This window comes from Hakea prostrata, chromosome 1, assembly GCF_041222555.1.
Source record: "Hakea prostrata isolate BN-2017 chromosome 1, UWA_Hpros_2, whole genome shotgun sequence".
In the NCBI taxonomy this organism is placed as follows: Eukaryota; Viridiplantae; Streptophyta; class Magnoliopsida; order Proteales; family Proteaceae; genus Hakea; species Hakea prostrata.
This window is the reverse complement of record NC_142600.1, coordinates 28,094,577-28,162,409: the sequence shown is the minus strand read 5'-3', so window position 1 is coordinate 28,162,409 and position 67,833 is coordinate 28,094,577. Positions and strand designations below refer to the sequence as shown.

Sequence of the window (67,833 nt, the reverse complement as noted above, 5' to 3'; positions counted from 1 at the left end):
GGGCCGAGTTGGTGGCGGTTTCAACTCTTGGCCTATATCTTCTCATTGGTTGCAATCCCTTTGTAGCTTTGTTTCATCAATTTTAGGGGTGCAAGTTTGGCCATGACAGCCGAGGGGCTGGTTAGGGCCAAAATATTATTGCCCTGACTAGGGCCAAGGGCGAGCTTGAAATTACTCTTGTCCCGTCGGGCTTGTCTTGACATCCCTGATCTTTTGCCTTGACATTGGCCTTGATTTTGGTCCTAATCCTAATGTTAATTTGTCTCTAATGCTTGATCTCAATGAATTAGGAACATGGAGAAAGATATGGTCAATCAAGGCTAGGCCCAAAGATAGGGCCAATCAAGACATTGAATGGGCTTGACTTGGGCCTGTGGATTTAGGGTCAAGAACAATAATCTTTAGCCCTGAATTAGGATTAAGACAAAAATGAGCTTAGATCTGAATAATAGGACTAGGCTTGGGATTACAAAAGCCCAGCCTAATTCAACACTGTTGTAATGAAGAAGAAGAAGAAGAAAGAGAGCTGACCGACAATCAAAGACCCATTTGGGTGGGATTTGGCTGATTTTGAATCATAGCAAGCATGAACTAAATCATCATCACTGGTCCAAATGTAATCAACTGGAATCACTAATAAATAGGGATTCAGTCGAGATGTATGTTAAGGAGTAGGTTCACTTTACACTTGCTGGATGATTAGTATATCCTTTGTATTAGCAAACCTATTTGTTTGCTTATAAATATGTCATGTAACCTTTACTATTATTCGAATGAAATCACGTTCTATCAATGTAAACATACTGGAACCGTCTTAGAGGCCCATATATATATTTCTGGTCCGTTTCCAGTTCAAAGGAAACAGATTGGCAAAATGGTCTGGCTAGCCAGGGAGGGAGCCCTCCTCGAAGAACCATGAATTCCAATTATCCCCTTCAACCTTACCAACAAGTTTCAAAGAAGAGCAGCAAATTGCAGAATACCACTGAAGCTGTTTTATCAGGAAAACAATGGAGGCATCCATTGAGGAGGCAATGAAGAGTTTAGAGAAGGTGTGGAGAACTAAGGGTTCTGTGGGCCTATCCAGAGACAATTAGTGAAGGAAAGTTTTAGGTCTGAAATGACTTGATTGTGATCAGCCCTCTTGATCTGCCTACGCCTAGGTTCAACCCAGCTCTGACTCAAGACCTGAAAATCCAAGAAAAAAGTTGAGTCCGAATCTTCAATTTACATGGAGAGGAAAATTTTCAATCCACATGGTTGAATGTTTTGACACGTGTTCAATTCAAACCCAAATCCACTTTTTTAAGAAAATTCAAAAAATGTAGGAATCTAATTCTTCTCTCTTTTCCAATCCACTTGTCATGTTGGGGTGATGCACTATTATGCACAACCCTTTGGCACATTCTCTGTTCTTGTATTAGCTGTATTTGTGAGAACCTCCAGATCCCTACTTTGAGTCCTCCAGCGCCTTCAGAGGAACCTTAGAGAATGAAATATGAAGGAAAGAGAGTGTCAAACAATAAGAAATTATGGGTGTTAAAAGAGTTTTTGAACTAGGTGTCTAGGTCTTCAGTAATGGGCCAGTGTAAGCTAAATGGGTCTCAAAACTAGATTTTATTTAGTATATTCAGCCTGTCGCATTTTGGCGGTGCACTACTGTCTGTGCACAACACAAAGATATACACACAAGAGGATTTTAATTTAAAAATTCAATCCTAAATCTTGAGATGACCTTAAGGGTTAGGTCAAGCTGACCTTATTAGTCATAACAATGAACAACTTGTGGCATAAGGAGTATTGATCTAGGCCTTTTGAACTGGTTGGTTGTCAAATTTATTTGTTCATCAAGAATCTTTGGTCGCTGCACTGTGCGTTTCTCAGATCGCGACACATGATATTTTAGAAATCCAACTGCTATGATATACAGAGGCTTAGAGATTACAATAATTGAATGTTGAAAACACCATGTGTTGTGATCAGAGTACCACAAGGTTATCAATATTGTTCATCAGAGCTCGTCAACACAAATGGTTCATCAATTACAAATGAACAAACAAGATGGGCTTAACTATGATCTTGTTCAGACAATTTCAGGATCATGGTATCTCAAGTGAACCTTTATTCAGGCTCAGCACAGGTCAGACAAATCCCTAAATGCCAACTTATATAGAGGAAAAATGTCAAGATGTTGAAAGATACATTTTTAATAACCATTCCTTTTTCTCCCAACCCCCCACTTCCACTTGGGAGTGTAGCAGTTGATTAAGCATCCAAGCACAAAAGACAATGAAAAAACCTATATGACCCATCACATATCCATTTTTCAGAAAATGGACAAACCCCATTCCTATCTTTCTTTTGGCATTGCTAGACTAATAAATTGTTCATAGGGTGGGTTTAATTTCACCATTTCAGTGAATCTAAGCAGAGCCCAGTAGGGCATAAGTGTGGACTTTGGACACTCTTCTTTTCCTTTCAGGTCAGTGGAAGTTATGTCTCCATCAATCTTTTACTAAGAGAGAGAGGTTACCTTTGCTTCCAATTTGTGCTTTCTTTTCCTCTCTCTCAAAATATTCTCTTTAAAAAGTGACCAAAGAAAATCAATAGCATCTTTTCAAAAGTTTAAAAAGTGAAAAACTATTTTCTTTCACTTTACAAATCTCAAACTGGAATGATTAAGAACATTACTGGTCATAAAATTCAGAATCTATGAGAGCTAAAATTGAAAATCTGTTCTGAACCATTCTCTTTAGTAACCAATACTCTTGAAAACAAAATGATAAGATAATAAGAAAAACATTATCATTCATTTCACTCTGCCAAGTGTGCGTCTAGAAATGCTTGTTTGAGGGTCAATTTCATTTTTTTCACTTGGGCCCAAGACTTAAATGGGTTCTGGACTTATTCTTCTTCTTGACACTCATGAGAGGAACCAAAGCTTGAAGAATCAGGGTTCTCTCTGGGGCTAATTGGTCAACAGAAGGGCCACATGAGTCTTGACACATGGCTTAACCAAATCCATACATGATCACCCAATCACCACAAGACACCTCGCCCATAAAGCGAGGTGGGTTTTCGATACTTCCACCAACAAATAAAATATGATCGAGAAAAGAAGTTCAGTTCGGTTCCACTATCTTGACTTTCCATTACTATCCATTCAGGAGGAGAAGTCCACTTTGTCGATATTTGAAAATGGACCTTCCACCATATTTATATTTTGAATGTGTAATAAAAAAAATGTAAAAATAGTGTTATTCTCTACCCTTGAAGGCAACTAATCCAATTAAGTTCAGGTGGAACACTGTTAAGAAAAGGGGAAAACTTGGTCTAATCTAATGCCTGTGAAAATTAAAAGGACTGAAATCTTGTTTGTTTGTATAACAAAGAAGAAGAAAAAGTCCCTTTCCTCTTTCCCTTTTTTTCTCCCTTTCTTTCCCATGGCTAAAATAAGCTCCTTAGACCCAATGGTACCCACACTTACTGATTTGAACTATCAAGACAAGTAAGAGATGGTTGGTTAGTATATGTCCACTAATACAAGAATAGCATATTTATGAGAAGTCAAAAAGATGTAAGATTTGATGTCAAGGGATGGGAATTGAGAACACCCTTTTCTTTGTTCAAGAGAGGCACTCATTCTAAGGAATTGGTATGGGATTTGATGTTCCTTTATCCTTTAATAGCTTCTCACTTCTATGATAAAAGACTTTTACACTCTTCTAAATCTCAATTCTCACCATGGAAGAAAATGGTTTTCAAAAACAATTGTAAGAGCTTAAGTGGAAAAAACCTTATTAATTAATGTCTAGAACTTGATCTGGAAAAGCAGAGGTATGAAAAAAAAATTATTATGAAACCCTTGACCAGGGCTTTAACATAAGTACTTGATATTCCATCGAATTTTTTTTTATGGGTACTCGACATGAGTAAGCAAATTAATCACAATGGTATTTGAAGGTAGAATGATTGACTTAACCCCTAATATATGTGAGTGAAACAATGCAAAACCCCCTAAACAAGACAATATTGATGTGGTTTAATGGAAGGCTCTGTCCACAACTAGGTGGAGATGGTTTTTCACTATGAATAAGAAGAACAGATGCTACCCTATTTGTTTTCTATACCTTTCAAATTTTTTAGAGGCCGTAAACAACTCCATTTCAAGGAAAAAGAACAAAATAGCTATGTATCAAGAATCTCTAAGACAGCAAGGTAAGACCTCCTAACAATTTGAAGACAATAGTCAATCCTTCTTAAGAGCGTAAGATTCTAAGCAAGACATATCGTCTATCTAGCGATGACCAACAAAATTGAAAAAAATACCAATCTAGACACTCTTAGGTCTCAAAACAAATCATGAAACATCTTACATGTAAAAATTAGGCTTCAAAACCACGACAGATTCCATTTACACGATATCAGTCGATACCAACACAAGTACCAATACTAGATTTTCTAAAACCATGCCATCAATGTCTCCAAATATAGAGATTTTGATCAGATTTGACTCATTTAATTTCAAGCACATATGAACCATACAAAGACACAATTTTGATGTCTAATGACCTCCTTTCTCCTTAGAAGAGTACAACTCAATCCATTTGATATCTGTGCTATGGTTGGAAAGAGAATGTTTAATTTATGGCACTCTATATGTTATTAAAGTAATAAAGTCCTCTAAATATTTTCTACAAGAAAAAAGTTCTTTATAAATATCCATACATGCATGAGGGACCCATGGGGTCCACCAATCCGTTAGCACAGTTCATAGTCATTTGAACAAGGATATATCAATAAGGACTGAAGGAGTGGGGTCGTGCTTCAGTGTTGTGCATTAAATGTGCAACACTGAACTGCCTATAGTCGGAATTCAAAATGGTGTCACCTGTTTTGCATTTTCTTTTTTCTTTTTCTGTTACAGTTGGTATAGTTAAAAAAAAAAAAAACGAAGCAAAACGGCTCATCTCGATCACAACTTTTGAACCTCACATTTTCGCAGCACTAAAGTCAAACGCGAATGAGTGAGGGGTCCAATAGTGGGCCAAGCCTTTGCACAATTACACATAGGTGAAGACTTTTTGTTTTTTTTATCGGGTGAAAACACATCAGTGAGGACTAAAACTAAGCTTATGATATATTTTCTCCGTTTCCTTTTATATTTTTTACGAATTTCTCTCCATTCAAGGAGACCACAAACATAATAGACATCCAAAGAATTAACGACCGTTAAAATAAGAACTCTTAACAGGGAACCCAGGGATCAGGCATTAGTGTAGATATGGTGAGTATCAAGATCTGCAACAATAGACACGGATGAGCCAGGGATCAGTTTTGTAAATTTACAAACTTGAAACCCTTAGATATAGAAAAAACACAAATTATATTTATTTACACATCCTTGCATTTTTCATTTAAACCATTGTATGCAAATTAATACATGTGGCTATATATCATAATAGCTCGCGACTGAGAGCAATAACTGCAACATATAAAAATCAATTCCTCTGAACTTGTTTTTGATCAGATGACCATAACCATGGCATTGGTATCATATCATACATATCATATCAGTATTATTCAAAACAAGTGTATCAAATATCGTCAATACCCACTGATGCAAAATGTCATCATCATGAGTTTATGTGTCAACATACATGTTACCATACCACATGACCCAATGCCATGCAGATGACAATTGGGTGGTTATTTCCAGATTCCTGAACACCACTCTGTGGCTCTTTGCGACGTATTCCCTTTCTTCATGTGATAGATTTGAAGGAGATGTTCCGCGTCCCAAGAATAGCTGGACGGGCATGTATGCATGACTCAGTCCGCTTTAAGAAAGGAATTCACACATTATTTAATACGGTCTAGTAAACACACAATTTCTTTTTTAATAATGAACTTGCTCGGAATCCTAATCTAATCTCTGATTGACTTAATAATTGTAGGCGGTATTCTGGCATTCTAGTTTGTCCGTGTCTAACTTATTTTGTAGGATTCATTATTCTATTGATCGAGATGTTGATCGGATATCAATCTTCCAATCAAGAAGGTGGTCAAATCTCAAATGCAACAACACACACTTGGATCGTAGAATCTGTAAGTTTATAACATGCTTTAAGGACGTGTTTGGTTACATGAATTTGGAGATTTCAAATCTATATAGTAGTGCAATTCATGAAATTAGCTATTTCGTTAATCAGAATTTCTGGAGATTTCATTATGAAAAATTATTTGGTCGACGTGATTTTTGTGAATACGCAAATATTTAGCGTTTTTATAGTAGATTTTACTACATACTTCATAAATCTATAAATTTATTTTTTTAGTGTAAGAAGATGAATCTCTAGATTTTATAAATTCAATAATTTCACAATTATAAATCTCCTATTTATAAATCTAGAGATTTCAAATCTTTAAATTTATGTACCCAAACATACCCTAAATATTTGACGGTTTAGCTATTTATGCGTCCAAACTTAATTGTCGATGGATGCGACACTCGAACGAACCAGGAGGTGGATGCAAAGAATCTGCCCCGAATTGACATCGATGATTTTCACTGAAGTCGCGTGGCTCACACAATTCCAATAATATAATATGAATACATTTCATTTGAAAGAAAAATATATTAATGAACAAACAAAACATTTGGCAAACAACATATGAAAGTATTTTTTGTACCACGTGGCACAATTAGAAGAGAATAAGTGGTGATCCGACGAGCACGAGGAGTTAGACGACGACGACGACGACGGTCGTAATCAGTTGATCCAAATCCAAAATAAAAACGAGGATAAGAACGCGGGATGGACGACGGGTCCCACATGTGGTGGGGTGTAGGTTGATGATCTATCTTTAACTTTAACTAAGGTGGGACCAGAAGAAAGAACTGCAGCTCTTTGACGTGATGGGATTGAGGCAGGCTGTGTTACTTATATTATAACATTACGTACGCATTTATAGGAATTCAAAAAGGACTCACCAAGAGGGCCACCGCCAGGGCTGGCATCGCGCCACCACACAACGGCCAACGGCCGACCTCAAACTCAAAGGGACTCTCTCTCCCCAGAGTCATGTCATGTCCCTCGTTTACGGTGGGGCCCACTGCAGCACACCGACTCACTCCTAAGTTCTAACTCCTTCGACTTCCAAGCGCGCCACGGGCCGGACACTCAACTCTCAACTCTCAAACACTCGTGCGTGTTCTAAAATCTTAACTCGCCAAAATCCGATGTTCCCTGGCTGAGTCGACCAGCCGATTTGACTCGTCTTCAAGATGGAGTTTGTTTCGCAATTTCACCATTTTCTCCTATTAATTACTCGATTGAAGGCAATAATTACATTATAATGACACCAGATTAAGAAAATTCAATTAAATTAGTTTCCTAAGATTATGATCGTTACCAAATTGTCATATTGGGTCTCATTTGTAATGATTTGAGAGGCATTGATAACTCTAATACCAACATAAAGACATTCTAGCCAAAGAGATATAGATTGTGAATTTAGTTTATGATTGATATTAGTATTGTCAATAAGATTTGGAAACAATGGTTCCATAGTAATAAAGATCTGTTTGATTTAGATTGAAGAAAAAAATAGATTAGACAACAATAGTCAAACATAAAGAAAGTTTTCTCCAAATTGAAGAAATGATTAGTAGTGAATTATCGGAGAGAAAAATTTTAATAGCGAAAAAGAAATTAATGTAAGCCGTTCATACAATAATTATTCTTCTACAAATATATTGAAATATGTAAAATGTTATTAGATTTACTTATCATTTTCATTTTCTATTCTCTAAAATAAAGATCCTCTACTAGTGTAACACACATTGTAGGATCACTATGGAAGATGTAAAAAGAAAAATGAAAATTATATAATTATAGAATGGAAAAACAAAATCATAATATAAATTGTATCTTCTTTTTTTGAATAACATCCTAAATTCTAATCAAACCATAGTCTCTTTGAAAAGAGGTCGACTCAAATATAGGAAAAAATAAATTGGACTTTCTAAACATGCTAAATGAAAAGGAAATAAATTTTTTTTTCTGTTATAATATCTTTGAAGAAAGAAAAAATGGACTATTGATAATTTGTCAAGTTTTAATGGTGGTATAAAAATGTCAATATCTTTCACGAACCGGTTCGGATGATCGAAACGAATCAATCAACCTTGACCAATGGATCTTGTTTAGTCTTGAAGTAGGATTACATTTATACGTGAGATGAAGAAATCAAAATCCAATAGGACCACTTGAAGCCAAAACCCAAATCCAAGTTGACAAAATCTAAATTAAATTTTCAGAAATTTAAGAACGAATTGATTTTGAATTCAATCAGAATTAACCCAAACCAATTCCATTGATACAGACTGAATTGACCAATCCATCGACACCGATATCTGTGACTGTGAGCTGACAGGTAGAGAGCCGGAGATGGGACTCTGAGTACGGACGATCGGAAATGAACGTAGCGTGTCGTCAGCCTTGGAGTTTGATCAGTGTGAGTTTATAATTTATATTCGCATTTGGATACCGACAGATTCACAGAGAACTGGAAAAATCACTGAGAGAGTGTTCAGAAACGAAGGGAAATGGAGATAAAAAGAAAAGGGATGGATTCGATCAAGAATCCAAAGTTACAGAGCAAAGTAGAAAAACGACAGAGAGCTTTCAGTCTCTGTTGATGTCAAAAAAACAGCCTTGACAAAACTGCTATTTTGAGCAGCGGCGGTTTTATCCAACCCTTTTGATTTCCATGCACACGAGTCTTTAAATCCTTCAAGCAGCACTTCATCCACAACTTCTTAGCTTCTTCCCTAGTTCCCCTCTTTCCTCTTCTTCCTGTCTCTTGCTGTGAATCAATGGCGATCTTGCAGAGCTGAACTCAAGCCAGATAATCTTAAGGATCGGAGATACACGCAGACGAAGAAAAAGTGTGGGAAGAATGAGAAAGGGGGAACCACTCCAAACCAGTGTTTTTGTTCTGTTTTCACTCTGACTTGGTTTTGCTGTTTTTGTTTATGGGTCTTGTCTGCACCTGGGTTTTGAGTCTTTTCTCGAACGGAAATGGTAGAAAACTGTTCTAACCGAAATACGGAAGAAAAAAAGGAACAGACAGTAATAAAAGTTGAGGTATAGAAACAAACTTTTTCCTGGTTTTCCTGTCGATGCACGACAGTTTCTTCGCGTCTGGTTTTGATCCCGAACCTTGTTTCTTAGCGTGTTCTTTGTCTCTTAAAGCGGAAATTTTTACCATTTGAAAGTAGAAGAAATCTAAAAAGGAGAGCTTTTTTTTAAACCCCACTTCAATAAGCTTTTGATCATGGAGGTTTTAGAGGTTTAGGAGGAGAGATTACTGACATTTCTGGTTTTCCGGTTTTTGGGTTATTCTGTTAGTGGTGGTTTGTGTCAGAAGTCTCGGAATCACCATCCTTTTTGATCTCTTGTAATAAAGAGCTTAAAATTGAAAACCCCCATTCTTTTGTCAAGCGGTGCTGGAATCAGTTTTGCCAATATCAATCTCTTGGTACATGGCCGTTATTCATGGCTTCAATTGGTTGATGCTTATCTGTGGGCTCCCAAATATTGCTGGTTAGTTCCATATCTTCTCTTTCACCTCTTTTAATCAAAGAAAAATCTAACAGTTTTCTGTATTTTGCATTTCTGCCTCACAGGGGAACAATAAGATTAGAAGATTCAGAGAGATAAAAAAGTGATGTCTAGGAATTGATCCTAGATCAGTTACCAGTGAAGAAGCTCTCATGGCTGATCATGTCTCTCTTGCATCTCCTACGGATAAATACATCAGGCGTGCTTCATCTTTCTTTAGTTCTCCAAGGGTATTTGCAGGTTTTGCTAGAAAGAGATATTCTGAGCCGGATGTAGTGAGCCCAACTTCCATTCTAGACAATAAAACATTCTCTGGTCCCGGAACTCCCAAGAGCACTACCAAATCCCTAGGATCCAATTCGGAGATCAAGCATCCTTGGGAGGAACTAGAATCGAGAGGAATTGGGCTTGCTATTGTTGATTCTCTCAGCGATGATAAAATTGACAAATTCTCCAAACTTGACAGCCGAAAGGTTCTGTTTGGCTCACAGCTGAAGATTCAAATTCCTCACTTCTCTGTTCTCTTCCCAGCAGATTCCCCTAAATCTCCTGCAGATTTCGGCATAAAAACTCGGAATTCTCAATTGGGTTTTTTCTCTCCATGTTCAGCAACCAAATCTCCTTCTGGGTATATGAATTCAGGGCTTGAAACTCCTTGCACTCCCATGGTTTTGACTGGTTGTCTCTCTGCAAGCGAGATTGAGCGTTCAGAGGATTATACTTGTGTCATCTCCCATGGGCCTAACCCTAAGACGACACATATCTTTGATAACTGCGTTATAGAGAGTTGCTGTGGAGTTGTTGGGTTTTCTTCTTTAAGATTAAGAAAGGAGAATTCTTTCTCCGATCAGTCTCGCTTCCCTTCCGAAAATTTCCTCAGCTTCTGCTACTCATGCAAGAAGAATCTCGGAGAGGGGAAAGATATCTACATGTACAGGTTAGTGACAAATCACAATTCCTCTTTATCTGATTCGTTTTAAATCGATAAACTTTGAAACTTCCAAAATGGGTTCATTCTGATTCTTGCGGGCATCTTTTAATTGAGCTGCTGCTACTTCCTTCGGATTTACATGTGAGAGTAGTTGAAAATTAAATTAATTAATATTCGATTTATGTCTCAGGGGAGAGAAAGCTTTTTGCAGCCGTGAATGCCGCTACCAGGAGATGTTGTTCGACGAAGGACTTGAGAAGCCTGAGTAGGAAGAAGATCTTCGAATGCATCCTTGATTCTTCCCATCTCTTCTTTCTTTTCTTGTTCTCTGCTCCGAAGGAGGGTCTTAATTTTGTAGATAAATCAAATTTTTTTTTATAATATCGGTGGTATTAGTCAGACTGTTAATCAATCCATGTAATAGAGATTGGATTGAATTATGTCAAAGATTGTGGGATGGATTAAAGGGTAAGACCCTGCTTGGATCTTATAGCTTTCCTTATTCTCTCAATTGTTCTTCTTATTTTCGCATATCAGAAAAGCTGAAGCTTGTGGAGAAGATAGATGGTGTTTTTTTTTCCTTTTTTGTGGAGATGGATCTTGGTGGTGATTACCGAAAGAGACTGTGTTGATGATTGATGATGAAACTTGCCAGTTGCCACTATCTTTCTTTATTTTATACACCAATTATTATTATTAATCATCGTCAGTCATGGCGATTCACTTTTCTTTATTGGGTCTTCATCATTTCTGATCATAGCATCTGGCTCTAAAAGTTTTCTGAAGATTATCTTTTTGTCATTGCTTCTGCTTCCAAAGTTAGCTTTTTGATTATATTAGGGTAGTACATCTAAACTGATCATAGAACTTCAAAATTAGGGCAGCTGGACATTAAAACCCAAATCCATGCTGGTGCCTGATAAAGATATGATTACAAATCCCAATCAAGTCTGCAAATCAACTTAGTTGCTATGATTCTGTGATATGATATGATTCTTGTTTGTCCAGTCTATCATGGTTTATCTTGAGCTTGAAGCCTTGAACAAGGCTAGGGTCAAAAATCTGATTCTAAAAGGGTGATTAGATCGGTTCGGCTCAGGGTTAAGTGTTTGATTTAGTTTAGTCCAGCCTTATCAAATCTAAATTTTCTACCTGTAGGGGTACAAAATTATATTTCTTTCACATTATTTCATCGCATATTTAAGAAGAAAGTCTACCACTAAGACCTAATAAGGTGAACTAGAGATGAAATCTTTTCTTAAACATACGGTGGAAGCTAGGGTGTGAAGGGTTGGAGTTAAACGATGATGTCATCAATATATTAAATACCCAGTTTATCCTTCTTTCTTATGGTGTTGTCTAAAGGACAAATTATGTAGATCCCCTAGTTTTGAATCAATTACATCAATTACACATGATCCGTAGAAAAAAAAAAAAATCAATTACAAATGCTCATCTACTGTTAACCCCAACACTTAATAGTAGGAGACATTTGTAATTGATTTTTTTTAGAAATAGTAGATATAATTGATTCAAAATTTAAGAAATGCATATGTAGTTTTCTTTTTTAATAAATATAAATTTGAAATATCAAAATAAAATAGGACTAAGGTTAGGATGAGGATAAGATCAAAATTCAATGCTTGACCTAACTTGGCCTGACTAAAGTTTCTCCATTTTAGCTCATGAGATGAAGCTGACTCTGGAAACATCAACTTTTGTTCCTTCATTTGTTTTGTTTCTATGAAGGAATAATTAAGTTTATGGGTTGGTTATATCCTTATATTGTTTAAGATTCAAGATTAATTACCTAACAAATTCATTAGAGAGAAAAAAACTTTAAATATATATACATATATATATATATATTCACCAGATCTGTTATTAGTTTAGATGATTCATGTAGTCACTTTATCATTTTATAATTTATTCGACGTGGTATCAAATGCCATGCAGCATGGCATGTAGCATGCTATAGTGTCATGATCATCTCTACTAATGGAAACTAAGTTCTAGACACTACCAACCATCCATCATTCCTTCTAGAAAGAATACCATACGATATATATAGTAGACTAATTACTGATTCATTACATGCAAGATGGTTTAAATTAATCCAAATCCTCTTCTTTTTTTTTTCATTTTTTTGGTGAAGAACCCAAATCCACTCTCTAGCTACATTATTTAGGTACTTTATATTCTGACATGACTTGCTGAAACAAACACCCTCTTTCGTATTGTGTGGTTCATGCCCAGTAGCAGCTTGGTATTTATGTTGTATCATAATAATAGTGATAGCATTTCTTATAAAAGAAGCAACATTTAAAGAGCCTGATTTGATCGTTCATCCACAAGGCAATAAAGTGATCAATGAAACCAAAAGCTATCATGTGATGCCAAAATTTTTAGACAATTTAATTAATTGGTGCCATTAGTGGAGCAGAGACTTGATTGATTGATCGAGCACTTAATGGAAGGAAGGAAGGTACAATCAGGTTGTGAGCAGTATCAGTCAGTGCTGATCTATGCATGGCTTCATAAAAACTTGAATTCTATAGTTGTAGTTGGTAAATTGATTAATGGTTTCTCATAAAAGGTCTTATGTGTAGTTTATATTGGTAAGAGAGGAGCGAGTAAGCTAAGAAAGATAGAAATGGAGATGTGAATGGATAGTTGAAAATTTGAATTTTATTTGTATTTTTATTCATTTAAGAGCATTTGAATTCGATTTTTTTGGATTCAGGTTGGAATTCGAATGATCTTCAAACACAAATATGTCAATTTAAGTCGGATATTATTCGATTCGATTAAATATTTGATGAATGCTATGTATATTTGACATTCATATTGGATTAAAGTTTAATTTTGGGGAATACATCATTATCATTTCATTCAAATTTTCATTAATGGTAACTAATTATGTTAAACTACAAATACAATGAATACACAATTACATTAATTTGGTCCAGCACTCAAAAAAAATAAATGAATAGTCCAAAACGCGAAGTCTCTTTCGATTTCATGTTTTAGGTGCTTACGACTCTTCATTTGTTCATCTCTTTCTAGTTTCTACTTTTAGACTCTTCATCTCATTTGTTGCAGGTTTGATTTGATATGGGTATTAGTAGCATCACAAGGAAATAATTGGCCTTGAGCCATCAATGATTTATAAATCTCAATTATTGTTCTCTAATCATATTAATTTAGTGTTGGTTTGTCATTTCAAATGATCCTCCGCAACCACCATCGCCGGAGATAAAGATCAGTTAGGGCAAATCCTAGGATCATCATCACATAAGTGTCTTTAAGTTGTCTGAATAGTTTATTTGGTGAGGAGAGCTCTCCGCCTCTCCGTCTTGCTCGATCTTAGCCTCTATTCTCATGTAAATCTCTCTCCGCTTCACTCTTTTTTTCCACTAAAAACGTCCATATCTTGATTTATGGGTCTATTTTTCTGAAATCCTCCTATTTCATTTTTTATATATTTGCACTTCACTCTTTTTGTCTCTAATTCACGGGAGAATATAGAATGTGCTTATAATCCTAACTCAAAAAAGAATACGGTGGTTGATGTGAAGCATGGGTTTTTAGTTTTTTCGTCTATTCTAATGGTGATTTCATGTTTGATTGATTTCAAGATGGGAGTCCGAGAACAAGTTATGGCCATTTTCGCTTCAACATGAGTTGGTGCTCTTCTGGTTATGCTTTAGCCTATGAGGTCAACTCTATATCCACCCTTTGACCAAATATTTTTTAGGATGAATCCACAAATTTTATGTCCACAACCAAAGGCGTGTTAATTTTATGAATTGTGACTCTATAGATTTGAAATCTATAGCCCTTTGGCATGTTCTAGATACTTGAAATCTCCAGGGCTTTATGTATACCATATCCAATTGCGGCCGCTTTGTGAGCACAGATCCTAGGATCATTGGGTCATTCCCATAGCCGGTTCTTTTCTTTAAGTCTCTTTGTCTATAGTTTCCTTTCAGTTTATGAATGCAATGTTAAACTTTTGACCGTGAAGAATCTCAGCTTAGGTGTCACCTTGATCCACCAAAATCACTTTCTCCCAGGGTCAGACTCAAGATTAAATAGTGGGGGTGGGGGAGGGCAGAATAATGAGTCCTTTTTAGTTTTTACCACGCAAATTGTGTGGAACCCATTGTGGGTCCCACCTCTAAATTATTTTATCATATGTAGACATGTGACCCACATTAAAAATATATGTATAGAAAGACTTTTTTTTTTCTGCTGGTAAAATAGAAAGACTAAATATGAATAACACAATTATAGGTAAATTATTAATATATATTGAAATAAACCAACCATAGAGGCTAAATTTGTATGATCAAATTTGTTACCGTTTATTTATGTTATTTCACAAAGACAGTGTGCACTAATTTTCATATAATTAGAAAGATACAGAGAGTGTGCACTAATTTTCATATAAGTACTTGATCTAATTAAATTATCCGGCCAATTAAATTACAATGAAAGCTAATTATATAGACTCGCAAAATACAAGAAATACTTAAACCTAATACCAATACCCGGGTCATGTAATAATTCAAACTCAATTGTAGTATTTATAGATGTTGCCTAGTGCTTTATTACTTATCTTGAGAATTAAGCGTGATGCCCTTGTCCAGTCTTCAGCTTGGTCAAACATCTTGGTAAGTTTTGGCAACGAGGCTTAGTTTTATGCGCTTGGCTTAGATGCTGTGCATAATTAATGCACAATACCTGCAACGTACGGTTGAGATCGATCATTCATTTGTAAAAAGATAAAAGTTCACTTGTGCGAAATGCATGTTCGATCTCGACCGTACGCAGTACAGCCGCATTGCAGCACAACCCCCCGTTTTATATCCATTATCCACCCAAGTATATGCAACCTATCCTGGATTTGGTCTTGGGACCGGACCGGACCGGACCGAGGTGTCCAGAGAATTTCATTGCTAACTCGCCGTGGGAGGTGAGTCGTGAGTGTAGCCATATCGCATATGGCATCTGCAGTTGCAACTCTAGGGTCTGCTTCACCTTGCTCGAATCTCCACGCACCCTTTCTTATGCTCTCTCTTCGCTGATGGATCTCGGATACATGGGGTATCTGATACACCCCTTCGTCCATCTAGATTTTCTGCCAGAACTCGCCGGAATATTCGAACTTATCAATCGAATAAAGACTTGTCTGTTACCTATTCGATACCGTCGCCGTCCCTCCGGCAACGTGGGGAAAAGGAACCTTATTCGGATTCCAGAATTTGTGAGTTCTAATAATCCTGTTGAACTCTCCGGCGTTTTTATTCTATGGTTATCGTCTCTACGGCTTATGCTCACTGTGAATTCGGTCTATTTGGTGAAAGTTTAGATTTGATATGTCTAGTTGTTTTGCTTACCATGTTTGGCAAATTTTGGCGTTGGAGTAAGTTATTGGAAAGGAATATCCGAATATGTTTTAGTTAAAATATAAGTGAAGTCTTCTGAAATTTTAATCTAGGCACTTGAAGGCGATCTCTTGAACATAGAAATGAAGCACTTTTGTGGCATTTTTTTTTTGGGAAAGTTAACAATTTGAAACAAAAATGAATCACAATGTTTCATTCCTTCAAAACAGAATATATGGAGGAAACCTGAAGTATAGAATAGTGGAGCATGCAGAAGAATTGAGAGGACTAGAGAGTTGGAAAGCTCATGACCTCTGTTATGTTTTTGGATAGAGTTAAATTGCTATTATGGCTGAAGTTAACTGCCTGAGTAACAACTTGATCTGATAATTTGCACACCAGTATTTGGTGCTAAGATTTGTGATTAGCACTCCAGGTAGTCTTCCCTTGGAACGAAATTTTCCTCAAACATTGTTTTGATAATGGACAACCGTTGTGAGGCCTTCCTTCTCTCCTCTTCTCCTCCCTCCTCCAGCAGAAATTCTAACTTGTGAAACTAAAGGGAGACATCTCATGCAAAACTGACATGTGTCTAGTATAGTTACTCTGCTACTACCATTACGCTAGTATGTAACTCTTAACACTACATGAAGGCTGAGTTGAGAGGGATGGATCCCCTCCCTTACTTCCGACCATCCCCAAACCCTCTTCCACTTCTACCTCTTCCTCCCCTCCGCTTCCATGGTGCTTCCTCTTCTCCTCTCCTCTTCAGCCCCCTCAATCTGGAACGCCTTTATGTCTGATTCTTCATTCCATTGTTGATGGCCAAATCATGGCAATCTGCCTCGACAGTCATTTGGACGAAGAAACCTCTCGCTGGAGCTGGTGCTTAGTCGGCCACTTTATTGGCTCTCGCCCCCTCTTCCATATAGTCAAATCCTTTTGGATAAGTGATGGAAGCCCTCAGCCCCTATGCAGACGACGTACCTGCTAAACCATGGGTTGTCCTTTTCAAATTCTCTAACTCTGCTGATCTTCTTAGGGTGCTTGAGGGTGGTCCTTGGATGGTTGAAAAGAGGCTTCCCTTTCTCTGGCAGTGGTCCCGTAAACTCCAACTCTCTTGTGAAGGCCTCTCTTCCTCCCCCTTTGGGTAACCCGTATTGGCCTTTCCCTGCACTTCTAATGGCTAAAGTTTTGTTGGTTCGGCTATTGGCATCCCCCTCTTCATCGATGCTAGAACAATGTTGAAGGACCCCCCTCTTCATTGATGCTAGAACAATGTTGAAGGAAGGACTAATCTATGCTCGTCTGGGCATTGAGTTATCAGTTGAAGCCACCCTTCCCTCTTCCATCCTCATCAAGGAAGGGTCTGGGGCTTGTTTCAAGGAGGAGGTGCTTTGTGAGTGGAAACCCCCTCATTGCCTCTCTTGCAAAGCATTCGGCCATTATCCCTGTGCGTTGGCCAATATCACTCTAAATGTTGCTTCTCCCTCTGTTCCACCACTTGATGGTGAGCACGTGAGACAAGCAAGCATTGAAGATGATAGGCTTACAGTTGTTGGTGACAATCACTCTCGGTGCTAGCGTTCTCTTTTTGGTCCCTTGGCCAATTCTGGCACTACTTTCAGTGAGTTTGATGTTGATTCAAATGACTTTTAGGCTCTGGCTTTATCCCTTAATGCTGAACCTTTGATCAATGATGCAAGTCCTTTGAGCTAGTTGTTGGTTGGTTGGTTGCGTTCCATTGGAAGGCCTACCAGTAGTGCAGCCCCTACAAGCTCTATTGCCTCACTTGCAGTGTTAGGTTCATCGGCATTACCTGGTTCTCTTATCCCTTATTTGGTCCCCCACAAAAATCTTCTGCGCATATCGCCCCTCTTCTCCCTTGCAGTTCCATCTCCCTCTCTCTCGTTTTGTTCACCAATGGAGATTAAGATCTTCTCTCTCTTAATCTCCCCCCCTTTCCCACCTTACTCTTCCTCTCTTCCTCTGAGCCTTCCACCCCCTCTCCCCTCCCCTATTGGCCCCAATCTTAGGCCTAGTCGCCCTTCTGTCTCGCCCATTGACCTTCCTACTTGGCCCAGGCCCACTTCGGCCCCTTAACCCTTCTCCCTTCTACGGCCCACCCCACCCCCTTTGTTGATCCTTTCTTCCTTCCTCCCACCTTGTCCCACCTCCCTTTGGGCCCAAAGGCTCTTGTCCCTCTCCTTCCCTTGGTTTGAGACCTTCCAATCCCCCCTTCCCCCCCCCCCCCCATTGTTGATCCCATTGCTACCACTGAAGTGGGGATCTCTAGCATCCTCAAGGGGAGGTCTGATAGTTTCTCTTTCCTTCATACTGATGCTGACTCCCTTGGGTCTTCGCTGTTGCTAACCACACCTAGTGAGCCCCCCTCCAGTTCCCTTGGTCCTTCGCCTTGGTGCCTACGGTGGATGTAGATACAATTATGGATGCTCTTGAGGCCTCTGATGCTGACCCCCTCGAGTACAATGGTGATGGCTGTAGAGAAGCAATCGCTCTACTAAGGGGCGCCACAATTTTGGGGATGATTTCATGTGTAGATTATAAATCTTCCAAAAAGAAGAAGAAGAAGAATAGAGGGAGGAAGTAGGTTATTTTAGCTTGTTTTTCCCTCTTTCTTTTCTGCCTGTGTGCTTTGCTTGGCCTTTCGGCTTATAGCCGCTTGTCGATCCTTGTTCTCTCTCTCTCTTTGGTTGGGCTTTGCCTGTTGTCTTTGTATCCTTGTTCCCTTTTTTCTCTCCTTTGGTAATGAATTTTTTATTCATCCCCCCCCCCCCCCCCCCCCCCAAAAAAAAAAAAAAAAAAAAACACTTTACATGTTTAAATAAGATAAAGAGTAGGAGTTCCCTGCAGTGCCTGAGTGTAGTTTTGGATCAATAAGAGAACCTGCTGATGTAAATCAGGTCTAGGGCTAAGGGGTAATTTGGTAATTTCCTAGACCTAGGGTTTGCCCAGGAAATCCCAGCAAAAGGGGGAAAGGTTTTAGGGTTTCTAAGGGGATTTATGGCCTGCCAAAACTGAATTTCAGATCTGAATCCTGTTGCAAACAGAATTCCAGATTCGAAATTTGAATTCAAATGCCAAACTAGGGTTTCAGTTAGGGTTGGGTAAGGGGAAAGGGCTTGCTATTTCTGCAATTTCAGAGCTAAGGATGCTACTGTTCTGCAGTTCAGAATCTAGGTGCAGTGGTTGAAGGGCTAAGGTGTTAGGAACTTAGGGTTTTTCTTGAAAGTTAGAAATTCTGCAGATCCTTTTGAAGATGATGAAGTTCAGGATTTTTCAAAGTCAAGAATACTAAGCAGATTTGAGAAAATAATGTTAGGACTATAACCTAGTACTAGGGGCGAGCAAAAGGGAAGGGAAAATAGGGTTAATGGGGCTGAGTTTTAGGATATGCAGGTGAAGGGGTTCCAAGGGTGCCGTGGGTAAGAGAGGGGTGGGGAGCCTGCGGGTGCTAGGGGGAAATGCTGGGATTGGGTCTGGGGTCTTCTCTTACTTACTTGGATGCTTTGATGAAGGCTTGAAGGCTTTGGTGATGACTTGAAAGCTGCTGGATTGTTGAAGTAGATGAAGAATCTTGAACTAAACACTCAACCAAGGCCTACCCAACAAGGAGACCCTGGTCCTCCACTCAATCAATTTTATTAATCATAAAAATCTGAGTATTACAATGCAAGAAGATGCTATTTATAGCCTAAAATAAAAGACTCTGACTAGGGTTGGAAGTCCCTTAGAGATGAAGATCCTAACTCTAGACACAAACATTCAAAATGGAATCAAATTACTACAAGACCACAACCTTAGGATTGGAATCTTGTAATAACACTTAACTTGGGACAACTTATAAATAAGATTCTTAAGCAAAACAAACTTCTAAAAGATAGGAACCCCTTTGGATAAGGAGTTTTATCTTATCCACAACTAACTAACTCAATTTAACTTACAATTGGATCAACTCTCAAACTACTAACTCAAATGAGAAAACTGAAAATAGAGCTATGACTCTTGGATCGAGGGGATTCTATCCAGACCCATATTGAGCCCTAAAAAGGGTTTGGAAAATGAACAAAATACCCTTTGGGGGTATTTGGTGAGCTTGGATATGGATTTTGGGACCCTTTTTTTTTGGGGGGGGGGGGTCATTGTGTTCACATCACCAGCTTTGGAATCTGACAAAAAGGGGAGGGCCATTTGTGACATATCACCCCTTGCTTTAACCAACTTTTTCACTTCAAATAATTTGCTCCCTGTTGACATTCTTTGTGGGAAGTGCGGCCCTAGTGCACATGCCGGGGCCAATGAGAGCATGTGAATTGACTCATTCTTATCATGGGGCAGGCTTTTTTAATTCTTATCATGGGCATTATATTCCACCCCAGAGAATTTTAATTCTATTAAGTATATTTTGGCAGTGTTAATATGTATCAATTTGACTCATTGATTTCTTATATAGAAGTGTGTATGCACTATGTAACAAGAAATTAATTGTAGACCACTTTTTGAATTTTTAAGCATGCTTATAAGATTAGTGTTAGAACATCCCTAGGCTAAATGTAATAGGTAAAGACGATGTTGTAATTTAGTTATTCAGATAAATACGTGAATAAAGTTAAATTATTTGGTAACACTCACAGGATCATTTACAATGTGTGAGATGAAACTAATTTTGAGAATGTAGAAATAAAGATTCTGTATGATCCCTGAGTCTCTCTTTCCTATTTGTTGGGCTCTTTGTGTGATGCTTGTCTTTTTTATTTTTAAATAAATTTCTGTGGAAGGCTGACTACATATTTCCAACAACATGAAATGATTTGAAAATTTTCCTGGAACATCATAGTGCTAGAAGTTGCAAGGGGATTGCAGCAAATTTATTGATACTTATGCTGGTTTGACAGTTCATTTGGGTGCTGAGAATTTTTCACTATAGTATATTAGTATAACAGAACAGAGAGGATAAGAAAATGTGATGGAATGGGAGAAATTTTGTGTATTTAAGGGTTTAGCATGCTTACAAATGATCTATATACTCAATGTCTTTGTTTGATTTTATAGCTCTTTGTTTATACTTTGATGCCAGACTCAGCTGTGAAGAAAAAAGAACTCTTGACTGCAGAAACTGATGGTGAAGGATGCTCATTCCGTCAGGCCGCTCCAAAAAAAGACATTTTCAGTGTGGACTTGTCCCCTGATAGTATAGCAGTTGTGATGGTATATTTTGTCCAAGGGATTTTAGGCCTCTCTAGGCTTGCAGTGAGCTTTTACTTAAAAGATGACCTTCATCTTGATCCAGCAGAGGTACGTTAATCCAATTTCAAATTCTTTCCAGCAAGATTTCAACATGGGGGTTTAAACTCAATTAGTGTCTAGCTGTCTACTGTGCATTAATTTTTTGTGATCTTCCTATTTTGATACTACAGCTTTGAAGGCTTTTGTAGTTTCCATTCTTTATTGCTTTTTTCCTTTTTCTTTGGAGGGTGGTGGGGGAAGAAATTACTGAGGGTAAATAGCCATTTGTCCTGGAAAGAATGTCTCTTGCAGAATTTTCATATGTCCCAAGTTGTTTGTTCGTTGCACCATTGAATGCATTTTCTATGAATGCTTAAGAAAACATAATTTTATAAAAATTTAAGAGACTATTGGTGGATAGTTTTGAAAATTTCAATTAGATTAGTGGGTAATTAATCACATAATTATCTCATTATTGAAGCCAGATTTGTCAAGATGCATGGTCTTTGTGTGATGAAAGAATAGCATCTTAACTATTCATTTGTTTATTGATCAGCTGCTTTTGTGGTGGGATGTCTCCCAGTATTGATAACAATATATAGAATGTTTATAATTTGTTCATGAATAACTTAGAGCAAAAAGAAATTTATTTTATTGAAGTTAGGTTAAGTTTGGAAGAGAAATGTTATAAGACTGACAAATTTTATCTCTTCAATTAGACAGCAGTTTTATCTGGCTTCTCAGCATTACCTTGGCTCATAAAGCCTCTTTATGGGTTTATCAGGTTAGATTTCTCTTGGTTTCCTCTTTCTTTGTTTGTTTGTTTTGTTTTGTTTTTTTTTTTGAGCAAATTACACAGCACCAGCTATATTTGGGGCAAAACTCTTGACCACTCACTATTGTCTCATAAATTACATGGCACCCACAGTCAAAATTACAAGTTACCCACAAGCACATATTCAATTAAGTGGAGGTGTAAAATGACCAAAATACCTTTACTTGCATTCAATCCATTTGAAATTTGAAATACAAATTACCTAAATGCCCTTTGGGCAGTTAAATTACTTTAATGCTCCTGTGCCTTCACCATGACTCATTGGCTTGACTCCCCTTCCCCTTCTCTTACTCTGACAACGGCTGCACGGATAACCACCAGTTTCTTCTGATAAACTCAGCTGCTTCTGCAACTCCTAACCAATTTACCAATGTAGCCTCTATAGTTGGAGGCGAGGCTGGATGGTCCCTTCAATTTCACCAACAACTCCTCTTCCACCAACTACACAAACTGGGCAGCTTTGGAGACCTTTAAACTTGGCGATCATCTTTGTAAGTGAATGCAATTAGTTGGTGGATTCATTAAGTTTTCGATAGACTCCTGTTTCAGTTGGGGGCTAATGTCTGTGTCACAAGAGAACTGTCTGTCAGTTTCTAAGGAAAACTAGAGAACCCAGCCCCAATTAACAGAAGAAATAAACCCTAGAAATTTCCCAAAATCTCAAACCCAAGCGTGATTTTTATCTGCCGATGTTGGGGAAATCCTCTTGAGGAGAGACAAAATTCAACAAATTCTCACACCATCCAAAGACCATCTCTTTTCTTTTCCTTCGAAATCCAGAGAACTAAAACATATTTCGTAGCTTTGCTTCGCTTCCTCTGTAGTCCTCTTCATCTGCTTCCCTTCTCTCATTGCCTTACACATAATTCTCACACTTTCCGTCCCATTCAAATTCCTTTCTTCCTTCCTTGTCTTCCACTTGTAAATATATATTGTAAAGCACTAAGGAAGAAGACTGGTCCAAGGAAGGACTAGTGGTGGCGGAAGGAAAATTGCGGAAGTGCTTCGGATTCTGGGGGCGTGAAGGATTACGTGATGGGGTGGATTGGGAATGAGATTAAGGAGAGACCCAAGAGTGATTGGGTTGTGTCTTTAGCCTCTGCTGATGAAGCGACGAAATCGGTGAAGCTTAGTGGGAAATTAACATAGAAGAAATAGAGGCATTTGGAGTGGTGGAGTTCATTGGATGAAGAGAAGACTTTTGTTGACTAGATTGATATGGATTTTCTGGCAGGGACGGTGAGGGTGGTGGTCGCCGGCATGGGAGGGTTGGGGTGATTTCCAGTGGTGGTGGTCCCTTCACCCACCTAAGGGTTGGCTGTGAGAGAATTAAAATGGGGGCATTTGGGTAATTTCATAATCTATTTTAACAGCAAGGTTAACTGTGGGCAACTTGTAATTTTGACTATGGGTGCCATGTAATTTATCATACAATAGTGGGTGGTCAAGAGTTTTGCCCCAAATATAGCGGGTATATATATTTATGGAGTATTCATTTACTTTATCTCTAACAGTTAATCTCTCATTGCAGTGACGCTTTTCCACTTTTTGGCTATCGAAGAAGATCATATCTTGTTTTATCAGGGATTCTTGGGGCATTTTCATGGACTTTGATGGCTACATTTGTTGACAGCAAATATGATGCTGCATTTTGTATTCTGATTGGATCTCTTTCTGTTGCATTCTCAGATGTTGTAAGTATTCTTAGTCAAGGACTCCCTTTTTTGGAGTAGTCTATCTACTTTGTTTGACGTGTTTGCTTTGATACCTGTCTGTTATGTTAATTGGATTCTTCCATTTATATGAATGGTTATTCACATATGCTTCATTCAGCCTGTATGAGTGGAAATACTATTCCATGAAGTTTCTGAAAGCACAAAGGAATATGGAAGCATTTTTGAGAGCATTTGAGTAAATACTTAACAGCCATAAGGATGAGAGAGGAACTCTGTTGAGATGGTTCAGCCATGTGGTTGAGGAACAATAATGAATCAGTGAAAAAGGTGTGATATGATACAATTAGGAGGCATAAAAGGAACAAGGAGAAAACTGAAATAGCAAATAGAGTGGAAATTGATATTCGTAGGTGACTCCAAGTAACTTAGGATGAGGCTTACCTGATGTTAGTAATAATGAAAGATAAAAAGGAACATTGAATATCAATGTGTTTGATCATGTCCAGCTCATACAAGTATAATCCATTGTAGCACTCCCCAGAGACTCTTTGAATAAGTCTGCAAGTTGCTCTCCCCTCTGAACATGTCTAGGAGAAAGGAGTCCTTGTTGCAGCTTCTCTCGAACAGATTGACAATCTACTTTGATGTGCATCATCTATCTGAAACACAAATTTCCAAGGAATATGAATAGCAGCTTCATTGTCACACCACTGTTGTGTATGAGAATCATCTTTAAAGCCAAGCTCAATCAATGGCTGCTTAACCCACAGACAGCAGCTCATATGTAACATGTGCCATGGCTCGATCTGAAGACCCTGAAGCAAGATTGATTTCTAACAGTTAAGTCAATGAGAATCAACCTCCAACCACTTTGACGAAGAAATTGATCTCCAATACCTGGTAAAATTCAATTTCAAGGCCCTGCTGCAAAGGTGGATTCAGAACCATGACAAAGTCAATCTCCAATTCTGACCCCAAAAATCAATGAAAAAAAAGTACCTAGGATCTTGAATGCAACCTCCACTCCATAAATCAATCATCACTATAAAAAATAAAGCTAGTTCTCAATCTTCTATCATGGACTAGTCTCAAAACAGTCCTGAAGGTCCTGCACCCCATTCAAATTAGAACTGAAGAAATTTTTAAAACTTGAACTGAAATGAATCAATTGATGATGATGAAACCTTGAAAAGGAGGAGACAATATATTAGGAATGTTGTAGGAAATTCCTGGAGATCTTGGTCTAAAACCATGTAAGTAATAATAAAAATCAAAGAAAGAGATTTACCTAGAAAAAAAAATTCAAAGAGGAGAACGGTGGGAATTGACGTTTTTGTGTAACCTTTGGGAGTTTTCCACTTAGTATTGGAGCTCCCACTTCTACCAACATATATAATAATGTAGGAGACATAATACGGAAATAAGAAAGAAGGAAATAAAAGAGAAAACCCGGACTATCTTTGACTAGAACAGAGACACTGACAGTCTCTATTAACAGATGACTTGAATTATAAAATATTGTGTCAATGCTGTACTATCATCTTTTGAATAGGTAAGCACACCAAAAGTTTCTCTGGTTTATGAAATAAGTTCTCTAGTAACTTCCGGTAGAAGCTTGAGGAGCATAAATGATTGGATTGAGCAAGTTCGTGAAGTATGCCTGTCCCATGAGCAGCTCCACCTCTGGCTTGGTTGTGATTACTGTTTTATCGTTCACATTTCCCTCTAGTGATGCCAAAACACTCAGGTGACTCTAGGTGATGGGTTCCGTTGCCTAAGTGCTTTTAATATATTAATAGGCCACACATTGGCATAACACTCTGAGCACACTTGCTGGTATATTTTTGTTTTTGAAAAACCACATTTATAAGTGGTTATTGTATGTTAATTTGTTGAGTAATGGCTGTCTTAGCTCAACCAGTAGGTTATATGACCTTTTGGTGTGACACATGCACAATATTTGTGTATAATAGAAGATAAATGTAGTTCCGTATTATAGAAAAGAAAGTACTCATACAATATACCACAGTAATTGCAATACCAGTAAAACAAATGCTGGGAATACCCTTGCCTTAGCAAATGTGTAATTGGACCTAGCCTAGCATGTCTTATTAGATCCTGGACCTGCTGATCATCACTTTAATAATGTGGTACATGTGTTCTTCTTGTGAGAAGTATATTAATTTGCAAACTTCATAATGCACTCATTTGGGTAATCTTCAGTGATTTAGGAAGAGAAGTTTACCGGATTTTCAAGTTCAGCTGGTGTATCTCAAACATTTCCGTTATGGTCTTCTTATCTATAATTACTAATATATTCAGAATCTTCAGCTGATTTCAGATTGTTTACTATTGATATAGTTTATTTGATATTTACCTGAAAAAATAATGAAGTTGCATGTTTGGATAAGCTACTAATCTTTTACTGTTTCCATTTAAATGGTCTGTGAGAACAAGAGTTTCAATAGCTGGCTATTGCATATTCACAATCTTGATTTCAAAATTGAAGCATGGTGCAGGTTGTAGATTCCATGATAGTAGAAAGAGCCCGTGGTGAGTCACAAAGCGCATCTGGATCTCTTCAATCTTTATGTTGGGGGTCTTCAGCTTTTGGGGGGATTATTAGTGCCTATTTTAGTGGCTCTCTGGTTGACACTTATGGTGTGAGGTATGTTTCTCTCTATTCTTTGTTTTTACTGCTTGAACTGATTTGGACCATAACTTCCTGTAGGTGTATACATTAGGTCATCTTCTTTCATTGTTATCCTTTATTTGTATGGTAATCTGCAGGTATGTTTTTGGTCTGGCAGCATTGCTTCCCTTGATAACATCTGGAGTTGCTTTTCTTGTTGAAGAACAACCTGCGTTGGGTACAACGGAAGCATATGTTTTTTCTCCAGTAGGGCCGACTTTTCTTGAAAGCTCAAAACAGAGTATGATTCAGTTGTGGGATGCTGTCAGGCAACCCAATGTGTTATTGCCTACCTTATTCATATTCCTCTGGCAAGCAACACCGCAATCAGATTCTGCCATGTTTTTCTTTACGTATGTACAGTTAGAATCTTCTGCTTTTATTGTATCCTTTATTTGTATGGTGATGTGTTTCATAGATGCTTGAAATGCACTTCAACTGTTCCATAGCTTCTTTTTGGTTTCTAAATTCCAGTTTGGTTCCTCTTCTGCTTTCATGTATCCTTTATTCGTATGGTGATGTGCTTCATAGATGCTTGAAGTGTATTTCAATTGTTCCATAGCTACTTTTTGGTTTCTAAATTCGAGTTTGGTTCCTTTTTCTGGTTCCAGGACAAACAAACTTGGTTTCACTCCTGAGTTTCTTGGTCGTGTCAACCTTGTTACGTCAATTGCATCCCTGTTAGGTGTTGGGCTGTATAATGGGTTTTTGAAAGATGTTCCTCTGCGGAAGATTTTTCTAGTGAGTACAGTCATTGGTACAGCTCTTGGGATGACACAGGTATGTGTGGGCACATATGTTTGCTGATTTTTTGAGAATTCTAAATTCCTCATGTTCAATTGCTAATTCTATGACATGTTTTTCCTCAGCTATTCCTCGTCACAGGACTAAATCGGCAGTTTGGTGTAAGTGATGAATGGTTCTCGATTGGGGATTCTCTGATAATAACCGTCCTTGGTCAGGTAAAAGGAGACAAAATTGGCCCTTCAACTATAGGAGTTGTGTATCTAGGAAATTTAACTTTCTGTTGTGATTTTGGGTTGTATTATTGACTTTCGACCATCATTGGATATGGAAGGATGCCATCACAAAGTGTTACCAGTAATTTTCAGGGTGACTTCTTTCGGAGTATTGTACATAATATTTGGAAGGTTCATCAGTGAACTGGAATGTCAGTGGGCTGAGTCTAGAAACAGCCCTTGTGGGTTCATGTGTAAGGCTGGGTAAAATATGGTCTTTCCTAGACCCATGCAATGGCGGGAGTCTCATATAGGTATGCCCCCTTTTTTTGGAAAAAAATTAATTATCAGGGATACTGTAGATACTTGTTGGCTCAGGAGTGCTTAGTGTTTAGACCTTGTGATGTAAACACAGATTGACCCCCCTGGCTGAAACGTAAAGTGGTCTCCAAGGCCCACCCAAGCAAGCTGGCTGAACCCTAGTACAGGGGTATTTTGGGCATTTTAGGCCCTGTTTTACAGCTGGAATCTAGTTCCAGAGTTCTAGCTTTATTAGTAGAGTCTGAGTCCACTTTAAATTTCTTAATTGATTTGTGATGGATTTGGTTTCATTAGTTAAGTCTTAGTTAAGATAAGACACTTTTTCAAGAAGAGCTCCTATCTTTTAGGAGTTCGTTTGTTATTGGAATTAGTTTTTAGTAGTGGCTGTGATTTACTTAGGTTAGGAGTCTTTCTTTAAAGAAGACTCTTATAGATAAGTTAGTCTTTTATTTCAAGAAGAATTCTTTTATTTAGGTGGTTGTTAATTAATTGTAAAAGGGTATCCTAGCTTACAAAAGAAACCATAGTTAAGTTGGTCTCTTAGTCTCAACTGATTCAAGATAGAGGCTCCCAGTTTGAGTTAAGTTATTTCTTTTTGATGTAAGACTATAAATAAACCAGTCTATGATTGTAAACTTTCGTCTGCATTGAATAAAGATTGAATATTGCTTGTGGGAATAAGTCATGGTTCTCTTTAGGAGGGTTTTGGCAGATTTATAGCTTCTTGATTCAATTGCAGCAGCCTCTCTTCAACAAATCAGCTGCTCTCTTCAACAAATCAGCTGCTCTCTTCATCTCCAGCAGTTAAACAAGTACCAGCACCCCCAGCCCCTTCTCCCACCTCCACTTCCCATCGCAGCTCCTCCCCCCCACCTTTTCCCTTTTCCGCACCTAGGAAAAAGCCCCCTGCATTGCAGCCTCCTATCCCCTCTTTGCCCTACCCGACAGCACCCTAGATCTCCTTCCCTGCCCCTACCCTGTTCTGTGCAATGCAAAACCTTTCATCCCTTACCCTCGCAGACCTTACAGCTCCCTCCCTCAGCTAATTGAGACCCTTAACTACCCTCCCCACCCTCCTGCAATTCCATTAGCCCTTCCCCGACGTCCCCAGCCCCTGCAGTCTCCCCCAAACCCTCCCTCTCTCTCTTGGGTTCTATGTTCTGGTGGCAGAACAGAAGAGAAGAAACAAACCAAAAAAAGAAAGAAGAAAGGAGAACAAAGAAAGAAGAAAAGAAAAAGAAAAGGAAATAGAAAGAAGGAAAGATTCAAGAAAGGTATCTCAAAGATCAATCCCATACTGATCATTCCCTAATTTCCCCCTTTTTCAAAGTTCAACCCATATCCATCATAAGATCCCTTCGTTAGACCAAGTGTAGTTAGAAACCCTAATTTTCCTTCCATCCCATATTAGTCCATCCTATATTATTCTTGGGTATCTCAAACCTTCCCTTGGGTGATTTGTCAACAATCCTATCTTGTTACTAAGGTTTTCTTAGAGTTTCCTAAAACCCTCTCATGATATTTTACCCTTCTTTGCTGGAAGATTCTGGGCGAATCCTTAATTCTAGGATGTTTGTTCTAGAAACCCTAACCCTAGAATCAGGTTCAATCACCTTGCTTTTGGTTAGGAAATGGTGGCACAGAAGCCAGTTTGCTGATTGACTTCATGATCTGTATAAAATCCTAGTCAGGTAGTTATCACAGGGATTCAAGAACCACATACACATTCTTTCACTTCAAAAGTTACACAAAGATCCGAACACCCTTAGGCAGAGAGTTCAAACCTTATGCATAATATATGCAAACTTGATATGGTTTCTTCTGTTCAAGCATTTGTTTTTTAACCTTATTATGGTTTGTTTTATTGAAACCCCAGTAACGATCTCAAGTTAGGCTAGAAAGTTCCTTGATAGGAAGTCTGCAGGCAGGCCTTGCTTCAATGGTAAATTGTTCTATTGTGACCAAGTGGTCATGGGTTTGAGTCTGGAAACGGCATCTGTGGAACCAGGTTAGGCTGTGTACCCTATGACCTGCCACCTTGCAGTGGTGGGAGCCTTTTGCACTGTGATATACCCCCCCAGCCCCTCCTTTTTGATGACTATAATTTCTGCCTTAATGTTGATGTGGCATCAATCTGGGATTGATTTCTTATATCCTGCTACTGTTTTTCTGTGTTGCTTCTGGATTCCATTGGCCATGGTTTTGTGACTCTGCTCCATCTTTTCTTATCAAAGCATAAGTCTTAGGGCCTCTTTGGTCAAGGTTATATTGTATTTGCATGCTAACAACAACTACTAACCTGCTAGTAATTTTCTACAAAAAATTATGAAAATTGAGATTTTGATTTCCAATGAATGTTGTTGTTAGCAGAAGTGTAGAACTATAATGCTGATTAACATTGTAGATTGATGTTTTAGTATCAGAAGCTTTTAAGGTGTTGATCTGTTTATCAAGCCTGATTTTTGAACTACTTCAGAATTTAACAACTTAGGGCCTTTTTGGTATCAATTCTCATTCCCATTTTATGACTTTTTTTGTTAGTGTGTGTTTGGTATCCATTTTAAATCCTATTTTTGTTTAAAACAATAGAAAAGCCCCCAAAATTCATAATTGACTTAATATATTGAGGCTATAATAGTAAACATACATTTTTTTTTATGAAAACCCTATTGTTTCTCCTTGTTCTCACTCCTCAAACGATCTGTTCTCCATTTCCATAATAATTTTTAATCAAATTTTCATTTTGACATAACAAACTTATTTTTCATTCCATAATCTATTCTAGTTAAAAGTTACCAAACATTTTTTCTTTTTTGATAAAAAAATGGATTATTGTATTCATTTCTTCTAGATAGGGAAAATAGATTGGGGTGTCAATGGGCCGGGTTGGTCCCGGCCAGCCTTGAACCCTAACCCTACTCTAGAGATTGAAATCAAAACCCAACCCCAACCCCAACCCAACCTTTACAAGGTTTAAAAATTCCCAACCCTAAACCGACCCGCCCTGATTAATACTAATAGGATCGGGTTGCCTTGATTAACCCTGACCTTGACCCTAATTTTTAGCGTGCAACAAAATCGATAATAATATTGCCACCAAATAGTTTAGAACCCATGACCTCTTTGTTGAAAATTGTTAGTTTTACCAATTGAGCAATGTTGTGTTGGTTTACTATGCTGGTATTAAATAACTTTTATGTATAACTTTAACTAAATTAAGCTAACATAGGGTGGGGTGGGGCTATGCCAGGTGGCCCGAGGGCTAAACTCGAACCTAACCGGACCCTGTTAGGGCTCATTTTTTTGTAACCCAACACACCCTTTGGGTTGAAAAAATATGGCTGGAATTGGGCCGGGATCGGTAGGGCCGGGATCGGTAAACAGGTTTTTATTGACACTCCTAAAAGTAGAGGATGAAACTTGGTACCAAAAAGGCCCTAACAATGTTAAGTTTCCTACATTGTCTTCTTGGTAAGACCTACATAAAATGCCCTGAACTGTGTCGTTTGGCATATGAAATGGGTTTGAATTTGTGGACCGGTAATCATAGGTCCCCTACTTTGTTATGATTGGTATACCAGCAGCTATAGTAGAAGATGTGATCGCAAATGATAGAGCCACATAGGGAACCACACCGAGGACCACAACCGCCACATTAGACGACAACCTCACTCGAGGACAAAGCCCATCATAGAATGCAACTCCAGTGGTAGCAAGGCCACACCGAGAACGGAGGCGACCAGCAAATCTGCAAGATTTTGTGCAAGGGAGAAAGGGATAGGGAATCGTTAGGATTTGGAGTTCGAGAGCATAGGGAAACATTAGGATTTGGGGTTTGAGAGCATGAGTGAGGAATGAGAATTGTGGAACGAATCGTAGGGTTGCAAGTGTACTATAAGTAAGAAGGGAAAAACATGAATGAAATTGCTATCCGTCCTCTCTATTCTATTCTTAGAGGAGCCACCCTCAAAGTTGGCATTTTCTCTGATTCTTTCCTAAATACTGAACATTTGGTGCTTTCATTGAGAAGTAACCCACCCTCCCGAATAGCTGAGAACACGAGGCTCTAGCAATTGGACGAAATTGCTGAACTTCTGAAGGAGGTTGTTAATGAGCACAATGATCGAATGGAGAAGCTGCAAACCACTGTGAAGGAGCAACAAAATTCCATTTCCAAGCTATCTGTGAGATTCACGTTGATGGATGGTCACTTGGAGCAAGCCTTACGGCTTCTGAGTGCTCAAGCTGAGTGACGACAGAATTCTGGTGTTTCCAAGGCAACTCCTAGTATGCTAGCGATTAGTAGTAACTCAATATTACAGACCTCCAATCCCATCCAGACACTAACACTCCAGTTGGAATTTCCCCAATTTGAAGATGAAGATTTCCTCGGGTGGATTTTTAAGGCCACACATTTCTTTGAATACCACAACATGGCGGAGGAGCAACGATTGCTCATCTCTTCTTTCTACATGGATGGATTGACACTCCACCAGTACCAATGGATGCTCCAGGCATTACTTTTTACAATGTATTCAGAGTTTACATGTGCACTGGAGGTGAGATTTGGACCTAATGAGTTTGAAGATCCACAAGTAGCTCTCTCAAAGCTAAGCTAGACAACCATAGTGATAGAGTATCAGATGCGGTTTGAGCAATTGGTGAACTGGGTCAACTTGCTTCCACCCATGTTCCTTGTTAGTAGTTTTGTGTCCAGTTTGCAAGCTGACATTTGAAATGAAGTGGTAGCATTTCGCCCCACTACCTTGATGGAAGCGATTGGACTTGTACGCTATCGGAGACCAGGATCAGCAAAAGTTGAGGACAGTTCAAGCCATTTGCCAACATAAATCCTCTAGTACTAACGACTCCACCAGTGTCTGCACCCACTTCACCCAAAATACGTGTCAAGTGACTAACACCGATGGAAATGTAGCAACAGCGAGAAGGGGCTCTGTTACAATTGCGTAAAAAGTACAGCCCAGGGCATCGCTGTAGACAATTGGTGAACTGGGTCAACTCACTTCCACCCACGTTCCTTGTTAGTAGTTTTATGTCCAGTTTGCAAGCTGACATTTGAAATGAAGTGGTAGCATTTCGCCCCACTACCCTGATGGACAATTGGTGAACTGGGTCAACTCGCTTCCACCCACGTTCCTTGTTAGTAGTTTTGTGTCCAGCTTGCAAGCTGACATTTGAAATGAAGTGGTAGCATTTCGCCCCACTACCCTGATGGAAGCGATTGGACTTGTACGCCTATCGGAGACCAAGATCAGCAAAAGTTGAGGACAGTTCAAGCCATTTGCCAACATAAATCCTCTAGTACTAACGACTCCACCAGTGTCTGCACCCACTTCACCCAAAATACGTGTCAAGTGACTAACACCGATGGAAATGTAGCAACAGCGAGAAGGGGCTCTGTTACAATTGCGTAAAAAGTACAGCCCAGGGCATCACTGTAGACAATGACAACTCTTCCTGTTTAAGTATGGAAGAGGGGGGGGGGATTGAACCAGCCATTGCAAAGGTGTATGTGGTGACAAGCGAGGCAAAATCGGAGGACTTAGTAGCGGAAAATGGTGACAGTAGTGCATGAATAACCTGCCTAGCCTTAACAGGAGAATCCTCAACCACCACATTGAGATTCACGGGACAAAGTTGCAGGGTACCCATTAAGGTGCTGGTCGATGGTGGCAGCACCCATAACTTCATCCAAGGGCTGGGGTGCGTCATTTGGGGGTGCCAACTAAAGAGATTCTTGAGATGACCATGGTGGTGGGCAGTAGCAATCACATTTGGAGTGAGGGATTTGGCGGTGGTGCTTCCATCATGCTCTACCTCCATCAATCCATACACCCTTTCCCTATTTGGTGCTGACTTGGTGCTCGGAGTCCAATGGGTGGCAACATTGGGGCCATTGGTGTTTAATTATTCACAGTTGACACTCCCCTTCACTATTGCTGGCCGATAGATAACCATCCATGGAGAGACAGTTGCTGAACCGGCACAACTATAATTCATGGTGGTGAGGCAAATGTCTGACACCAGCTCAGTGGCTGCATTGTTTCAACTTGAGTTGATCAGTGTGTCGGTCGAACTGAGAACGAGGATGTGGGCCTCTTGGTTCTGCTACGTGACTTTGAAGATGTGTTTGCACTTCCCCTTGGGCTTCCACCTAAACAGGCCTACAATCATATGCCACACCTTTAGCGCCGAGCTGAACCTGTGAATGTTAGGCTGCATCGATGCCCATATTATCAAAAGGCTGAAATTGAACGGTTAGTCAAGCGGATGCTAGACTCAGGAATAATACTTCTAGCAGTAGTGCGTTATCTTCGTTGATGTTGCTAGTTAAGAAAAAAGACAGGACATGAAAGTTTTGCGTAAATATCGCGCATTAAATGCCATGACAATTTGGGATCGTTTTCCAATTCCAACAATGGATGAGCTTCTGGATGAGTTGCATTGGGCCCAATTCTTCTCTAAGTTGGATCTACAGTCAGGATATCATCAAATCTTGATCCAGGATGAGGATGTCCACAAAGCACCGTTCCAGACGCACGATGGGCATTACGAATTCCTTGTGATGCCCTTTGGGATCACAATGCCCCCTTCACATTTCAAGCGACAGCGAGTACCTCCTTCAGGCCCATGTTGAGGAGGTATGTGGTTGCTTTTTTTGATGATGTACTAGTTTACAGCCCCACGTGGACAGCCCATTTAGACCAATCAAAAGAAGTGTTGAGCCTTCTAAGAGCCCATAAGTTGTTTGCCATCAAGGCTAAGTGCTCATTTGGACAAAAAACCATTAAAAATCAGGCGGTCTTAGATTGGCTGGTCCTACGCAATATCAAGGAATTAAGGGGCTTTCTTGGACTGACGGGATACGACCGTTGCTTTGTCCACTTGTGTGCTTATGTTGTAGTGCCGCTCAGAGTTGGTCAAGGACGCATTCACTTGGACAGCCGAGGCACAGCAAGATGTCGATGTCTTACAACAGACCCTTGCCACTGCAACCGTCTTAGCCCTACCGGATTTTGACAAGGCCTTCATCGTGGAAACCAACATGTCGGGGGTAGGAATCGGGACTGTCTTTTCTCAAGACTGCAGCGAATCTCATTTTTCAGCAAGAAATTACCACCTAAGATGCTGCTTGCCTCCAGTTACGCCCGGCAAATGTATGAAAATGTATGCGGTAACTCAAGCTATGAATCGTTGGTGGCAATACTTGTTAGGCAGTGTTTCACCTTCTCAACTGATCAACTTAGTCTGAGAGAGCACACCACTCAAGTGATCCAAGCACCCGAGCAACAACACTGGTTATCATAGTTACTTGGCTTCACCTTCGATATTGTATACAGGCCTAGGAAAGAGAATTCGGCTGCCAATGCATTATCCCGCTGGCCACACTTGGTGTTGTCCTTGTTTGCTTTTTCCATACCACTCTTGAGTTCCTCCAGAAATTCACGCCATTGCAGAGTTGAAGCATGTATGGGAGACCCTGCAAAATGATCCCATGGCACTAGAGAGGTATATTACTCAGAATTGTCTACTATTTTTCCACAATTGCTTGGTGCTATCAGAAGGATCCTTCAACAGTGTCAACTTTTGCGGGATTCCATGCATTGACACACTGGATTCCTTAGGATGTGCTGGAGGGTTGCTGCAAATTTATATTGGAAAGGGCTTCATTCTGATGTGCGACATTATGTAGCAGTGTACTGTCTGCCAAAAAATGAAATCCATTACCGCGGCCCCTGTAGGTCTCCTCCAACCTCTGCCAGTGCCAGAGAGGGTGTGGGTAGATGTCTCATTTGACTTCATCAATGCCTTACCAAATTCTCAGGGGAAGACTGCATTCTTACTGTCGTGGACTGACTTACAAAGTATGCACATTTTTCTGTTTTCCCTAGCAACGTCATGAGGTGTTTCTCAAAGAAATTGTCTAGTTACCTGGTGTGCCCCACTCCTTTGTCTCAGACCGTGGCCCCATCTTTGTTTGCAACTTCTGGCAAGAGCTCTTCCATCTCTGAGGGATGATGCTGGCAATGAGCAGCCCGTACCACCCCCAGACTGATGGACAAACCGAAGCCCTCAACAAGTGTGTATAAATGTATCTCCGGAGCTAAGTATTAAATGAAGCAATGGCGTGGACGAAATACCTTCACTTGGCAGAGCTTTGGTATAACACGGTGTATCACAACACTGCCGGTATGACAACTTTGAGGCTTTTTATGGGCGGCAGACTCCAACTTTGGCTCAGTACATCCTGGATACATCAAGTAATGAGGCGGTAGAGTCTTAAGTTGTAGAACCGGAACCCAATTGCTTTAATCCCTTTGGGCCAACTTGCAGCGTGCACAAGAGAGAATGAAGTATTATGCTGATCAACACGGCTGGTCCTTGAAATTCGCTGAGGGAGATTTGGTCTTGGTTAATCTCGGACCCTACAGACAGCTTTGCTGCCTTAGGAATTCACCAGAAGCTGGGACTCAATTTTTTTGGGCGTTTTCGGATTCTGCCTCCAATTGGGAAGGTTGCCTATAAATTGGAATTACCACCTGAGGGAAGAATCATTCAGTTTTTCATGTCTCCCTACTCAAACGATTCATTGGTGACACTGCTACTCCTGCAATATTACCTCCTGTGGTGCCCACATCCACCTCTACCATGCACAATCCCTTGGCCATTTTGAACCACTGACATCTTTGTTAAGGAAACCAGGTCCTCATCAAGTACTGGTCCATTGGTGTGACCTACGTCCAGAAGACAACCTAGGAGGACCTCTCAAAGTTCCGGCGTCTCTTTCCCACTTTGAACCTTGAGGACATGGTTCTTCCAGAACCTGTAGGCAGTGTTACGATTGATACACCAGCAGCTACCATAGAAGGTGCAATTGCAGATGACAGCCACACAGGGGACCACACGAAGGACCACAACTGCTACATCAGACGACAACCTCACTCAAGCACAGAACGCAGCACAGGATGCAACCCCAGTGGCAGCACGGCCACACCAAGAATGGAGGTGACCAGCAAATCTGCATGATTATGGGAAAGGTAGAAAGGGGCAGGGAACTGTTAGGATTTGTGGTCTGAGAGCATGAGTGAGGAATGGGGAGTTGTGGAATGAGTTGAAGGATTGCAAAGGAATGTCTCTATATACTGTAAATAAGAAGGGAATAGCATGAGTGAAATTACTATCGTTCCTCTATTCTGTTTTTGGAGGAGCCACCTTGAAGCTAGCATTAGTCCATGTGGTTCAAATGATTGATTATTTGAGAAACCCTACCTAAACTGAGTGTGTAAACTTTGTAGGGAATTTTCCCATGATGAACTATCATAAACTTAGAAGAAAAGAAATAATCATGAAAACAAGTGCAGTTGTAGCTACATTGTACTAAGTGTTGATCCATCACCAAGTATTGGTGTCTTACCTCCCATCTTTAACTTGAAATCCCAAACAATCAACTGAATAGATGTTATCAAGTTGTGGAAATGTCTCTTTCAACTTAATATTCTCAATATTTCTTCCTGTGAAAGGGAGGCTGGAGTTGATTGAAGTTACACTAACGGTTGAATTGTGGATTGCAGGCATCATTCATGCCTGTTCTGGTGTTAGCAGCAAGATTATGTCCACAGGGTGTGGAAGCAACACTGTTTGCTACCCTGATGTCTATCTCTAATGGAGGTAGTGTTCTTGGTGGCCTTCTGGGTGCTGGTTTGACTCAACTTTTGGGCATCACAAAGGATAACTTTGATAATCTAGCTCTCTTGATATTTCTCTGCAACGTCAGTTCCTTGCTTCCGTTGCCACTGCTTGGCCTCCTTCCCAGGGACAGCCCAGATGCCACAGCAAAGGAGAGTATGGAAATTGAGCAAGCAAAGTCGAATTGAGGCTGGAGCATCTGGCCCTGGTGTATTACAATGTTGGTTCTTCCCAAGGGATATACAGTAACTAGAATGGTGTAAATATATATGTTTGTTGCACCAAAAAAAAGTAAATATATATGTTATAGCCGATCCTTCCCCTCTTGAGAAACCATTACAGTTACAGCAACCAGGTTCTTGGACAATAGGGAACCTGAATAATGTGGTTCCTGGATATGTGTGGGCCACCTAAATTTGGATAGGTGGCCCAGGTAAAGAGTAGATGAGCTCAAGCTCTAGGTTTTGATGAGAATGGAGAAGTGGGCTCCAACACATTTTGTTGGAAAGGAGGCCCAGCGTGCCACGTCAGAATCAGATAGCTACTCTACTCATGCGGGAGATTCGTTGTTGTGGGGTCCCACAGATATCACCTCCATGTTCTTTCTGTCTTATCTTTCTACCCTATGAGTCCAAGTGGCAGGGTGTCTAGCTCCCCAGCCTGCCATGTCAGAATATGGTGACTGTGAATTACATATTATGGGCTCCACAGTTACTAGGCCCACCATGTTACCCTCAAAAGGCTCCAAAGGCCAGGGTTTAGAAAGGAGGACTTTTTGCTGGGCCCATTTGTATGGGAACCTGAAGACACACTCCACAGTACATTGGTATCCAATGGGGGCAAAATTTGATTATTTATTTCTTGCCCCTAAAATCAAAATAAGGATGTTCACATATCAAACCCATGCTTTCAGGGTCTGTTTGTATTGTTGTTTCTAACTCCAATGCTGGATTTTGGCGACCTTTTCTTTGAATTTGATTTGTTTTGTTTTGTTTTTCGTGTGAGAAAGTTAAACATTATTATAACACACTATTAGCTGCAGCTTTTGAACTTGCTGCCATGTGCTGTGTTGCTTGTCTTGCTATTAATTTGGATAAGAGTTGATACCTTCAATTTCAAATGATATTATACGTAGAGCCTTAGATAGTGGGAAAGTAGCAGTTGTTTGGAAGTTAAAAATTGCCAAACATGATTCCAATGATTGATGTAGATTCAAGAATCAAATTTACAGTGGGTCCCATAAATTAATATCTATAGATCAAATCAACCACTTGCTCGGCCAATAATGTCAAATCTAGTGATAATAATAATAATAATAATTTATTTTAATACTAAAATAATCTATTGTTTTCAATTCTTAAAGATTTTAAGGAGAAGGTAGATTATTGAATTGAATGAAGTGGGAAAAGGGGAGAAGGATGAGTTGGGTTCATTGGTTGGGTGGTGGCAAGAGTCCATTAGGGACGGCTAGGAGAAGAGCAATCATATGGGATGGTATTAAATATATGGGTTCGCCTATTAGGTTTACTTAAATGCTCTGAGAGTTAAAAATAATGAGTAACCAACAAAACCTCCATGTGAGAGATCAGTCAGTCATTCAAGTTTTGTTTTTAGTATTGGAAAAAGCATGGATTAGTAATGATACAAAAGAACCTGGACAAATTGTATCAAATGAGGACAACCAATAGTAACTGGAAATAATATCCCATCTATATGTATTATTAGAAATAAATGATTGACTATGAGAAAGATGAGACAAAGACAAATTAATGATAATATAATGGGTCCACCAATACTATTTACTAAAGATTTTCTCAAATTACATTTAACGAATTATTTAAGGACCTGCTTTGGTTAAATGAGTCTGGAGATTTTAAATCTATGAAATCATAATTCATAAAATTAATTGTTTGGTTAACCTGAATTTGTAGAATGAAATCCAGAGATTCACCACCACTATAGCTAAACATTTGAGATTCACATGATACCCATAAATCTACATATTCACGTATTTAGTGTAAAAAGATTAATTTCTAGATTTCATAAATTCAAGAATTTCAACAACTAAACAAATATACATCTCCCATTCATGAATCCAAAGATTTGAAACCTCAGAATTCATGGGACCAAACAGGCCTAAGAGATTTTCTTCAAATTACATTTAGCATTTTCAAGTATTTTTAATTTCATATATTGTATTTAAATGTTTGACGTCAGCATGATGATAAACTTGATTTGATTGTCCATATGCTGACGTGTATGAATTAAATGATTGTTTTTTCTAACATGTTGCATTGAGTCCATGTCAAGCTCAATTGATGGAAAGTTTCATTTTAGTTGATGACTTAGTCAATAGTCACTGGTGGGATGGATTCCTCCTTAAGCAACAAGTTACCATTAATAATGTGATGTTTATGCTTATGGGAAAGCTAAAGAAGATTTAGCATATAATGAAAGAAGATTATATTACATGAGAGATTTTTTGAAAACATCTTACATATTGTTGGGTTGGGTGTTTTGTATTCTATGGGTTCATGTAATTATGATTTTTGTTATATTTATAATTGAAATAAAGTTTTGGGTTAATTACTAATACTGGAGTAAAATTATAATTACATTGGGATTAGGGTTTTAGGTTTTCCTATAAATAGTCTATGTGGGATAATCTATATGCATTAGGAATCAATCCCTGTAGGAGATTGGGGAATCAATCCCTGTAGAGAATTGGGAAACTCATCCGGGGATAGGGATTGGGCACGGAAACAAAGGGTAATACTTTGTGGGTGTGAGAGTGGTGTAAGGTTTCTTGGAAATAGTGAAACTCTTTTTCTCTCTGGTGGACGTAGGCAGGGTTTTATCGAACCACGTTAAATTCCCCTTGTGTGCTTTGCTTGTGTCTTTTCTATTCGTGGTTGTGCATCCATTATCCTTAAGACATATAAGTTTTCAATTCTAACCCTAAAACCCTAAAATCCACATCTCACTATAACTTACTTTATAAGAGAACAAGTAGCTAGTAAGTTTGGTGTTGAAGCCAAAGCATTCAGACAAGGGTGGGTTGAGGAAGATTGAGAAGAGATATATTTCTGGTGAGTCAATACAAAAGGCCAAACAAAGGAAGGGGCAGCATGTGGTTGGCCATTTAGCTTTGTCGGGAGAGAGTTAGCCTAGGCTAGTGAAGCATGGTTTCTTGTGTTGTTATTCATTTGGTGAATGAATGGGATAGAATACTACTTCTCATCAAGAACGATAGAGAAAGTTGGCTGCTGGAGATAGATATGAATCACTTCAGATATAAATTTCACAATTGTCATTGCCATTGCATGCCTTTCCTCATTAAATAAATTGATGTTTACTTGTTTTGTCACATCAGGAAATGAATATGTGGCTCGCTCTTACTTGGGTCACTTTAATTTTCATGGTCGGCCTTAACCATGTTTGTTATTTGTCTCTGAGTTGAAAGAACAACACACACACAGAGAGAAAGAGAAAGAGAGAGAGAGAGAGCACTTAATGCAACAAATTGTCTAAATGGGGCTATATTTCCTCATTGGCTCAACACTGTCTGCTTGTCGCATTTTAAAGTCAAGGTAATAGGTAAATTTTTTGCCATTAGCTGAAACGCATGATGCAGGGAGAGGATGACTTGTAAAGAGCAATACTCTTTTCTTTTCTTGCTTTCTTTGTTTCTTTCTAGGGATTCTTAAGCCAAATTTATCTGACAAGACAAGAACACCTCATAGTCCTTTTTGCACTCGTAATACTTGGAACATGCATGAAGGGCCACAACAAAGTTAAGTTGGACTAAACTCACTTAAAATCTGAAACTTATCTCTAATCACAATGTTGATTTTCAGTTTTGAAAACAACATGAAAGATAAAAGATTCAAACAACCAAGTCGAATTGATAATAAAAATGGGTCTCAAATGATTGTGATGTCGTTTCAACCAGAATCAATAGGACTCAGCTCAAGTTACCAAGATCTCCAAGAATCAAAATCAGGTTTGGTGAATTCTGATCTGACCAGCCCAAATTACAGTTTTTTGATCCTCTTGAAATCAACTCAGATGATAAAGCACACGCCTTACCAGTCCCTTTCAAGAAATTTATGATGAGAAATCTAAGGAACATAATCATCCTTACAGGTTAAGGAGTGCAGCAAAAGCAATACTAGGAACCCATCAAATTCAAGTCACTTTCAGAAGGGTGTATATATTCCATGTATACCATCCAAATCGCCAATATATCTCAATGATAAGTTTGAAAAACTTTCACCTCCTCTCCCAATCGCCAAAAATAAAAATCCTGTTGCATTCTTTTATTTATTTTTTTCAAGGGTAAAGGCTTGAGCCTATCTCTCTTCTATCTCTAATGAAAATGCACCTTATTAGGGTGCCCAATCCTCTCCGTTATTTTCGTTCTATATTCAATAATCGAGAATTCTCATCTTTATAGAATGATAGCTACTTCATGAGGCAACAATGGAGAAGAAGTACATGTATGAATTCTAAGGGTGGTTGGACCTAATATTTGCTACATATCATATCAATTAAAGAGCACATGTTATGCATAAGTACATCCATGACCGTCTAAAGCTTGAATCCAATCAAAACAAAATAAATTGCATGTCTAATTAAGGGTTTAAGGGGTCAGCTTTGGTACAACAGTTGGTGGTCCAAAGTTGTAGCCTTGGACTTTGCTTGTAAAAAAGTCTTGGGCATTGATTGGCCCTCTATGATTAAGGGTTTAAGATCTTAATTATTACAAATTTTATTTATTTATTATTATTATTATTATTATTATTTTTTTTTTATCATTGTATGAACCTTGTTGTAAAGGTCCTTTTTCTTTTTGGTCAAACATTTGTTTCATTATGAGGAGCAAGTTATCAAATTATAACATTCCATCAATCACAAAACAGATATTAACAATACTATCTATAATAGATTGGCTCTTCCCAATTAACAAGCTATAAAATTGATCTCTCTATGAATAAAGTAAAAGCTGCACCATCAAAATATAAAAATTAAAGGAGAAATGAAGAAGAAGCATATACATTTTATTGTTAGGAATAATGGATGCACAACCATAAACAGAGAAGAATATAAGTAAAGCACACAAGGAGAATGAGAATTTAATGTGGTTCGGAAAAACCCTGCTTGTGTCCACCAGAGAGAAAAAAAGTTTCACTATTTCCAGGAAACCTCACACCACTCTTACATCAACAAAGTATTAGCCTTTGCTTCCGTGTCTACTAGGTTATCTCACAAAGACTATTTATAGGGAAATCTAAAATCCTAATCCCAATGTAATTACAAGTTTATCCCAATACTAGTAATTGATCCAAACCCTGTTTTAATTACAAATACAACGAAAACCATAATTACATGGACCCATAGAATACAAGACACCCAAACCCAACACGTATATCATTGGCTAGTTGCTCAAAAGGAATGAATGTATTTGAAGTATATATAAGATTTCATCAACCATAAAATGAGTGTATAGACCGATTTGTTCTACTTGTAAAAGATAAGGCCTTCCTGGTTTATGAATTAGGTATAAAATAAATCTCCCCAATACCCAAAAAAAAAAAGAACAAAAGAATATAAGATGTCTTTAATCATTAGCTAGATGCTTAAATGATTAGATGTCTCCACCTCCCACCCCTAACCAAAAAGGAGTTAAATACAAAATTTATTGCAAAATGTTGTAAAAAAATATTTAACTAAAAATGATAAAGTAAACGAGATCACTACTCAAACTTGACCCTGAAAACCAATTTCCTCCACGATAGGTTTCTTTTAAAAGTGTAATTTATTAGCAGTTAATCCACAACCCAAGAAATAACTCCATATCATCTTTTTTTTTTTTTTTTTTGCCAACCCGATAACCGTGGTTGACTGCGTCCTGGCTGTGGTATCTCCGCTCGCATCCATGGTTCATCACCTTGCTTGCGCGTTGCTCTTGCCCTTGGTTTTGATCTTCTTTTTAGTTTCTAAACAAGTGCTAAATGATTATATTCATAATTTTTCTTTTTGAATGAACGTAAAATAGTAAAATTCTGAAGCTCTAGGTAAAATTTATAAGTCAATTTCATTTTTTTTATAGTAAATAAAAGCTTTATATTAAGATAGAAGTCTATATTGGATACAGTTAGTGCTGTCCGTTATAGCCAGCATAGCTAAGTTACTAAACAAGTTATGTAGTGTTGGGGATTTAAATTTACCAAAGGATGATCTGGGTCTCTTAATAAAACATTAACAAAAAAGTGGTATTATATGTAGTTGCCAAGCAGAATAAGGTGTCTTCAAATGGTTCAGCACTTCCTCTTGGTTACACCAAATTTCTTGCATAATAATTTGGTGTTTCTTCGCATACTCCTGTCCAATCGTAATTGTCATAAGTAATGCTTCTATCTCTCCACCATTAGCAATTTGTCCTGTGTCCAAAAAATAGAGACATCTTTCCAAAACTATCCCCACTCACCATCCTGTTGTCTTCAATAATTCATGATATACCCCTGCACATAACATAGTAGTTAGCTGGATTGTTGCATAATTAATAAAAACAATATTAACATCACAATATTTCTCATGAAATCTACTATGCATACTTTCATATGTGGCTTTGTTGTTACAACCTACATCTAGTTGCAACATGGGATCCAAGTGTAAATTATTGGCCCATTGAGCTATATTATATATGCAACACCCTATGTGGATTAGGTTGTTCATTTGAAAAACATATTTTGTTCCTTTCCATCCCAAATAAAATAACACGTTATAACTACATAGCTAGGAAAGAGTCCACCACTTTGTCTGTTTTGGCATTGGCATATTTAAGATTGCATTCCTGCACTAGTCAAGGATTGATTCACAAATAATAAACTCGGTTCACAACCCGAGCGTTTTGGCTGCCCATGTACGTTTAGTCTATTCGTAGGAGAAGAAAAGATGCCAAATCGATTCCTCTTCCTTTTGACATGGTACACACACCATGTTCGATGTCGTTGTCCGCCCAATGTCCTTGTATCTATGTGATCAGCTGATGATTGAGATAAGATATACATAATTTTGCCCTCAAAGATGTAAGACGACGCGCGTGTATCATATCTAGCATTATTTCCTTCTTTTTTTGGTTTTCCTTTTTCTTTCCATAAAAAATAATACAAATAGAAAAGATTTTTTCATGATCCGTTATGAAACTACTTATGCTTTTTTGGGTGGTTTCAGATTTTCCGTCTATTTGGCACCTTTTTTTACATTTAAGTAACAATCATGTCTTTCTTTTTCTTTAAAACTAGAGTGGAGTGTTATCTTTTCAAAATTTTACAAAAGAAAACATTAAAAAGCTATTTGATTCAATGGAAAAGATAATGAAATATTACTATATGTAATTAACCTGAGGTTTTTATTAATTATTTAATGGTTATTAGGGAAAAATAGCAGTTCTACCTAGTTGCTTTACTACTATTACTTTTGCATCTAGACATACTACTAACATGTCTATATAGAAAATATTAACTTGCTACATGAAATGCTGGAAACCCTATGTAAAGAGAAAAAACTATTTTCTTTTCTCTTTTCTCCTTTGGATAATATAGAGCATAGTTTTATGAGCTGATTAATTTTCCTTTTTCTTTTTGGATAGTAACCATATATGATTAAAGTGCACCACTCTTGGTTGGAACACATCATTACAAATTGGTTGATGGGTGGCTAACAATGCCTTCCTATAGAGTAGTAGCTTGATGGGTGGCCAATCAATCCACCATTATAGTTTCCCTTTTATAGCCCGTGATAATGGGTTGATAACTAATAACACGAATATGAATTTAGTACTAATAACTTATTTATTATGGATGTCCATTACCCCAAAGAGATTGTACTTCCAATTGAAGATCTCAATTACCTCGGGATGCAATATTGGTGAAGATCACAACCATCTCATTACACAATATTGGCAGTCAATATTTCCATTCTATGCACCTTCTATCTTGGGCGGCAATCTATGTTTCCATATCAAGAATATCTTATTGTGTGCAAGAATCATATATTGTATTTCCATATCAAAGTAGATGCTCCTTCTACTATAAATATGTAATGCACTCAATGAATGAATTAGTTCGATTGAACTCATCTTGTCTTTCTTCTTTGTATCTAATATATTTTCTCTTTATTTTATAACACGTTATCGGCACGATTCCGCTCGAAGAACGAATCCGCTCAAGTATTGCGTTTTGAAAAGAAAGGCAATGAGACTATGTATCATTATGTTTTCTATTCCAAAGTGAAAAGAATGATCGACCTCCTCGCACGTTTTTGTAAACAATGGAGTTTACTTTGTCCATCTTGAAATGTAAGTGCATCATGATAAAAAGGTATGTGTTTATTGAATCTAAGAATCAATCAAATAATAAGATATTATGTTGCTTTAACGATTGTGGTTTTATTTATTGTATATAGTGGTTGCTAGCTTTGCACCACAAATATTGTTAAATGCACCTGAGTTGCGTTGGTTTGGTTTGGCGTAAATGAATACGGTTCTACGAGATGCACATGAAGTTGCAAGATTTGAAAGCGTAAATAAGTGCGGTTCTGTAGATGCACTTGAAGTTGCTTTAACTATATCTTCTGATACACTTGAAGTTCAAGATTTAAACTAATAAATACTTCTGCACTGGTTCTTTCTAAATATCGTTCTTTTTTATTATTCTCTTTTAATTTTAAGGAGAAATATTATTCATAAATATCCCCAATTTTCAAGTTTCGTTTTTGTTACATGTAATATTTAGGTTTTAAAAATACTCTAATGATATCATGCCTATTTGTGCTAATAAAATAATGGACTATTAATGAAAAGTCATGAGCTCGTCTTATTGGTTCTTTCCATTCCCTGAGTGATGCACAATTCATGATATGTCTGAAAGAGGAAAATTAAATTATGGTCATGTTTGTAAGGTGGACAAGCTAATTACCTCATTATTATAATATAAATAATATTCTCATTCTTCGTTTTTTCTTACCATGTGGTATGAAGCTTTAGACATGTTCCTTATACTCCACAATATTTAATTAAGTTTTGTCAAGCCTTAATTAAAGAAATAAAAAAATGTGGAATAATTGGACTTTCAATATGATACTTGAACAATTTTTGCCTATTAAAGTGATGATTTTAATGACCTCACAAATACTACACATCTAGATGCTACAAACTCTTTTGAAGATAATAGTTGAAGATTTGATTATGTAATTCTTTTATCTTCAAATCTCATCTCATATGTTAGTTTATCTTAAATTTAATCTTTTTCTTCTATAATTTTTTTATTGACCTTTTATATATCTTTTAATATATTTTGTTTCATTTTGATGAAGAATGTGAATATTCTTTTATATCTTTGTGACGCATATTATCTTGAGAAAAATATACATATTTCTCTTATTTGATGATGCGGAAGTCAATGTTCATATAAAATCGTAGTACAACATTGATTGAAGCTCCTAAAGAGCTAATCTATTATTATCAGATAACATTCTATGAATAATTCATTATTTTGTAGTAAGTCTCAAAGAAACTTATTAAGTTTCAAAGCTATTTGCCAAAATGATTATCATTGAGACTACAAATAATGATATAAGTAAATATCTATACAAAGTATTAGATATTTCTCCCAATTTGTACTACCAATATCCATGGTTAAACACATGCTTGGGTAAATCAAATGAACATTGATTCCAATAATTTTATTATTTGCATGACCGTTGACCATACCGATCAAGTATGATAAAAATTATTGAAAATTCAATTTCATCCATTAAGAACCGATCAATTAAGTGAATTTTCTTGTATTGTTTGTTCTCAAGAAATATTTTTTCACCAGCTAAAGTTGAGATTAACATTCTACTTTTTGAAACGTATAGAGGTAAATGTATGGCCCATTCACCCATCATGTGGACCATTCGGATAATATATGATTTTAATAGATGCATCTATAAAGTGGTCACATGTATTTCATTATGAACTCGCAATTTGGTGTTTCAGATTTTTGCTCAAATAATGAGATTAAGAGCATAATTTATAATTATAAGATAAAGACATTTTCTTGATATCTTTTAATTTACATCTCGCTTTATGATTATTGTATAACCTAGATCCTTAAATAGCTTTTTACTCATGTTTATATCCAAAATGGTTTGGTAAAATTATTTATTAATTGTCTCCAATTAATTGCTAAACCATTGTTTATGAGAACAAAGCATCATTTGTATGCATGAGGCCAAAGGTTGTCATAAATTCTCCCTATTACAATTCTTATGTGCCAAATATTTCTCATCTTAAATTTTTGGATGTACCTTACTTCCAATTGCTCCACCACAGCTACAAGATAGTCCCAAAATAAAGTTGGAATATATGTTGGATATAAATCTCCTTATATAATTCAATATATTGCTAAGGATAGGAGATTTATATAATGCAATACTTGCTAAGTATTATTTTGATGAATTAGTTTTTCCAACATGAGGGAGAGAATAATTAAAAAATTGATTTATGCATTATCATTATCTCATTAGATCCTCCATACCTTTTGAACTTGAAGTTCAAAGGATAATGCAATAAATATTATAAATCAACTCATTTCTTACTTCTAAAGTTACTAAATCTCATGTTCCAGTTTAAATGCTCCAATTAGAATTGATGTCCCATGGACAATCTATCATCAAATAAATTAAACCACGTTTAAAGCTGGAAGATCAATCGGTTCAAGGATAAAATCCTAGAAAATGAAAGAGCAAATGATCAAGATGGTCATAATATGGAGACAATTGATTATGAAGATCCTAAGACATAACTTTCTATAAAACCCCAAAGTTCTACCTAAATATAGAATCTCATTAGTTATGTCATTCATGAACCAAGTAGTTTCACACATTTTTGCATATTATGTTATTGTTGAAATAATACATCAAGACAGGATCTTAATATAAATTTGTTGATGAATATAAATCAAAATGTTGGTCAAAATGTAGAGACCAATTCGCAATTGATTTGCTTAAATTAAACTTTTGGACTGTAGTCCAACATCAGTATAGCTTGTACAATTGAGTTTTCTCAAAAATAAATGAAAAATAATGAAATCTGATATATAAGCATGAATTATGCACAAATTTTCCGTCCCATTGATTACATGGAAACATTTCTCTTGTGTGGATGCAATCACCTTTAGATATCTTATTAATCCTATATAAAATTTTACTCTCTTGGATATTATTCCCTATTTATATCTCCTCAGTTAATATATATAAATTCCTATGATTCAAAATGATTAAGCATATAAATTCCTAGAGTTTTTCAATAGCTTCAAAGATTATCACATTTGGTAATCTCCTTAGTGATATTTACTAAATAAAGCATAATATCCAATTTATTATTGTCCTTTATTAAAATATGATCTATTTTAGTTATATATGATGATGATTTAAATATCATCAACTCTAAGATTTCCAGCATAATTATTTTAAAAGTTGAAATAAATCTTAAAAACAATGTTTTTCTTGATTTGTAAATTGACATTTACAATGAAATACTCGTTATCAATCAACTTATATAGATAATATTTTAAGATATTTTATCTAGATAAAATACATCCATTAGTACCCCAATTTTTCCTCATTAATTCATTTCACCCCAACTTAATTTATTTCTTATCATATCTTATCATTGGGACATTAATTTATCTTCATTACCTCTTCATTTTCTATAGTTATTAACGTTTATATTTATTCTCCTCAACCTAATGTTATAAAACATATATTTCAATATATTTGAAATTATTACATTATTATTTTATATTTATCACTTACTATTTTCTCTATTTTCTCTACATCTGTCTCCTCTTTTTTTTCTATGTTAGCTATTTTATATTTGTTAATCATGATACAACACATTCATAGCATCATCTTCTACTAGAGAGATTTCAACATATTATATGAAGATTATCTCTCAAGCTCAATTGAATGATGATACATCAAAGAAGATGAACGCTATTTCACCAATTCTTCTTCACTCTTATCTTCTAAATTAATATTTTCTTGTTCTTTTGATAACTTACATTTTTTTTGGCTTACCTACTTCTTTGTTTTTGTTGGATTCTTTCATACTCATTTTTCTCTTCTCTCCTCTTTTCCTTCTTTTTCCCTTTTCCTTTTTTAATCCTCCTCTTTTTTTTTTCTCTTTTCCTTCCTTTTTTTTCCCTTTTTCTTTTTTTACTCTTATCTTTTCTCTTTATTTTTTTTTTTCCTTCCCCTTTACTTCTTTCTCTTCCTCTCTTTTTCCCCTCTCTTCCTTTCTCTTTTCCTTCTTCCCTTCTTCTTCTCTTTTTCCTTCTTCTTTTTTCTCTTTTTTTTCCTATCTTCTCCTTCTCTTTTTTCCTCCTTTTTTCTTCTCTCTTTCTTTCTTCTTTTTCTTTTTTTCTCTTTTTTAAAAAAAAAAAAAATTTATAATAATTTAATAATTATAAAAGAAAAAAAAAAAAAAAAAAAAAAAAATAAAAAAGGGAAAAAAAAAAAAAAAAAAAACATATTTTTTTTTATATATTTAAAAATGCATTAAAAAAAGGGCTAACCATAGGACCCACATCCCAACCATATTGTCTCATTTTCCACTTCCTATGTCACTTGTAAAAGGGAGGAAATTATGGCAGATTTCCCTGTTATAAGTCTTTTGTCCTCTCACTCTCCCCCCACCATTCATCACTCATCAGCAAGACCCAACACCACCACTCATGGCAACACAACCATCAAACCCAAGTGAAAACACCAAGCTTAAAAGGAGAAGAAACCCAATCCCTCACCATCTATTTTGCTACTAGCAAATCATCAATATAGTTAAGCAGCTTTCCTTGTCGATAAATCACTGATCACTTTGCTTCAGTTGCTTTTGTATCTGGGTTTTGAGCCTTTCTTAGTTTCTTCTTCTACAAGCAGAGCAAAGAGAAGAAAAACAGAGCAGAAGAGCAGAAGAGATGGATATTGAATTGGTGAAATGCGAGTGTTGTGGTTTGAAAGAAGATTGTACCCAAGATTACATAAGTGAGGTGAAAGCCAAATTTGATGGGAAATGGCTTTGTGGGTTGTGCTCAGAAGCTGTGAGAGATGAGGTGAACAGAGGGAAGAATCCTTTTGGAATGGATGAAGCAGTGAAGGCTCACATGTCCTTCTGTAGGAAGTTTAAATCAAACCCTGCAGTCAGAGTTGCAGATGGGATGAGGCAGATGCTCAGGAGAAGGTCAGATTTGTCCTCCACTTCCCCATCCCCTAATTCTTCTTCTAAGAAGTACATGAGATCCGCAAGCACATCACAAGTAGGAGATGAATCCTCATTTTCACTTTACTAATTGGAAGCTGGTTTAGACCTCAGGGAAGAATGGACGATCAAGCTGCAGCTGCTGGTTCCTCTTGGGTTGAAATAATTCTCACACTTGCTTGATTGAGTTCTCTTCTAATCTTGTACAGAGTTTAATTTTAATGGAGATCTTATCCTAATCTTTGTTTTGCTTAACATGGATATGTGTTTCAGTTTTCTCTGCCTCTTCCCTGAAGTTTCATTTCTCAAAGCAAAGTGAAGCCCCATTTAGTAAGAACAGTATCTGATAAAAGCAAGTAATCCTTTTAGTCTGCAATTCCATTCTTTTTAACAATCCTTTCTTCTGTGCTAATAAGGGCTACTTTATTTCCTCCTTTCTCAATTTTGGCCTATTAATGTTGCCCTTTTCTTTCACTAGTTCATCTTTTTGAGCAGACGTTTTGACCTTTCTGTGGAGCAGGTTTCCTTCTTTATACCATAACTGTTCCAACACCTTGACATATTTTTGTCTAAAACATCAAATGGAAGATCAGTAGAAAAAGGAGAATCCAAAGTAATTGTTTCAGAAAGAAAGACAGAAACTATGATCCGCCACGAACCTACAATGGTTTCTCCACTTTTTCTGCACCTGAGAACCCTCTTTTTTCTCTGTTCCTGAACATGGGTTACTGGGTTTTCTCATTAATAAAGAATGAAAATGAATTTTCTTATGACTTCTGTTGCCCCTACATCTATGTTTACCTCACCCGGATATATTTCTTGTCAAACCCAGAAAATTAAACAAGATCAGATCAAATGTTTTCCATTTTATTTTATTTTATTTTACTTTAATTGAATAATAAAACAAAAATAGTTCCACTCAGAAGAGTTGAAACTAAAAAGCACCCCATGAGCATTATTGGCTTATTGCATCAGATTCAACCATGTTCTAAACTATCATTATGTTCACCATATTAGAATAGGTAGTTGAGACTTCGAATTTGAGAATTGAGATGACCTGCCTCTCTAATTAAATATAGCAAGGAGGTCTTTTTAGTGATTCAATGCACATCAGGAGCATTTTCTCTATAGTTCAGGTGGACATGTCGTCGGTTATGGGAGTTAACCAAGATCAATAAAAGCAATTTTTTTTCTTCTAGTGGCAACATGTTTACCTAAATCAGCAAGTTGAATCAGTTGAGAACATTGTTTTAAAACCCAGAAAACCCCATTTCGACAAATCTCGAAGACAGCAAGTAGGAGACCAAGAACATGTGCAAGATACAGGAGAGCTGACTACCACATGGCCTGGCCGCACTTAACTGCACAAGATAGCAGTTGGAGTGATGGATGGAATCAGATTCCATTGTTTTGTTCTGATAAATTTAAGCAATCAAATAAAGATTTTCATCCATTCTTTACTCTTTTCAACAATTCCAAAAAACTTCCAGATTCCAGCTTATTTTTATCGATCTGAGGGAGGGAATTGGTGTAATTTCCTGAGTCCAAAGTCAAGAGGGCTTGAAGTAGATGTGAAAACTCACAGTGCTGGCTGGCTGGCTAGCTAGCTCTTAATGTAATAGTTCATGGCAATCTGAATCACCCTGCATGCCATTAAGGGTTCTGTAAGTATTTTTCTGGTTCAGGAAATTGTTCCATTAATCACGCATTAGATGTTCTACAACTACCACATGGTCCATTGCGTTTTTATTCCTTGAAACACACCCAACTCATAATGGCATATATGCCTTCAGTAATTTGGTTCGTTTGGGTTGTCAGATTGACATTTGTCGGGGCCATAAATTGATTTAGGTTGGATTCTGAGAGAGACTTTAACAATCTGGGGAGAGGGAGTGATGAGGGTTTGTTTTGTGGGACATGGAAGATCAATCTTTAAGGGTTGGGTCTCATGGTTTGTGGTTAAGGAAAAATTCTGAATTATCAAGGGAGCAAGAGATCTAGTATAAATGTTTCCCAGTTAGGAGAATCAAGAGCACATTTGAAGCATAAGAAATTACAGATGGAAGAATTGGGTTTCAAACTATAACAATAATCATTTTCAAGAATATATGGGGAAGCACACGTACAGGTTTATTTTAGAAGATTGATTAATTTCCTTTTCTCCCACTCGATCCCTATAATAATAAAGTCTCTTCCGAAAAAACAGTTTGATAATCATAGTCATGCACTATTGATGACAAGATTATTTAGAAGGATGCAAGCCATACAGACCTTTATGGTTAGCAATTCTCCAACGATCGAGAATGCTAAAAACGACAATGATCATGACCTCTCACCATTCAATCATCTATATATTTAATGGAGTTTTGATTTTATTCAGGAAATCTCATTTCTGAGTCTAATTAAAACTGACCCACGTACGATAGCCTGATAAATCATTCTCAAGCAAAAAGAGAGGGAAAAGAAGTTGCAAAGTTTCAAGCAAATTTCCTTTTTTCTGCTGGAATGAATTGAGCATGTCAAAATTCAGATAGGGTTATCGATCTGACTCTCTGCATCATCTAAGGGTGCAAGCTTAAACAGTCAAAGAAGGGGTGGTGGTCGCCAAAGGTGGGGGAATTTCCGGTGAGGTGTAGGTTGGGTACACAGTGAGTGAGAGGGGTTGGGTTCTAGTTTGCTCCACAAGGCCCACAGGGAGTTTTATTGGTAAATTTGAAAAATTAAGTGAGGTTTTATAAAATAAAACAACTTATATTTTCCTTCACCTTTGGGCAAAATGATCATTTTAATCTCAAAATTAACAGGAAAAGTAACACTGGGTAACTTGTAATATTTCAAGTTCATCAGATTAGGCAACATGTAATATTGGTCATTTAAGTAGACAAACAAGAGTTTGCGCCTAACTTAAGTTGGTAAAACAAAAAAATTAAAATAAATAAATAAAAACTCTTAAAAAAAAAAGGGCTCTTAGTCAAAGAGGTTTCCAAGGTATTGTGCGATCCATTACTAACTTGGTATTAACCATCGATCCAAACCAGAATTGCATGCTCAACCAAAACCCTTTGAAAATATGGTTCACTTCTGTTTCGAGCTCACACAAGTAACAAAATTCGCAGCCTCATAGCCAGTAAACACTTCCCTCTCTCCATGTGCAGTTACCGTTACGCAATGTTTGAACTTTCGAATTCGACTTTTGCAAGCCTTAGTCCTATGAACTATCAATGCAAGCACTAACCCCGTCCGTGTAGCCCACTAGAAGCCTAGTATAGTATACAAAAAACTATAGTGGTCAAAGAAGATTAGAACCTAGGACATCCCGATTACCAAACCGTTTGAGAGTATGCTTGGATCCAATAAACCACCACCCCCATGGTTATCCACGTATGTAGCTTACAGATCAATATATTAATCTTAATGGTTTGTATTGTACCCAAAAAATTTTTTATTGGCTTCTCGAAGATCACAACCTTCAAAGGTTTTGATTTCGGGATCTGAGAAGAATTTTTTTTTACTGCAATTACTTTGCACGATCCTTGTTCCAGTTGAGCTTGGGTTTTAATAGAATGCTTCTATTCAGACAGGATTTTATGAAGATAGTTGGGGCCCCATGGACAAACACCCAAAAGCCCACCTATTTCATATAGTTCTCTTCCCTCAGGGTTTAAAATTTGAGACCTCTACCCTGACTAAGATCCGAGCTCTGAAAATTTGTCTTTAAATTCTAATGACCCATGACTCTCATTTTAACAATCAACCACCCCCAATAATCACCTCAGCTGAATAAAGAATATCCATTTTACTTGGATGAACAACCACCCCCTCAGGGTGGAGAAGATGAGTTGCAATGGGAGGAGATACAGTGGAGATGGGTTGTAAAGGGAGGACTACCGGTGGAGAGAGAGAGTCATGGAAAATGGAAGAGGAATTTTGGCGTCAGGTAAAATAGGGTATGTAGTGTAAATTAGTATACTTTAAACCCTTGAAATGAAAAAATAAAAAATCATATTTACAGGTAAATCCCCTTGATTTGATTTTCAATCGTTCGATCTTATTTTGTTTATGTGGCATGATCACGATGCTGGCTGCTGCAAATAAAAATCCATTATAATATCATTATAGATTTAACCAAAAAAAAGAAAAAAATTAATATTTTATAAGATGTTCTACAACATGATATAGAGACTTTATGTTAATGAAGTGGTTACCAAGAATCATGTATTGTATGTTTTTGTTAAGACAACACCTACTTTTGGCATGATATTTTTTTTTATAATAACTTAATGGCTTTAATCAAAGTCTATCCTTGATTGTTATTTCATTTGGTTTCCTCAAAACCCTTATGTGTTACAAGTAAAGAGAAAATAATAGTATGGAATTTCAAACAATTAGATTGAGACATTAGAGTAAACCAATTTCTTTTTTTTGAACAAAAGAGTAAACCAATTGAAGGAAGCATAAACCTAATACTTGGGTATTTTGGAAAAACGTTATCACCGAAAAAATAGAATTTTTATTTGGATATTTGGGTCCAAAAGAGCACTATTTCAATTCTCTTCGCTTTTGCTATTTCCTTCCATTGGCTTCTCCAGCCCCATAAGCTTTGCGATGACTTGGGAAGCAGCTAGTAGTAAGCAAAGAAGTAAGGGTCTTCCTTTCTCACCTATAGTTCCCTCAGTGTTTTCGCTGCTGAATCGGATAGATGACTGAATAAATATCTGCAAGAGATTGATTTTTGACTAAAGCGCTTGACTGAAAGGTTGGTTTAATCGTTGTGTCGTTATAATAACAAAATACATTAGATTCATTGTTCAGAAGAGTATCAGACTTCAAGCCCTAAAGCGTTCTGTTTATTAGAGTTACTATGTCTCCTAAGACTTAAGTTAAACAAAGAAAGGTAAAGAAACAAGCACTCAAACGAGCTGGGATCCATGTGAAGCTTTATTAAAACAAAAAATGGAGTGTTAGGTTGACCCTACCTGAGATATACTCGAGAAGGAAGTTCAGTCAGATACTGGATCGAAGCAAGCAGAGCCCAGGAATAGGGGGAAGCTCATCATAGAACAGTCTTCTACAGCTCAAGTTGGAGCTTTCAGGGAACATTCTCGCCTTTGGTCTTTCTTCCTCTAAAACAAGCTTTCTTAAGATCGAACAATCAATGGCGAGTACCTTCGAGATCTGGGCTGTCAAGTCTCTCAATAAGTCATCTGGTTTTAGGCACTTTGTGGTATGCTTTCAAAATTGTATTTTAATGGAAGATAAAATACTGTTTTGTTTTTTAATTTTTATTATACTATTTGAATTTTAATGCATGAATATATGCTAGAGTTTCTCTCAGAGATTAGAAGAAATTGATATCAATGTCTTTCGAAGTTTCGACCCGGTTAAAGCAGAGCCTTATGAGGGGTCTTCTTTTTTCTGAGACTGCCTCATTGAATGGTGGATAAATTCTTTTTCTTTCTTTACTCTGTTTGAAGATTGTACCAATATTACAGTGCCGTTATGAAATAGTATTCCGGACTTAATTATCGTTCTATTGAGGCATGCAGTTATTCTACTATTCTTTTCTGTTATGGAAAGTTAGTGCAACATATAGCTATAAAAGATGGTGAAGTTTGGAGTTCCAATTGCCAGCAGTTGTTATAATACGAATTACAAGTGTGAGCTATGGTTTGAAGACTACCAAAAACACTGAGTCCCACATATATGCTCCTCCAACTTTGCTTCCAGACCGAGGCCAATCTTAGACCCGTCGATGCAAGCTCTCACACTGGTGAAGCCTTAGTAACAGTATAGGCCACAGGAGGATCTGATCGCTTTGAAGTAATCATGGATTTGAAAGGAGGAAAGGCGTCTGGTCAAAAATAGTTTCGCTTCGAAGCGATGTGGTTTGCACACCTTGAGTGCAAACACGTAGCTACTGAGGCTTAGCAATCTCCAATGTTTGAATCTACCACAGAGAAGTACAATTCAAGACTGTAAGGTGTACAAGGGCCTTCTCTTGATGGAAACAAAGAATCTTTTGGCAATCTGCACAACAACATAAAGAAATTAAGAAGAGACTTAGAGAACATTCAATCCCACCCATCTGAGGATATAGAAGCCAAGGTAGTGGATAAACTTAACAACTGGACATCGAGCTTGAGAGAGGAGATTTTCTGGAGACAAAAAATCTCGGATTTCTTGGTTGAAAGAGGCCAACAAGAACACACGTTTCTTTCACCTCCCCATCCTCCAAAGGCAAAATAGAAACAAAATCTTAAAATTGAGGTTAGCTTCAGGCAAATGGACAAAAATGGAAGATGAGGTACTACGAAAATACTGGCATGCTATCAAATGATCTACACTATTAAGGTAGTTGATGAAGATGCCCTTAACATGGTCCTAGAGACAATTAATCCCAGGGTCACTGAGACTACAAATGAATTTCTAACTTGGACTCCTGCCGATGATGAAGTCCACAAAGTTGTGATGGATATGGCGCCTCTAAAATCACCTTGGGAAGATGGTCTTCTAGTTGTGTTCTACACTTCTACTAGAAGTACTGGGACGGCACGAAACAAGACATAAGTGACATAGTTAAGGAATTTTTCCTTTCAGGTAACCTTCCGATCACACTTAATGCCACTGTCCCATGTTTTTTTCCCAAAGGTATATCTGTGACACCCAGCCCAAATCTAGCCCGAAGACCCGATCTGTTTTGGGTGAAGTAAGGTTTGTTTAATGTTGACTTTGAAGTTTGACCGTGATTTCAGTTTTACTATCTTTAAAAATCTTAGGAAGATGTCTTTGTAGGCCATCTCAGTAGAAGATATGGTGTTTGACTCAAAACCCATGGATATTGATGATGGTGTTTCCTTATGGAAACCTTATTTGATTTGGAGTTGAACTGCTCGTTTGTGAAGAAGAACTTGGTTGATGGGCCTAAAGCTTAGTTGGACCTGGTTTGAAGACTTCCCTCCATACTAGATAAGTAATATGATGTGTTGAAAGAAGCCCATCCAAAAATATTGAAGTTAGGCCCATTAAATCCTTTGTTTTGAATAAGTTGTCCAGGCAGTGGCATTTTGGTAAATATCTGTTTTGAAGGTTTTCAAAAGCTTTATTTCTTTTAATTTCGTGGTAAACTATTCCCACCATGTTTCTAAACCTCTAGATAGTGTGGGATCGACCTTTGAACTTCCTTTTTGGCAACCAATCAACTACCGGGGGCAGTTTGGTCAGTTTGGTGAAACCCTAGTAATTCTTGGACTCTTTGTGATATTTAAAAGGAGGAACTCCATGTTTTTCAATCTCAATCTGTTTCTAAGCCTTGGGAGAACGTGGGTAGATCCCTAGAACCTCTCCTTCGAAGCCAAGGAAGATCCTCAAGTATCTGTTCAGGTTTCTTTAGCGGTTTCTCTTCTAAAAAGGTTGGTGTGCAATTCGTTTCTTCTTTAATTCATTATTTCTTCTCTACTTCTGATATTATGATTTTGAGAAGGGTATTACACTGCTGTAATGACCTCTTCTTTAATTCTTTTAGCCCTAGAGTGAATTCCACAATTCACTCTATGTTCTTGAAAGCCATATGGCGATGATTCTTGAATTTGATTCCACCAAAGCTCTTAATGATACTTTCCCTAATTTTCTACCTATCTTTATGATTGTGGGGAAGGTCTCATATTATTACCATGACCTTCCCTTGTGTCCTCATGATTGAGGAGTTGATCCCTAATTTTCCTTGGACCATTGGAAACCAAAAGGGTGAGATTTTGAGGGGAAATTCTTGGGTAACTTTCATGAGAGGGTAACTAATTGGCAACTCTTCTATTTTCTATTAATTCTTTGGACTCTCCCCAAAACCTTTCTTGACTGTAAATTCCTTGCCCTAAGGGTGAATCTTTATTCTCCCTAGTCTTTTCGTGGGATACACGGCTTCTTGTTAGTAAATCCTTAATTGTATGATTTGAATTTCTTTCCTTTCACTTTAATTGTGAACCTTATTTTTCTCTCATTGGTAGACCCTTCCTAATTCCATTCTTTATTTTGAAATACTAATGAGATATTCCTTTATCTATCTTGGGTTGTTTTTGTGAGAATTAATTATGGGTAACTCTCATGAGAGGTAACCAACTCTTATGAGAGGTAACCATATATGAAACCCTATTGTTCTTTTATTTGTTGCAAACTTCCCAACACCTTTTCAGATTGTGCATTCTTTGTTTCTCTTTCCCTTGGGAAAATCTTGATTCTTTGTTTCTCTTTCCCTTGGGGATATTTGTGTAAACCTAAACTTGATCACTATATTTTCTTCATGATCCATGTTTAACCTAATTAGGATTTCTAATTATTCTTTCTTCATTCTTGTTCTTGATTGAGATTAGGAAAAAGATGATGCATCCTTGCAACCATCTATTCCATGATCTCATTCTATTCTTTGAGATCTATGATCATCATCATGATCTAACCCTAGCTAATAGATTCTTGAAACCTTAACCCTAACCCTTGAATGATCTTTCTGGAAACCTCTTGTAACCTTCCATGTGAGGGAAACCTCATGGGTAATGTTTCTATTAACCTAAACTATATTTCCTATGATTTCTTGTTATTTTCTTGATAACAATCATTCCCTCTATTTCCGTGATCATAACCTTTTCATGAGCCATATGTTATGATGAAACCCTAACCCCTTTATTATTGACCTATTGAGATTGATTTTTCGGACTATGATCTCCCCCATGTCTTCATTTGGGTTAGGTTGTACTTGGTCATCAACCCCATAAGCAAAGCACCCTTGTATAGCAATATACATGGGGGCGGTTGCTAGTGGCGGTCGATTGAACTAAGCGACCGCCTGGAGCGACCGCCCGGTCTGTTTTCGGGGTTTTGCCCTATTTTGTCCCCTGTTCGTTATAAATAGCATCCCTCACCCTATTAACGCATTATTATGTTCGGGATTGCTATTTTGGGCGATTAGGCGGCTGTGGAAACGTGCTGGATTCAGGTCTGAAGTGCTGTTAATGATATGAAACCTTTTCTCTTCTCTTCTTGGTAATTCTGATTAAGGTAATGAATCTCCATCTGCAATTCTCTTCTTTTAACCTCTAATTGATATGAACCCATTCCCTTTTTGTTAGTGGTTACCCATTTGATTTGTTGTACTCCCTTTCCAATGTTCTTGATGAGATCCTGTCCAGAAACGAATCCCTGCATTTGTTAATGGATAAATCCAGTCAAGGGGAGTGTTTCTGGGTAATCCATTTATGATAATTGTTCGGTTCCTTTTCACCTAGTGTCTCTTGGAGTGTTAGATTCGAGACTTTGGCCATGATCACTCGAAATCCGGATTGAAAACGGATGATCAGAAGCCTGAGTTTCGAATTTGAAACTCTCTGTTTTTGGGGCGGTCACTAGTGGCGGTCGCTCGACCTAAGCGACGGGCTCAAGCGACCGGCTGGTTTCCAGTGTCTGTGTAAGTTTAATTTTGGATTTGTTTTGACTCTTGACTCTTATATATTCTTAAAACCCTATGCCTAGGTGTTCTCTGTTTCAAGTAAAAGTCTTATAATAGTTTCTGGAATTCAAGTTAGAGGAATTTTACATAATTACAGGTAAGGACATGCATTCTTATTTATATGCAATTACATATACATGATGATTCTGTTGTTCTATTTACTATTCTTTGATCATGTGTGACACCCAGCCTAAATCTAGCCCGAAGACCCGATCTGTTTTGGGTGTTGTAGGTTTTGTTTAATGTTGACTTTGAAGTTTGACCGTGATTTCAGTTTTACTATCTTTTAAAATCTTAGGAAGCCATGTCAGACCTTTCCCTTAGAGTTAATCCAATGTCCCAAAATGAGGAAGATGTCTTTGTGGGCCGTCTCAGTAGAAGATATGGTGTTTGACCCAAAACCCATGGATATTGATGATGGTGTTTCCTTATGGAAACCTTACTTGATTTGGTGTTGAACTACTTATTTGTGAAGAAGAACTTGGTTGAGGGACCTAAAGCTTAGTTGGACCTAGTTTGAAGACATACCTCCATACTAGGTAAATAGTATGATGTGTTGAAAGAAGCCCATCCAAAAATATTGAAGTTAGGCCCATTAAATCCCTATTTTTGAACAAGCTGTCCAAGCAGTGGTATTTTGGTAAATATCTGTTTTGAAGGTTTTCAAAAGCTTTATTTCTTTTAATTTCGTGGTACACTATTCCCACCATGTTTCTAAACCTCTAGATAGTGTGGGATCGACCTTTGAACTTCCTCTTTGGCAACCAATCAACCAATAGGGTCAGTTTGGTCAGTTTGGTGAAACCCTAGTAACTCTTGAACTCTTTGTGCTATTTAAAAGGGGGAACTCCATGTGTTTCACTCTCAATCTGTTTCTAAGCCTTGGGAGAACGTGGGAAGATCCCTAGAACCTCTCCTTCGAAGCCAAGGAAGATCCTCTAGTATCTGTTCAGGTTTCTTCAGCGGTTTCTCTTCTAAAAGGTTGGTATTCAATTCGCTTCTTCTTTAATTCATTCTTTCTTCTCTACTTCTGATTTTTTGATCATGAGAAGGGTATTACACTACTGTAATGACCTCTTCTTTAATTCTTTTAGCCCTAGAGTGAATCCCCCAATTCACTCTATGTTCTTGAAGCCATATGGCGATGATCCTTGAATTTGATTCCACCAAAGCTCTTAATGATACTTTCCCTAATTTCCTACCTATCTTTATTATTGTGGGGAAGGTCTCATATTATTATCATGACCTTCCCTTGTGTCCTCATGATTGAGGAGTTGATCCTTGTTTTTCTTTGGAACAATTGGCAACCCTTCTATTTTCTATCAATTCATTTGGACCCTCCCCAAAACCTTTCTTGATTGTAAATTCTTTGCCCTAAGGGTGAATCTTTATTCTCCCTAGTCTTTTCGTGGGATACACGGATTCTTGTTAGTAAATCCCTAATTGTATGGTTTGAATTTATTTCCCTTCACTTTAATTGAGAACCTTATTTTCTCTCATTGGTAGACCCTTTCTAAGTCCATTCTTTATTTTGAAATACTAATGAGATGTTCCTTTATCTATCTTGGGTTGTTTTTGTGAGAGTTATTTATGGGTAACTCTCATGGGAGGTAACCAACTCTCATGGGAGGTAACTATATATGAAACCCTATTGTTCTTTTATTTGTTGGAAACTCCCCAACACCTTTTTCAGATTGTGCATTCTTTGTTTCTCTTTCCCATGGGTGAATCTTGATTCTTTGTTTCTCTTTCCTTTGGGTGATATTTGTGTTAACCTAAACTTGATCATCTATGTTTTCTTGTATTATTGGCTATCAATTTATTTCCCTTCATCCGGTGCTCTCAACCTTTTCATTGGGAGCCAAAAAAGGGTGAAATCCTAACCTCTTGGATCAAACCAAGAACCCTTAGTTTGATCTTGTTAGCAGCCAATCAATGTGTTTTCTTTACTAAAATTGTAACCTATCAGTCTCTAATTCTTTATCCTTGATCACACTATATTTTCTTCATGATCCATGTTTAACCTAATTAGGATTTCTAATTATTCTTTATTTGTTCTTATTCTTGATTGAGATCAGGAAAAAGATGATGCATCCTTGCAACCATCTATTCCATGATCTCATCCTATTCTTTGAGATCTATGATCATCATCATGATCTTAACCCTAGCCAAATAAATTCCTTGAAAACCCTAACCCTTGAATGATCTTTCTGGAAACCACTTGTAACCTTCCATGTGCGGGAAACCTCATGGGTAATGTTTCTGTTAACATAAACTAGATTTCCTATGATTTCTTGTTATTTTATTGATAACAATCATTCCCTCTCTTTCCGTGATTATAACCTTTTCATGAGCCATATGTTATGATGAAACCCTAACCTGTTTGTTACAAACCTATTATGATTGATTTTTCGGACTATGATCTCCCCCATGTCTTCTTTTGGGTTAGGTTGTACTTGGTCTTCAACCCCATGAGCAAAGAACCCTTGTATAGCAATATACATGGGGGCGGTTGCTAGTGGCGGTCGATTGAACCAAGCGACCGCCTTAAGCGACCGCCCGGTTCTGTTTTCGTGGTTTTGCCCTCTTTTGCCCCCTGTTCGTTATAAATAGCATCCCTCGCCCTATTAACGCATTATTATGTTCGGGATTGCTATTTTGGGCGATTAGGCAGCAGTGGAATCGTGCGGGATTCAGGTCTGAAGTGCTGTTAATGATATGAAACCTTTTCTCTTCTATTCTTGGTGATTCTGATTAAGGTAATGAATCTCCATCTGCAATTCTCTTCTTTTTAACCTCTGATTGATATGAACCCATCCCCTTTTTGTTAGTGGTTACCCATTTGATTTGTTGTACTCCCTTTTCAATGTTCTTGATGAGATCCTGTCCAGAAACGAATCCCTGCTTTTGTTAATTGATAAATCCAGTCAAGGGGAGAGTTTCTGAGTAATCCATTTATGATAATTGTTAGGTTTCTTTTCACCTAGTGTCTCTTGGAGTGTTAGATTCGAGACTTTGGCCATGATCACTCGAAATCCGGATTGAAAACGGATGATCGAAGCTCGAGTTTCGGATTTGAAACTCTGTTTTTTGGGCGGTCACTAGTGGCGGTCGCTCAACCTAAGCGACCGGCTCAAGCGACCGGCCGGTTTCCAGTGTCTGTGTAAGTTTGATTTTGGATTTGTTTTGACTCTTGACTCTTATATATTCTTGTAACCCTCTATATAGGTATTCTCTATTTCAAGTAGAAGTCTTATAATAGTTTCTGGAATTCAAGTTAGAGGAGTTTTACATAATTACAGGTAAGGACATGCATTCTTGTTCATATGCAATTTCATATACATGATGATTCTGTTGTTCTATTTACTATTCTTTGATCATGTAACTTGCTGTAATTGTATAAAGCATGTGAATCTTATTATACACTTGCTGTTTGTGGTATTCCTTGATGTACTTCATCTTTTATGATATTGCACAACTGTTCATGATATGATAAAGAGTGATGTAGTGTGATTGTGATGGAAGGGGTATTCCTTTGGGATATCTTAGCTTGGGATATCAGAAGGCTGTGGAATGGGACACATGCCTGCTGATGTCTCTAGCACTATCATGATTACTGGATGACATACTTAGGAGAGTCTAGAATTGCATGGCTAGGTACCCCACATGCTATTACCCTTTCGGCAGGGGAATTGAAGCCGGGTGACCCGTGACAATGGTGACGTGACTATGTTTCATCCAACAGGCGGTAACCAGTCCGTGCGGAGACTCGGTGGTCCACTATTGGTCATGTAATGGTAGGGTTGCATATGTTAGGGTTGGGCTCATGGACGTCCAAGGAGCGGACCGGGTGTCGCGAGGAGTCATGAGAGCATCCGCCCCAATAATATGTGGATGACCATAGGGTTAAGGAGTGGAGTCCAACAGGAGGTAGCCGATCCGTGAGGATTCTTACTCCTAGGTTGCGAAGGATACTTGAACCGAGTTGGTTGGTGCCATAGGGGAAGTATCTGGACTTCATATAGTATGTTACCATTATGACCTTGCATTGGATTAGAAACCCCGACATGCGCCGGTACTCATTGCCAATGGTCGTGGTGAGAGAGTGTTGACTTAACCCCCAACCACGGTTTTGAGAGCCGGTGTGGACTTACCCCTTTGCCCAGGATCCCTACAGAGGTAACCGGTCCTTGCCGGATCGGAGTGATGAGACTTACCCAAAGTAGGGCTGGTGTATATCTTAAAGCATGTCAGCTTATATAGACTTGCATAGTTAGATCTTAGTAGCATTCATATTTCTGCATACCATCCATATCATTTCATCTGTGCATTCGTGGATTGTATTGACATATATATGAGAATTGCTTGTTCCTTACTGAGTTCGTTGGAACTCATTCCTTTCATTGTATGTATTATATAAACTGTACAGATGGTTGCACAACATCGGAAGTTGGAGATGATTCGTATGAAAGAGCCTTCTCGTTTGAAGCTGATGTGGCACAGACAGTAGTACATGGACTTGCAGAGCATGAAGCCTCCTGAAGATGAAGATTATCTAGTTATTTATTTTGCTTCCGCTGAACTCGATATTACATTTGATTCTTGATTCTTTCCTTTGATTATTTCTTGGATATTTATCGGAGTATTTGGACTCCTGTAACCTGTTTATTAATTATTGCACTATTCTTGCTCTTGATTATCTGTATTTGTATTTATTATTATTGATAGACTAAAACCATGGATCCTGTGACGGTTCACATCCGCGGGTTGTCGGGCGGTTAACCGGGCCTGGCGGGCGGGGTGTGACATCATGTAACTTGGTGTAATTGTATAAAGCATGTGAATCTTATTGTACACTTGCTGTTTGTGGTATTCCTTGATGTACTTCATCTTTCATGATATTGCACAACTGTTCATGGTATGATAAAGAGTGATTGCAGTGTAGTTGTGATGGAAGGGGTATTCCTTTGGGATATCTTAGCTTGGGATATCAGAAGGCTGTGGAATGGGACACATGCCTGCTGATGTCTCTAGGACTATTATGATTACTGGATGACATACTTAGGAGTGTCTAGAATTGCATGGCTAGATACCCCAAATGCTATTACCCTTTCGGCAAGGGAATTGAAGCCGGGTGACCCGTGACAATGGTGACGTGACTATGCTTCATCCAACAGCAGTAACCAGTCCGTGCGGAGACTCAGTGGTCCACTGTTGGTCATGTAATGGTAAGGTTGCATATGTTAGGGTTGGGCTCATGGATGTCCAAGGACCGGACCGGGTGTCGTGAGGAATCATGAGAGCATCCGCCCCAATAATATGTGGATGACCATAGGGTTAAGGAGTAGAGTCCAACAGAGGTAGCCAGTCCGTGAGGATTCTTACTCCTAGGTTGCGAAGGATACTGAACCGAGTTGGTCGGTGCCATAGGGGAAGTATCTGGACTCCATATAGTATGTTACCATTATGACCTTGCATTGGATTAGAAACCCCGACATGCGCCAGTACTCATTGCCAATGGTCGTGGTAAGAGAGTGTTGACTTAACCCCCAGCCACGGTTTTGCGAACCAGGTGTGGACTTACCCCTTTGCCCAGGATCCCTACAGAGGTAACCAGTCCTTGCCGGATCAGAGTGATGAGACTTACCCAGAGAAGGGCTGGTGTATCAGCTGTTAGAGACTTGCATAGTTAGATCTTAGTAGCATTCATATTTCTACATATCATCCATATCATTTCATATGTGCATTCGTGGATTGTATTGACATATATATGAGAATTGCTTGTTCCTTACTGAGTTCGTTGGAACTCATTCCTTTCATTGTATGTATTATATAAATTGTACAGATGGTTGCACAACGTCGGAAGTTGGAGATGATTCGTATGAAAGAGCCTTCTCGTTTGAAGCCGATGTGGCACAGACAGTGATACATGAACTTGCAGAGCATGAAGCCTCCTGAAGATGAAGATTATTTAGTTATTCTTTTTGCTTCCGCTGAACTCGATATTACATTTGATTCTTGATTCTTTCCTTTGGTTATTTCTTGGATATTTATCGGAGTATTTGGACTCCTGTAACCTTTTTATTAATTATTGCACTATTCTTGCTCTTGATTACATATATTTGTATTTATTATTATTGATAGACTAAAACCATGGATCCTGTGACGGATCGCACCCACAGGTCGTCGGGCGGGTAACCGGGCCCGGCGGGCGGGATGTGACAATATCAGCCTGAGGGGGTAGCCCAATACCTCTCGATTAGCTTATGTAATGTGATTGTTAAAATCATCACTAAGGTTATGGCCACCTGCCTGAAATCCATTCTACGTTCAGTTATCTCACCCAATCAGTCAGCTTTTGTCTCGAGCGTCTAATTACAGATAATCACAGTCTATCAGTACCTTAGACAAAAGAAAAAAGGAAGAAGAAATGGGTTGCTATCAAAATGGACATGACAAAAGCCTACGACAGATTGGAGTGGCGATTTGTCGAGCAGGTCCTATTGAAATTGGGATTTTCCTCTAGGTGGGTAGGGATAGTTATGTCATGTATCTCTTCAATTACATATGACTTGCTTATCAATGGGAGTTTGACGGGTGCAGTCACACCTACCCGGGGTACGCCAAGGCGATCCCCTATCTCAAGCTTTGTTCGTGTTATGTTTAGAAGCCCTCAGTTCTATTCTACATAGGGCCGAGCATGTGGGTATCATCAAAGGAGTAAAGGTGCATAACAGGACTGCCCCCGAAACCACTTGCTCTTTGCTGATGACAGCCTCTTGTTCTCTGAAATAAATGTACAAGAAATCCATAATCTTCAAGGTTGCTACAACCTGTACTGTCGAGCCAGTAGTCAGTAAGTAAACTGCAACAAATCAACCCTCACATTTAGCACTAACACTCACAGCAGATTCGAACGTTGGTTTTCCAGGATTCTTAAATATCTTATTGGTTGGCGAAAAAGTATCTTGGACTCCTGTCCACTTTGGAATCGTCTTAAATCTTCTCCTATTCAGCCCACGGATGTTGAAAAAGTTTTTTTCTCCCAAAAGTGTTTTTTATCTTGGACTCCCGTGATCCGACTCCTTGGTATTTCAAAAAATGAATTATTTCAAGATATCATAGGCAAAGTGGAAAACAAAATGCAGTCCTGGAAACAACAACTACTGTTGTCTCCTGCAGGCAAAGAGACACTGATCAAATCTGTGGCCTTTTAATACAATAGATATGCCTCCTCGCATTTTAAGCTCCCTGCTAGTCACCACGCTTCTATAAGAAAAGCAACTGCAAATTTCTACTGGGGGGAATCATATAGAGGATCCAAGACTCATTGGGTTTCTTGGGGAAGATTATGCAGATCCAAGGAGATGGGAGGACTGGAGTTCAAGGATCCTCAAATGCACAACAAGGCTCTTTTGGGGAAGGTAGCATGGAAATTTCTTCAAGAACCTGACTCTTTGTGGGCTTCCTACATGAAAAGTATCTATTTCCCAAACACAGATTTTTTGCAGGTTCGCTTGGAATCAAAACCTTCATAGGCTTGGAGAAGAATTCTTGAATGAAGGAATCCAATAATAGGAGGAATTATTTGGACTATTGGGGACACAAGTCAAATTGATGCAGTGAATGATAGATGGATTCCATCC

The 67,833-nt window shown here is 37.9% G+C and overlaps 3 protein-coding genes across 4 annotated transcripts; all 3 read left to right on the top strand.

Moving 5' to 3' along the window:
• Nucleotides 1-8,406: 8,406 nt before the first annotated feature.
• LOC149028599 (FCS-Like Zinc finger 8-like) lies at nt 8,407-11,403 on the top strand. Its single transcript, XM_089138067.1, has 3 exons — nt 8,407-9,611; nt 9,695-10,566; nt 10,751-11,403. The coding sequence occupies exons 2-3, from the start codon at nt 9,782-9,784 to the stop codon at nt 10,827-10,829; spliced, it is 864 nt and encodes a 287-aa protein (XP_088994193.1). The 5' UTR covers nt 8,407-9,611; nt 9,695-9,781; the 3' UTR covers nt 10,830-11,403.
• A 4,103-nt stretch (nt 11,404-15,506) lies between these two features.
• Nucleotides 15,507-38,681, top strand: LOC149028598 (folate-biopterin transporter 1, chloroplastic-like). 2 transcript variants are annotated; one of them, XM_089138052.1, is made up of 9 exons: nt 15,507-15,829; nt 21,049-21,266; nt 21,917-21,981; nt 23,564-23,726; nt 26,228-26,376; nt 26,499-26,753; nt 27,012-27,180; nt 27,270-27,362; nt 37,274-38,677. In XM_089138052.1, the coding sequence occupies exons 2-9, from the start codon at nt 21,177-21,179 to the stop codon at nt 37,574-37,576; spliced, it is 1,287 nt and encodes a 428-aa protein (XP_088994178.1). In that variant the 5' UTR covers nt 15,507-15,829; nt 21,049-21,176; the 3' UTR covers nt 37,577-38,677. The 2 variants fall into 2 exon arrangements, with proteins under 2 accessions (XP_088994178.1, XP_088994186.1); XM_089138060.1 differs by lacking the exon at nt 15,507-15,829 and having other exon boundaries at nt 21,184-21,266; nt 21,921-21,981; nt 37,274-38,681.
• An 11,412-nt stretch (nt 38,682-50,093) lies between these two features.
• LOC149028597 (uncharacterized) lies at nt 50,094-51,998 on the top strand. Its single transcript, XM_089148820.1, has one exon. The coding sequence runs from the start codon at nt 50,414-50,416 to the stop codon at nt 50,783-50,785; it is 372 nt and encodes a 123-aa protein (XP_089004946.1). The 5' UTR covers nt 50,094-50,413; the 3' UTR covers nt 50,786-51,998.
• Nucleotides 51,999-67,833: the final 15,835 nt, after the last annotated feature.

Coding starts and splice junctions, on each gene's coding strand:
- LOC149028599 (XM_089138067.1), top strand. CDS start 9,782: ATGGCTGATCATGTCTCTCTTGCATCTCCTACGGATAAATACATCAGG. Junction 10,567..10,750: donor AAAGATATCTACATGTACAG/GTTAGTGACAAA, acceptor TTTATGTCTCAG/GGGAGAGAAAGCTTTTTGCA.
- LOC149028598 (XM_089138052.1), top strand. CDS start 21,177: ATGGTATATTTTGTCCAAGGGATTTTAGGCCTCTCTAGGCTTGCAGTG. Junction 21,267..21,916: donor TTCATCTTGATCCAGCAGAG/GTACGTTAATCC, acceptor CTCTTCAATTAG/ACAGCAGTTTTATCTGGCTT. Junction 26,377..26,498: donor GTTGACACTTATGGTGTGAG/GTATGTTTCTCT, acceptor GGTAATCTGCAG/GTATGTTTTTGGTCTGGCAG.
- LOC149028597 (XM_089148820.1), top strand. CDS start 50,414: ATGGATATTGAATTGGTGAAATGCGAGTGTTGTGGTTTGAAAGAAGAT.